Consider the following 72089-nt stretch of genomic DNA (forward strand, 5'->3'; position numbering starts at 1 on the left):
TTTTTTAACTAAATCTCACAGTAAAATGTTGAACTCCTTAAATCTAACACTACATGTTGTATTTAACAATATAGGAATGTGGTGAAAAACTTTAAAGAACAACAACATACTAAAATACATATTAGGAATGCTCCATATGTATTTTTGCAATATTTGATTTTAACACTGCATATGTATTTTTATACGATATATGTATTTGTAAATGTAATATAAAAACTACGGAAGTGTTTTTTAACAAAATCTCACCGTAAAAGGTAGAACTCCATGAAATATGAACAAATTCAAAACATATAATTAGTCTGTACAATCAAAACCTACATCCATAAACTAGTTTCAAAAGTACAAAAAGTCAAAAATCAATAAACCATCATACATCAACAACTTCAGTGACACTAGTTACTCTACTTTGCCTTGCAGGCCTCACGGGTGCTTCGACATCACTAATGACATTTGCTTCTTGTTTTCGGATCCCATAATCCCACAAAAGTGCAGCATATCTTGTACGGAGTGCGTTGGGGTCGAACTCAGACGCAATAACTTTGTGACCATAAGAAAGGCACTCTGCATACATAACCATAAACACACCACAATAGCTACAAAAAAAATAAATACATTTGATTAAATGGTGAAATATATTTTGTACAAAGATACAGTTTTGGTATATGTAATTTCAAAACTCACAAGTGTAGACACGTAATTTTGTCCCTCCGAAAGATATTTTTTGCCTATTTACCTTATTCTACCGTGTATCCTCATCCGTATGATAATCCCTCCGCAAAAAAACAAAAATAACAAACCAACAACCTACCCTATCAAATTGCAACACCTCACTACCCCTCCATTTCTTGTCCACAAAGGCAAAAAGGATAAACATACATTAAAAAAGGGGATCCCACGAAGAAACCTTCCAGGAAGGTGCCAAGAACCCTTTTGTTTTCATTTTTTTATATATAGAGATTCACACCTCATATACAACAACAATATACAAACCCACATCATCATCTCCATATTTCTCTTCTATTGAATACACAATCATCCTCCCAAAGAGGACACACGACCACCACCATATACTCAGGCATAGACCTCACAATACACTCGGCTCCATCTCCATTTTTATACACAGAAACCAGAACACACTCACGCACATAGGAGATTCCATGGAAAACGAATAAGGGGTCGAGATTTTCCTTCTTCTTGAAAACACACTGAGATCGTGAGAGAGAAAAGAGAAATTGAAGAGATTGGGCGATTGAGAGATGGGGAGAGGACCAAAAAGACGTGAGGGAGAGAGATAAAGAAAATGAGAGAAAGAGGGAATACGACGGAAAAGGTTGGCTGGTCTTTGGGTTTTTCGGTGAAATTTCTCGCCAGAATTGGTATTCCCTTACCAGAATTAGAACACCCGTACCTTCAAAATATCCGAATTCTTTTCCGTTTCTGGTTCTCCGAAAAAATCTCACCAGGAAAATATTGTTTCGTTGACTGCCGAGATCCATCGGAGCTTCAGTGAGTTCGAACTTCACCGAAAATAGCAAACCTAGCGAGACTCGTTTCAAGCTTGGTTCAAAAATTGGGATTTGGATTTCTATTCGTCTTAACCCGTTCGTCGAGTCCAGTTTCGGATTTTCATTCTCTATACCGAGTGTGGATTTTGGTCGCTCTCGAGATTCTCTATTCGGGCTTTCTGATCTGGTTTTCTTAGACAGTGTTATCAATGTAATATTCGAAGGTCCAATTCTATATCTCTTATCTCTTTTTTTGTGAATATTTTTGAATGGTGTAATTTTTGGTTGAATTTGGTTGAAGTAATTTTACTCGTCGTTATCTGATTGTTAATCCTGGTGTGAAGTATGTTTATCACGTAGTTGATTTGGGGTTAAGTAAAAAAGATCGAAAATTGTCAAAAGCGAACGTTGATTTATGTTGGTTCAGTGATGATTGCCTGCTTCAGAATGAACATTGACTTTGTTAAGTTCGATAGTATCATGTTTTAGGCCGTGGATCATTAGGCAAGCAATAAGTTGGGTAGGCAAAGTTTAGGATTTGTGATTGTTGAATGATGAAATGTTTGTGGAATGATTTTGATTTATACATTGACATCTATTGTATTTATTTGGCCGGGGAATGCCCCAAGGTATTTGTGTTGATTTATCCGGGGAATGCCCCAAAGTATTTTGTACTCGGAGGACGTCTGTGATGAAGGCTCAAGGCATCGGGTAAAACGTCGGAGCATAGTTTAGGATTAGTTTAGAATAGGATTTATATTTTTTTCGCATTTTTTCTATTTTTGGATTGTAATAATTGGACTGAACACTATAATTTTGGATTTGTTTGTTTGTTTGTTTGATTGATTGACTTGTATGTTTTTGTGTGGTTTATACACTCTTAGTGTCGAATTAGCCGATATGTTCCACCAAGCGACCGTGGTCGAACCATGGGATCGAGGGGTGCCTAACACCTTCCGCTCGGTCAACAGAATTCCTTAGCTGGAATCTCTATTCGCAAACCAGTTTAAAGAGTCAAATGGTTTTGAAAAGGATTTTCCAATGGTGACTTAGCACACCAGATTTTGGCAAGTGGCGACTCTAATTTCAAATGTAAAAACAATCCTTCTTCGAAACAAATCGTTTTCTTTTGTCACTTAATAATAAAAACCCTTTCGAAACTTAAAATACAATCTTTTGGAGTTAAAAAAGGGGTGTGACAACAAGCTTCCATTGGGTTGTTGAGGCAAATCATCTTGAAATAAAACATCAAACATATCTGAGGATTCTTTGTCTTTGTATCTTGGATGGCTTTGATGATCAATCCCTTTCTTAACATAGAAATCACATGCTTGGAGACACAATGGAATAACCTTTGCTATTTTCTCGATCTCAGCAAGAACAGTCGCATAATGACCACTGAATTCATATGAATCATACAAGAATATACACCTCTCTGAAAATGATAAAACCGCGAGAACCCAGTGATGTTTTTCCTTTATATTGACTGGAATAAAAATGTCTTCGACTGTATGCCATGGCACTGCGGCATGCATACGGAACTCATTGATGTATTCCATAAGATGCTGCTCCTGACCTCCATCTTTAAGATTTTGAGCATCCATAGAATATACATTATTCAACGATCTAATTGCGTTCATAAAGTTGCAGTCAACTGTACTGTATTTGTATGATTTATTTGGCTAATTTTTATACGAACTATGTGGCCCATACTTCGACTTCTTCCTCAAGTCGTAAAAGCAGACATCAATATGCTGCATTAGTGAATACGACAAACTTTAGAGCATTCAAAAAAATTGTATTCTAAATATTACAGTCTATGAAAGTAAAAAATACATATGCAATTTTTTATATTAATGTAGATGACTTGTGTATCAAAAATTGCATTCTTAAAGTTCAGTTACATGCAGACAATGTTATCTGCATAGTATATGCAACAGTATTTGATGTAGTATACTATATCATACTTTGAATTCTTAAAAATACATACATGTTAAACCAAATGTATTTCAATGTAACCTAATATGTATTTTTAAGTATTGTTACAGACGAAATGGAAAAATTTTCATTTCAAAATAATATACTAACTGAGTCTGTCCATGTCTGATCTGCAAATCCCATCTTATAGAACCAGTTTTTGTCTTCCACAGTCTCAACACCAAAATGCATCTTTGAAATTTCTGATTTTTCCCTCTTGTAATGATCCACTTTTCATTTCTTGTGTATTTTAAGGATTTGGTAAGCCATGAAAACATGTATTGATACAAAAAATAATTTGTCACTATTCAAATGAACAACCTCTTAGCAGTAGCTTTTAATAGGTCCGCAGAAATTCAGTCCGTGAAGTTCTTCACAATCTTTTTATCTTTTATCCCATCAACCGAGCGATATAAAAATGGATGTTTCTGGGGGAATATGCGTATTACCCCTGCTGAGCTCCCTATATAATTGTAGAATATAAAAACTTAATAAATACAAACGTATTTGCAATACATATTACATAAAAAATTATATATATCTTATTGTACTTACCAGTAGCTGAACCAAATTTTTTGGTGTATGGCGATTCCTTGAATTTTGATGGTCGCCTAATCCTTAACTTTGGTCTGAGATTTTTTACTTCACGATTAGCGGATGGATAAATGGTGATGCTTTTATCATTGTAGACATTCAAGCTAGGTAGAAACTCATCCGGGATTGTGTTTTGTGAATCAGGCCACAATTTTTCATCCCTCTATTCATCATTGGTTATTTCTTGTGTATTAGGAGGTGTTCTAACTTGCTCCTCAGTATTAAGTTCTACCTCTGAATTAGTGATTTCTCTGTTGATCTAACAAAAAGATTGAAAAAAGAATATTACATTTTTTCCATCAAATTGAACCTAAATAAACTCAAAATATATAATAGTTAGATACATACTTGATCCATGATCTTCAATATCAGTCTCAAAAGTTTTTGCATCCAAAATTTCATGATGAGATTCTTCTTGACGGTTTGCCAATGGATGTATGATGATGCTTTGTATTTGATACACATTTAGGCTAGGTAACATCTCATCAGGAATTGTGAATTGCGAATTAGACAAAATTATTTCATCAATTTTCTCATCGCTGGTCTGCCAAAAAATGAAAGAAAAAAATTTAATTTTCCTATTGATTATTACATGACATGAAGATAAAGTTAACATCACTATACATACTTGACAATCATGTTGAACAACCTTCTCAGAATATAAGTAATCCAAATTTATACTTTGGAGAAGCTAATCAGGGATTAATTGTTGAGAATCAATTTCAACATTCATTTTTTCAGAATGCAAAATAATGCACCCCTTGAAAACAAGTATAAAAATCAAAACATCAAACAAACATGTACTTGTATCTGTTTATATATGTGAATTCAAATGAATATATATATATGAAACTTAATTATTTACCTTTTTACCAAGCAAATTTGCCTCCAATTCCTGATCAACCTCCAAACTTAATCGTTGTGGTGATTTTTCGGTACCAACATAATCCATATTCTGAAGTTCAGGATCTTTATCTGCATGTTGTTGCTACAAATACATATACAAATTAAAATAACCTATTAATACTTGAGTCAAAGTTTTTTTTTTTTTTTTGAAATAGAATATACATATTTATATATAACATCAAACTCAAAAATACATATTATAGAACATAACAAAATAATCATCCATTGTTAAAATACATATGCATTGTTAAAAAATACATATGAATAAAACTAAAAATACGTATGTAGTTTTTAAAAATACATATGTAGTTTTAAAAAATACATATGCAGTGTTAAAAATATATATGAATAAAACTAACAACACACTGTGTCGCATGTTATAGTGTTTTTAATGAACCAAATAATATTTACTGTTACTAAGTCAATCTTCAATTCTATTGCAAATTTGACGGTTTATTAACCTCAGCTATATTTTGAATATAAAATTCAAAAGTACAAATAAATATGTATTTGAAACTTTAATATTTACCTTTGTACCATCAGAAATATTATCCGAAGATTGAACAATATCAGGACTGAAATGTTGTCCAGATTGCTCTAACCCTCCCTCATCAACATTTGTTGCTTTATCAGCTTCAATATCTTCAACCTGCTCCTGAAAAAATTGTGTCTAATAACATAACGAGTTATTTTACAAAATGTGTAGTATTTGTATAAGGCAGTCCAATAAGTATATATATATATATATATTCAAATCAACTAAGATTTTCAAAGAAAAAATTTACCTTGCTTTGAGCAAATGCTTTCTTCAACTTTTTGAATTTTTTTCTCATTAGACCACGAATTCCTTTAAATTCGCGATGAACCTGTTTTGATAAAAAATCTATATACAAAATTTTTTTCATGAAAAACAAAATATTTGCCAAAAAAAAAAGTACCTCATTGCGGAATGCATCAAAATCTTTCTTAGAAATAAAGGCTTGTTTGTCAACATGACTCTCAGGCTTTGACACAGTTACTTCCTCTACATGAATATCTGGCTTTGAGTGTACCTGAGGAAAAATAACCCGAGTTGTTTGCTTTCCTTTCGCCGTTTTTGAAGAAGATGTCTGCCGTGTTGGAATTGACTTGAAAATTGGTGTCTGCATTCCATCAGCCTTTGCTGCACGAGGAGCTGGTGTCCATGTTTGAGTATGCTCGTCAAAACTATCTACTTGTTTTTTTTCTTAAAGGTTTCTTCACTACTGGTGTTGAGGAATCAACCTTCTGTTTCTTCTTTGAATGTTCGTTGCTCTTTCTTGGTGGTGGATCCTGGAAGTCGTCATCAGAATCAACAGAACGTTCATGTTGTGTTGCATCCTTCTGTGGTATTTGCAATTTTGACAACTCCTTTTTCGTTGGCTCTATGTTCTTAAAGACAACTTAGAATAATAGGTAAATAATAAATGTTAAAGAATCAGTTAAACAATTATAAATGAAAATACATATATATATACTGTAAAATACATATTAATACATATGTATTTATTAAGAACAAACCTTGCCATCGTCATTAAACATAGCATTCATTAAAAACTCAAAGCGTGGACGAGGTGCAATCATCTTCCAATTTAATAATGGGGGAATCCGATTATCAACCTTCGATGCAATCTTTGGTGGGACATTTGAACAACACTCGTAAAGCCACACTTGAATAGCCAGTGGCATTCCCTGAATCAAATAAAATTGACCATCATCTTTCAACCGGTTGTTCAAATTTCTGGCCAAATCTTCAAAAGATAAAGAACCCCATGGAAAATCCTTATATCTTCCACTATCGATCAAATCGAAATGAAGCCGGGGTATTACCACAGTTTCAACATTAGATAAGACAAATGAATGCAGGAAGTACAGGATTGCAAATTTCTCAGCATCCGCATCATTGTTCTCCCTCATACTCTCTCCGTGAATGCTAGAAATAGTTGTCTTTTCTGTATAATTTCTGTCCCATTGAAATACTTCTCAACCATCCTATTTGGTACACCCTTGTCAAAAATAAAGTCATACCTATGACACACAATTCAATCCAGTTATGATGGCAAATTCCCTGGGAGTAAAATTAAGAAAGGTCCCATTAGCACAAATCAAAATCCTAGAAGAAAAACTACCCTTCACCTCAAGCGTCATAACGCATCTGCACAATTGTGCTTGCACTACACATTGTTACTTCTTCATAAAATAACCAAATATATTTTTCTCGCAAAAGTTTTTAAACTGTTCCTTGTTTAAAATTGTGCGTATACTTCCATTAATATCTTTGTCACTGTAAGAACACATGTGTGGTGCAAATCTTAGAAGTTTTCTGACAATGGATATTTCATCCCGCATCACCTATAAAAAGAATCATATAACATGCAGCCAACAAATCAATCATCCAATTAAAATAAAAAACGTATAACAGGCATATGTATTTTTATCATATCAAAACTGCAACAAACACTGAAAAATACATATCAAATATACTAAAAATACATATAGTCAATAGTCTGTTCTGGTATTTAAGCTTAAACTAACATGCATATGTATTTTTATAGTATCAAAACTGAAACCAAAACTGAAAAATACATATCATATATACTAAAAATACAAATATCCAACAGATATCTGAACATCCTCATCAATACAATATCATCTTCACAAATCATCATTTAATCAGTAAATATCATCATAACATCAAAATACATATTAATTACATAAAAAAAAATACATATAACTTACAACTTTAACAACATCTTTACTTAGGGCAAAAATACATTTTACTCAAAAATACATTTAGAATAAAAAAATACCTCTTCCTCGCTAACATGTTCAGAATCATCATTAAAAGAGATCTGAACATCCTCATCAACCTTAGTCAAACCTTCAATTTCTTTCGCTTTCCTTTTCTTCTGGATTTTTTTTTGATTTTTTTTCCTTCTGAGAAGGCGATTTCTTCAACGTTTTTTTTTTCAAAATTTTTTTCATCTTCAGCGGATCTTTGAGAAACTTCGACCTAATCTCCTTCGGTTTCTCAGATTTCTTCGACTGTAAAGAATTTGAAACAACTTTAACTACATCTTCTTGAGTTAATCCAAGACTAAAATATGATCCACAATCATAGACCAAATTCGAATTACTTATACCACTATATGTTCGCGATTTTGGTGTTTGTTCCGCCATTAAAATCAAAAACCTTAAATTTTGATTTTGAGATATATTAGAGTATGCTAATTCTGAAATTTACCCAAAAAAAGAAATGCTAACATGCAATAGTTAAATTAAGAGTTACCTGAAATAGATGAAGATAATCTTTACTGATGATGCTAAAATCGTGCAAAGTGAAAAAAAATTGGAGCGGGAAGATATCGTTTAGGGAGAAAAAACGGAAAAAAATCTTTCAAAATAATGAAAGAGAAGGCGAATGGCGTGAAAATAGGAAAACAGACAGTAATTTCTTCAAGTGGGTAAAAAGTAGGGACCACATAAAATAATGCTATGGATGTTACAAAATGTAATTTAATAAAATTGTTGTTATTTTTTGTAATTTCATGCTTAAGTTTGATACTTTATGCATTTTTTCCTTCTTTAAATTGGCCCATTTCTTCCGGCTTTAAATAACATAAATATACACCTTAACTTATCATATTTATATAAATTTCCATCCTTATAAAGTAATTACAAAAAGCTCAACTAATTATGTATCTTCATTGAATGTATCGAGGAGCTAATTATGTATCTTGACAATCCAAAACCGAAAAAATGTATCGGGAGTTAATTGTGTATATTTACAAGGAAAAAATGCATCTTCGTGGGATGCATTATGTATCCCGATAGATCTAAAATCGAAAAAAAAGATTGAAAGCTGATTAAATATCTTTACAAAGGAAAAAGTGTATCTTCATTGGATGTATTAGGAGCTAATTATGTACCTCGACAGACCCAAAATCGAAGTTTTCAGTAATTATACAATATATTAAAATTTTCTATAACCAAGTTCCAAACTATCAAAATTTATGTTGTTTATCCATAATAATATGCTTGAGTTCTAATATTTAACATAGGTAATGTTAATTAGCATTTAGTAAGAAAAGAGTAAATATAAAGTCACTTTATCTAAATCTCGATCTACCAAGCACAATATAAAAGTAGAAACTGATTTTAAAATTTCGTGTTCAGTCAAATAAAATCAAGTAAATTGAGCTGGAGAAAATATACGATATCATTGTTAATTCCACAAGTGTCACAATAAGTCTTAGAAGCTTGTATATTCCCAATTTTTTGATAGGATTTCCAAATTGCTATTTTAAACAAGGTAATAATAACATCATTTTCACAGTATTAAAATAGATTGAGACCAATTCTATGAATGGTTGTTTAGTTTACAAAAGTCAAGAGTCAATCAATACACTGAAAAGTACCCAAAAAATATATTTATTGACTGGCTAATAATTCATTTTGAAAAAGGAAACAGTCAACAATTCAACACTTTACAATCATTAACTTTTTTTTTTTTTCGATCAGAAACAACATCGCTACGTCACATAGCGCAATATGTACTCTATTCGGTGTAGATCGCACTATATATGTTGTTATTATTGTATATGTTTCAATATATAGTATTAGGACATAAACTTTCTGCTAAATAAGAAGAGAAAATAAAAAATCGTTTGGTACGTGGAATAAGGTGAAATATTCCACGATTAAGTTTGGTACTAAATCCTGTTATAAATCTAATCTCAAACTTAATCTTGGATATCCCATCAAACATGGGATACCGCCTCCCATATGAGATAAATTAGTCCAGATATTATAATTCCAGAATAATTTAGTCTACGTACCAAATGACAAATATATCTATGTAAAATGTACTAAGAGTAATTGATCAAATTTGTGAATATTCATATTGGGCTTGAACTAATTTAGATTCGCGTCGATTATTTGACTAGTAACATGATTTCCTAATACTTATACCCTGAGAACATCAAGCCATGAAGTCAAAGAATCATTAATTAATAATAATAGATAAAATACAAGGAAGTTTCAGTTCTTGGCCTTACTAGTTTGACCTTATTGCCACAATAAATGTAAAAAAGTGATATACATATCCTTCTTGATCTTTAGTTACAAGAATCAAAATATGGAGAATACCAATTTCATTACATTTCTTGGTTATCTATTGGTATTACTACTTAGCAGAATTTGTGTCTGCAGTGCTGTAGAGAGTGATGTTCATTGCTTGAAATCAATAAAAGATTCATTACATGACCCTTTCAATAATTTGGATTCTTGGGATTTCAGCAATGCTACTGAAGGATTCATCTGTCGTTTCGTTGGAGTTTTTTGCTGGCATATTGATGAGAGTAGGATACTGAACATCGTGCTTCCAGACATGGGATTAGTAGGTGAGTTTCCTCGAGGCATTCGAAATTGTACTAGCTTGACAGGCTTAGATCTTTCCGGCAACAGCTTGTATGGAGCTATTCCTTCTGATATTTCATCGATACTTGAACATGTTACATCACTTGATCTCTCACACAACGCGTTTTCTGGATATATACCACCTGATATAGCTAACTGTCAGTACATTAATGTATTAAAGTTGAACGATAATGATTTAGAAGGTGAAATTCCAAGCAGCATAGGTGATTTGCCTCGCCTTAAGACGTTCAGCGTAGCCAGCAATTACTTGAATGGACTAGTGCCATCGTTTGTTTATAAGAATTTCGCAGCTCAGAGTTTTGCAAACAATCCAGAGCTTTGTGGGAAGCCCTTGAAAGGATGTGAGGATTCTTGGATATGGAAACATATAGATCGCTCTTCGTTCATTAAAGCTTTTGTGACTGGTTGGGTACTTTTCTTTACATTGGTTTTAGTCCTTTGTTCATCTCGACTTCGTACCAAGACTATCAACAAGATAATAGTCTTACTGAACATATGGAAGCTGATGATGAGGAAGAAACATTTAACTTCAGTAAGTGATGAGGAATTAAGCAGCCAACATAAGGTAAAAATCTTGCTAAATATAAAGCTTTTCCCTTGCACTGCAAAGTTACTTACAAATCTATTTTTGTTATTCTTGACCGGAGAAGCAAATGTTGGTATGAGTCTTTATTCAAGATGAATAAACGCGATAGATATAAGGTTCTCAATTTTCTGTTTCAACTCACCTGTTTTACAGATATTAAAACTGGAGAAGTTTGTTACAAGAATGAGCTTAAAGGAGCTGCAGAACGCGACTTCTGATTTTAGTGAGGACTACTTAGTAGGAATTGGAATGTTGGGCAAAGTGTACAAAGCATTTCTTCCGAATGGCTGGACACTTGCAATCAAGAAGCTCAATGACTGGGAGGATTTGGAGGACGAGTTTGTCTCCGAGATAACAACTCTCGGTGGTCTGAGGCACCGGAACCTATTGCCTCTAATAGGTTTCTGTGCCGAGAAGCAAGAAAGACTTCTTGTTTACAAATACATGCCTAATGGAAGCCTTCATGAATGGCTGCACTCGGAAGAAGATGAGGCCAAGAATTTGGATTTCCCTCTAAGAGTTAAAATTGCACTTGGGATAGCAAAAGGCCTGGCTTGGCTTCATCATGGTTATGAATTGCACGTTACACACGGAGGCATAAGCACGCGATGTATCTTGCTAGATCAAAATCTTGAACCAAAAATATCCAACTTTTGGGAAGCCAAATTTTGGAGTAAGAATGACACAGCATTAAGTTGGAGTCTTTTCCCGGTAACTGAATATTCTGGTTTAGGCTCTTACAAGCAAGACATCTACTGCTTTGGCATCGTGCTTCTTGAGCTGGTAACGGGGAAGGAACCGCATGAACTGACCAGCTCAAGAAATCTGTTTGATCACTCGCCTTGTCTACTTGATGCAGATAGAGATTTGCTTGGGAAAGGAGTTGATGATTTAATCCTCCAATTTCTTGAATTGGCTTGTAGCTGTGTGAAGTTTTTTCCTAATGAAAGGCCAACAATGCTGGAAGTGTACGACGCACTCAAGAATATTTCTCAAGGTCGAACGGACTGGATGCAGAAGATATCATGATCAATTGATATGTCAAGTGTATATATGACTAGTGCTATTGTTTTTATGGTTACTGAGATAAACAGATCAGGAATACACAAAACTGAATCATGAAATTAAAGTCGTGTTTCGAGTCTTTATGCTGGTTGCTTCTGTTGCAAGAGTTTATGAAAACTAGTTTTGTTGGCAATTTGCTGAATCACATAGTCCAAAGGACAAATCCAAAGATTGTAAAAAGGCAGCCCGATGCACTTAAAACTCCCATTATGTGCAAGGTCCGGGAAGGGTCCACCACTAGGATGTATTGTGTGCAGCCTTGCCTTGCATTTCTCATTTTGTATGCTTAAAGTGGTAGAATTCCATTCACAGATAATTAGCTTAATTGGTCATTAAAAGGAATATAGAGGCAAAAATTTCAACTACAGATCAATGGTATTTAGTAATTGACTTCATTGTGCTATATTCATAGGGTTGACACAACTACATCTTTTTTAAATTTCGTGTTCAGTCAAATAACATCGCATGAGAGAAAATATAAATATCATTGTTAATTCCACAAGTCACAATAAGTCTTAGAAACTTGTATATTCCCAATTGGTTGATAGGATTTCCAAATTGCTATTTTAAACAATAACATCATTTTCACAGTATTTTAAATAGATTGAGACCAATTCCAGTTTCCATGTATGGCTGTTTAGTTTACAAAAGTCAAGAGTCAATCAATACACTGAAAAGTACCCAAAAATATATATATTTGTTATGAGACATATTTGGATGCCATTTGTCCATACATGTGGCCGGCATGTTCTTCAGTTTGGCTTAAGCCAATTAAGATACCACCTTTGGCTATAAATAGCCATGATGTATTTAGAAAGAAAAGGTTAATAGAGAAGATTCTCGCTTGTTTCATTACACTTTGTTACTTTATATAATTTTATATCACGTTATTAATACGAGTCTCAACAAAAACTTTTTAACTAAGGTACATATTTATTTTTCTTAAATAATATCAAATATATCCAAACGCAAATTTGTTGCCCTTGATATATAGGGCAAAACTTACATGTCCTGGACAGTGGATGCTGAAATACATTTAGATGCGATGAGTCTGGCAGACACAAAAAAAAACGACAATCAGGATCAAACCAAGACCGGGCCAAGGCCATGATATTTCTCTGTCATCATCTTGACGAAGGTTTGAAAATGGAATATCTCACAATTAAGGATCCATTTATATTGTGGAATAATTTAAAAAAAAGGTAAGACCACGTGAAGATGGCTCGTTCTTCCACAGGCACATTATGAGTGGACTCATTTGAGGTTACAAGACTTTAAAAATATAACTGATTATAATTTTGCTATGTTTAGAATTAAATCACAGTTGAATTTATGCGGAGAATATATCACTGATCACGACATGTTAGAGAAAACATTCTCTACCTTTCTCGCCTCGAGTATGCTCCTATAACAGCAATACCGAGAAATGGTATTTAAATAGTATTGTGAATTGATTTCTCATCTTCTTGTTGCTGAACAACATAATGATATTTTAATGAGAAATCATGAAAGTCGACCTCCAGGTACTGCTCCATTCCCTGAAGTGAATGCTATACATTTTCACCAAACCCTGGCCTCAGTCGTGGTTGTGGTAAATATTTTAATCAGGGTGATCGCCTTGCACTAAACAATGACCCTCAACACCAGCAGTGTAAAAAGAAGGGTGAAGCTACTGAAGCAGTGCCAAGGATGAACACTGAAAATAAATTTTATCGATGCGGAAGCAAGGAGCACTAGTCGCATACCTGTTGTACGCCAAAGCATCTGGTGAATCTCTCTATCAGGTGTCTCTTAAGAAAACAGATAACGGCGTAGAGGCAAACTTTATCTCTGAAAATAGTGTTGAGCCCATGAATTTAGATGCCTCAGACTTCTTTACAATCCCTGAAGGATATGTTAATCACCCTGTCGGTGACGATTATCAAATAGTCTGATTGTTTTACTTTCCTGTTAAGTTGTATTAGTTTATATTTATGTTAATAGTATCTCACTAGTCTTGTAAATAAATAAAGTTTGTGTAAATACGTTATGTGATAGTAATGTTGTAATATTTACTTTGTTTATATTTTCATCTTGAAGAAAATATGGATACTCCTCAAATTTTATTTGGATCAATAATTGATCGTGACGATATTTGTGTAATTGATAGTGGGACAACACACGCAATATTTAAAGATGAGAAATACTTTTTCCACTTACTTAGAAGAAAAGTAAATTATATAACAATCTCTGGTAATTCAAAATTAATTGAAGGTTTTGGAAGAGCTGCTATATTTCTTTCTAAGAGGACAAAATTAGTTATAAAAGATGTGTAGTTCTCTTCTAAATCTCCAAGAAACTTATTGAGTTTCAAAGATATCCGCTGAAATGGATATCATATTGAGACAATAAATAAAATGAATGTTGAATATCTTGGCATTACCAAGAATATCTTAGGTCAAAAGCAAGTGTTGGAGAGATTACTAACTTTGTTTTCCGGCTTATACTATGCCAAAATTAGTACAGTTGAAGCACACTCTATCATAAATCAGAAGTTTAATAATTAAATGCGTTTGTGCTTTGGCATGATCGAATGGGCAATTCTGGCTCAATAATGATGAGACAAATCACTGAAAATACAAAAGGGCACCCACTGAAGAACCTGAAGATTCTTACAAGAGATGAATTTTTATGTGCTGCTTGTTATCAAGGAAAATTGATAACTAAACCATCACCACTGAAATTTATACATGGGGATATATATGGACCTATTTACTCACCTAGTGGGTTATTTAGATATTTTATGGTCCTAATAGACGCATCTTCAAGATGATTTCATGTGTGTCTCTTATCATCTCGCAACCTAACATTTGCAAAATTATTGGCACAAATAATACGATTAAGGGCGCAATTCTCAAATTATCCTATTAAGGCTATTCATCTCGATAATGCTGGAGAATTTACATCCCAAGCTTTTAATGTTTATTGTATGTCAGTTGGAATAAGAGTTGAACATCCAGTCGTTTATGTTCATACTCAAAATGACCTTATCGAGTCATTTATTAAGCACCTACTGTTGATAGCAAGACCACTACTTATGAAAACAAAATTGCTCACTACTTTTTGGGGTCATGCTATCTTACATGCAACATCACATGCTCGTCTCAGGCCAACTCATTGTAATAAGTACTCCTCGTTACAATTGGTCCTTGGTCATGAGCCAAATATTGTCCATTTACGAATTTTTAGATGTATTGTATATGTACCAGTTGCACCACATCAGCGTACTAAGATGGGACCCCAGAGAAAGTTAGGAATATATGTTGGGCTTGAGTCACCCTCTATAATTCGCTACCATGAACCATTGACGGGAGATTTGCTTACTACTTTATTTGTAGATTGTCGATTTGATGAAACAAATTTTCCACAATTAGGGAGGGAGGAAAACATGAACTTAAAAGAGAAATTGCGTGAAAAGTTTCATCGTTATCTCATTTTGATTCACATACCTTTGTATGTGAAAATGAGGTCCAGAGGATCATTCACTTACAGAAACTAGCAAATCAAATGCCAGATGCATTTACTAATTTGAAAAGGATAACTAAGTCACATATCCTTACAGCGAATATGCTTGTCTGAATTGAAGTCCCAAAAGGACCATCTACTAATGTCATAGCTTCTGAATCCCAAGCACGCCTGAAACGTGGTAGGCCATTGGGTTCAAAGGATAAAAATCCTAGAAAAAGAAGAGCGAAGAATGATACAGATAATACTATCAAAGATTCTCCTGAAGAGACTCAAAATCTGATTAATCCTGATATTTTTGAAGAAATCAGTGAACCCGAGACTCAAGTGAATGAAGAACTTTCAATAAGTTCTACTAGTGATGAGGTAAATTTAGATCGATAAAAAATTATGGTGGATAGTATTTTTGCATATAATGTCGCACTAAATATCATGTAAGACAATGGGGACCTTGAACCTCTATCTGTTGAAGAATGTCGACGAAGAAAAGATTGACCAAAATGACAAGAGGCTATTCAATCAAAATTGAACTCACTTGCTAAACGAGAGGTTTTTGGACCTGTAGCCTAAACCCCAGATGATGCAAAACAAGTCGGCTATAAATGGGTCTTCTTACATAAAAGAAATGAGAGAAATGAAATTGTAAGATAAAAGACACACCTTGTTGCACAAGAGTTCTCTCAAACACCCGGTGTCGACTATGAAAAAATATATTCACCCATTATGAAAGTAATAACATTTTGATACCTCATCGGTCTAGTTGTACATGAAAATCTTAAAATTCATCTAATGGATGTGGTTACAGATTATGCTCACTTGATAATGATATTTACATGAGAATCCCAGAAGGATTAAAGATGCCTAGAGCATATAGTTCAAAATCTCAAAAATTGTATTCAATCAGATTATAAAGATTGTTGTACAATCTAAAACAATCAAGGCATATGTGGTATAATCGCCTAAGTGAGTACTTGAAAAGCGAAGGCTACATTAATGATGTCATTTGTCCTTGTATTTTCATTAAGAAAACGACATTAGGGTTTGTTATACTCGCTATTTATGTGAATGATATAAATCTCATTGGGACTCCAGAAGAGGTCCAAAAGGTAATTGAATATCTAAAGAAAGAATTCGAAAATAAAAGATCTTGGAAAGACAAAACTTTGTCTTGCTCTGCAAGTTGAACATTTAGCAGACAGGGTCTTCATTCACCAAATTGCCTATATCGAGAAGTTTTGAAACAATTTTACATGGACAAAGTATATCCATTGAGTACTTCAATAGTTGTTTGATCACTCGAAGTGAGTAAAGATTCATTCGAACCTCTGAAAGAAGGTGATGAGATTCTTAGTCCCGAAGTACCATATCTCAATGCTATTGGTGCACTTATGTACCTTGCTAATGCTACAAGGCCGGATATAGCATTTTCTGTTAATTTGCTAGCAAAGTATAGTTCTTTTCCTACGCAAAGACACTGAAACGGAGTTAAATATATATTGAGGTACCTAAAAGGGACTATTGATATGGGTATGTTTTATACTAACAAAGCTAGTCCAGATTTTGTTGGTCATGCAGATGCAGGTTATTTATCTGACCCGCATAAAGCACGATCTCAAATAGGCTATGTGTTTACATATGGAGGTACTACTATATCATGGTGGTCTACAAAGCAGTCTATCATTGCTATACTTCTACAAATCATGCTAAGATAATAGCTATTCATGAGGCAAGTAGAGAATGCATATGGATGAGATCAGTGACACATTCCATCAAAGAAAGATGTGGCCTGAAGTATGATATCAAGGTTTCCACAGTCATATTTGAAAACAATGCAGCATGCATAGCTCAATTAAAAGAAGACTTTATAAAAGGAGATAGAACGAAACACATCTCGCTGAAGTTATTCTTCATGCACAATCTTCAGAAGAATGACGATATTGATGTACAATCAATCCGTTCAAGTGAAAATCCGGTGCCCTTCCCCGGACATTGCGCATAGTGGTAGCTTTAGTGCACCGGGCTGCCCTTTAAACATGATAGAGATAAGGTTGTTCATGTTTCTGTTCTGTTTTTAAATGGTCAAATGACTCAAGCTTGTTCCTTTTCAGATATTGAAGTTGGAGAAATCTTCACGGAACTGGAAAACGCAACTTCAGATTTTAGTGAAGATTATCTGGTAGGTAATGGAATTTTAGGCAAAGTGTACAAAGCAATTCTACCAAATGGATGGACACTTGCCATCAAGAAGCTGAATGAATGGGAGGATTTGGAGGAAGAGTTTGTCTCAGAAATCACAACTCTCGGTGGACTTAAGCATCGGAACCTATTGCCTCGTTTAGGTTTCTGTGCTGAAAGGGAAAAAAGACTTCTTGTTTACGAGTACATGTCTAGTGGAAAGTCTTCATGAATGGCTGCAGTTGAATGAAGATAAGGCCAAGATTTTGGACTTCCCTCTAAGAGTTAAAATTGCACTTGGGATAGCAAAAGGCCCGGCCTGGCTTCATCATGGTTACAAATTGCACGTTACACATAGAAGAATGAGTAAGCGATGCATCTTGCTAGATCAAAATTTTGAACCAAAAATATCCAACTTTTGGGAAGCCAAATTTTGGAGTAAGAATGACACGACGTTAAGTTGAAGTCTTTTATCCAGTAGCTGAATATTCTGGTGTAGGCTCATACAAGAAAGACATCTACTGCTTCGGTGTTGTACTTCTCGAGCTGGTAACAGGAAAGGAACCACATGAACTGACCAGCTCAAGAAATCTATATGATCACGCGCCTTGTCATATGATGCAGACAGAGATCTGCTCAGAAAGGGAATCAACGATTTAATCCTCCGATTTCTAGAGTTATCTTGTGACTGTATGAAATTCTTTCCTAATGAAAGGCCAACTATGATAGAAGTTTATGACAAACTCAAGACAATTTCTCAGGGTTGAAACCACGACTCCCTTATCAACTGGCATTTGAAGTCTATAGTACTGTTGTTTATTTGGTTAGAGCATTATTAGTTTAATAGTATCAAATAAACTTTGCATCTGTACACTTACGGATTCTGCTGCAACTGTAATATCATTGGAAAGCCATATTGATTGCATGTTTCTAGAAGAGCCTCAGCAGACTAATGCTGCATTGACTTTGTTAATTCCACAAGTGTCACAAAATGTCTTAGAATTTGCAGGAAATTCAACTCCCAAATTTCTGGACTTTGGAATTATTAAACAGATTAAGACTAATTACTCATTTGGAATTTTAGTTTACATAAGTCAAAAGTCCATCAATACACTGACAATTACCCCAAAAAACACATTGACTGGCTATTAAGAGGTAGTCCTCTGCACTATGCTCCGGTTATGCCTTACCATGCATTTCTACAACAGACTGTTTCGACACGAACCATTGATATCTCGGTCACATGGAAACAACTTTACATATGATTATGTACATAGTAAGAGGTAAACTTTATGCTGAAAGAAGAAGAAAATTAGAAGTATATGCTTTAGGTGAACATATATTTAGGTACAAAGTACGAAGAACAATTGATCAAATTTGTGGACATTTATTTTAGGTTGTTCGGAAATACCTTTGCAACTTTCTGGATGTTCATACTTTTCTCTGTAGTTTTTCAATTGCCATATAGCTTCTACAATACAATAAAGGCTATAGGTCATGGGCGTTTACGAAGGGTCAAGACCTTGGATTTTTTCTTGGCCTATATTCACACTTAAAACATCAGATCATATGCTTGTGTGGATAGCAACTCAAAGTGTGTATGGTACGACGAAGCTTTATTTTCATGTTGAAAATTATAAGTTCAAATGGACCCGGCAAACGTGAAGTTTTTTCCAAATTGCTTCAGCAAACTACAAGGAATTTGAGTGCTTCACCTAACTAGTTTGACCCTAATGCTACAACATAGGTAAAACTTGAAGTATAAATCATTCTTTCAGACAGATTTTCAATGCTGATATCTCCTTTATTTCAAGATTTAGCAATAGGTCCGCTCAAATTCATGGCGAAAACAAATTCCACAATAAGAACTTTCTTTCTTCTTGGCTTTCTGTTGCCGCTGCTTAACAGAACTTGTGTCTGCAGTGCTGAAGAAAGTGGTGAAGAGAGTGATTTGTATTGCTTGAAATCAATAAAAGATTCCTTAGAAGACCCTTTAAATTCTTTAGGCTCTTGGGATTTCAACGATGCTACCGTAGACTTCATCTGCCGTCTTCCAGGAATTGAATGTTGGAATGCTGCTGAGAACAAGGTAATAAACATCATGCTAGCAAACATGGGATTAATAGGTGAGTTTCCTCGAAGCATTCGATATTGTACATGCTTGACAGGCTTAGATCTTTCAGGCAACAAATTGTATGGAACTATCCCTTCTGATATTTCAGCAATAGTTGGAAGTGTTACAACACTTGATCTCTCAAATAACGCGTTTTCTGGGGTCATACCACCTGATATAGCTAATTGTCAATACCTTAATGTTCTAAAGTTGGACAATAATGATTTAGAAGGTGAAATTCCAAGTAGTATAGGCCATCTGCTTCGCCTTAAGATGTTCAGCGTAGCCAACAATTACTTGACGGGGCCAGTGCCAACATTTGTTAGCGAACGAATCTCAGCTGAGAGTTTTGCAAACAATCCAGATCTTTGTGGGAAGCCCTTGAAAGAATGTGAGCATTATGAGGATTCTTGGATATGGAAACATATCGATCGTGCTTCATTCATCAAAGCATTTGTGGTCGGTTGGGTGCTTGTCCAGTCATTAGCTTTAGTATATCGCTTATTTCAATTTCCTACCAAGGCTATCGAGAAGATAGTCTCATTGAACATATGGAAGCTGAGGAGAAAGGAACTTTTAATTTCGGGAAGTGAAGGGGATTTAAGCAGCCAACATAAGGTAAAGATCTTGCTAACTTTGACGTCTTTGATCAAGATGAATAAACCCGATAGATATAAGGTTCTCAAATTTCTGTTTCTGCTGTTTATTTGTTCCAATGATTCAACTCACTGCTCTACAGATACAAAAGCTGGAGAAGTTTGTTGCGCGAATGAGCTTAAAGGAGCTTCAAAACGCGACTTCTGATTTTAGTGAAGACTATTTAGTAGGAACTGGAATGTTGGGCAAAGTGTACAAAGCAATTCTTCCAAATGGCTGGACACTTGCAATCAAGAAGCTGAATGGTTGGGAGGATTTGGAAGATGAGTTTGTCTCCGAGATCACAACTCTCGGTGGACTTAAGCATCGAAACCTATTGCCTCTAATAGGTTTCTGCTCCGAAAAGCAAGAAAGACTTCTCGTTTACAAATACATGCCTAATGGAAGTCTTCATGAATGGCTGCACTTGAACAAAGGTAAACCCAAGATTTTGGATTTCCCTCGAAGAGTTAAAATTGCAGTCGGGATAGCAAAAGGCCTTGCCTGTCTTCATCATGGTTACAAATTACATGTCACACACGGAAGCATAAGCACGCGATGTATCTTGCTAGATCAAAATCTTGAACCAAAAATATCCAACTTTTGGGAAGCCAAAGTTTGGAGTAACAATGACACAGCATTAAGTTGGAGCCTTTTCCCGGTAGCTGAATATTCCGGTTCAGGTTCTTACAAACAAGACATCTACTGCTTTGGCATCGTGCTTCTCGAGCTGGTAACAGGAAAGGAACCACATGAACTGACCACCTCAAGAAATCTGTTTGATCACTCGCCTTGTCTACTTGATGCAGACATCGATTTTCTTGGGAAAGGAATCAACGATTTGATCCTCCGATTTCTAGAGTTGGCTTGTGAATGTGTGAAGTTCTTTCCTAATGAAAGGCCAACAATGTTGCAAGTTTATGACAAACTCAACACAATTTCTCAGGGTCGAAACGACGACTAGGTATAGAAAACTTCCATATCAACCAGCATTTGAAGTCTATATATATATAAGACTAGTACTATTGTTTATCTGATTAGAACATATTTGTTTGATTGTATCAAAGACTAATGCTGCATTGAATTAGTTTATACTTTATAGTACAATTTTCTGAGAGTTATTTTCTCAGAACATGAGCATTTTATCAGTGTAACTATTGCCTTTCAAACACCATAACCATGATGTGAGAGGTGATTTCCCATCTATATCCAATCCCAACAAGAATAGAAGTGAGTTGCTTTCGGCCTGTTCGAAACCAACTTCAACTCCATCACCTTTAACTAGAGTTTAGGTTCGAGCTCCTAGGAATGAAAAAAATCATGTCAAGACCGTCGCCCTCAGAAATAGGCCTACAATGCGCGAATTCGGATTTAGTTGGCAAAATCGAACCATTAACGATCAAAAATTGATTAATGTGAAATCGATGACAAATATTTTATTGGTTTGATTATCGATTCAGGGCGTTCACAAATCAAAAACTAATAAACCGAATCAATAATACACAAAATCGAACTGAACTGGCCTATGAACACCCCTGTCCATAAGTTATATCCGGTCAAGACTTCAGTTTCTAAAGAATTCAGGGAAAAGGACACTCTATGAACTTTTTAAAAAATAATAGCCCAATTATAGCCCAAGTTTGGCATTTGGACAAATAATGTCCAATCGGCTAAACAAATGTCATTTTATGGCTATTTCCTAATCTTTCCCAATTTGGGTCATTTTTATCCACGTAGTCCATATACAATCCATATACGATACTGATACAGTCTATATACAATACTGATACAATATTCAACTTGGGCAATTCGACACTTTTAAAAATATTTCAATTTTTTTTTACTATAAATTTTTAAATTGATCAAATATTCTATTTTTTTTATTGTTTAGAAATAATAATTAAATTATATAAAAATGATATAATTATTAAATAGAATATGAATCTATATAAGATATATATATATAGAAATTGTATAGTTCTATCAAATATGTATATGTACAATATATAGAAAGTGTATACAAATTATATAATTGCTATATAAAACGTGTAAAAAAAGTACAGTTATTATATAAATTATGTATCAAAACTGTATAAATTCCGTATAAAATATTTATGTATAAGATTTGTATAAAAGTTGTGTAAAAACGATATAAAACTAGTCAGTAAATTAAAATGGCTACAAAGTGGAATTTAAATTCCATGGTCATTTTCAAGGAAATAGTTTAATTTGAAGTGCAAATGTACAGTTATTATATAAATTATGTATCAAAACTGTATAATTTCCGTATAGAATATTTATGTATAAGATTTGTATAAAAGTTGTGTAAAAACGATATAGAACCAGTCAGTAAATTAAAATGGCTAGAAAGTGGAATTTAAATTCCATGGCCATTTTCAAGGAAATAGTTTAATTTGAAGTGTCGTTTCTGTCCTTTCCCCAAGAATTTATACCTCACTAGGCATAAGTCCAATTGCTAAACGACAAAAATTAAAGACCAACTCATTTAAAGAAAAAAAAAATGCAATTTTATGAAAATACTTCTTTCATCCTTAATCAAATGTCTTCAATTCAATCATCAATATGAAATTACTTTTCATAAAGAACATTAAAATTTTCCATAATAAACTTTTTATGATATGAATCCAAGTTAATTGAGGTTATGATTTCATAACACCAAATAATTAATTAAAAAAAATAAAAAATGTTATCTAGCAAATGATTTCATAATCAAATGGCAACTTTTATATTAAAAGGTGCACTTTTGTTGTACCTTGTCTCCTCTTTTTGTTAAGCTTTAGCAACTTAACAAATCTAACTTGACGTGTTCGATCTCTATTTTCAATCATTATTAAATTAAAAAAAATAACATCAACATACACCTTTTTAACTTATCAAATTTACATAAATTTCTATCCTTATATAGTAATTACAAAAATCTCACCTAATATATACATTCGTTGGATGTATCGTGAGCTAATTATGTATCTCGATAAACCCAAAATCGAAAAAAATATATCGGAAGCTAATTATGTAGCTTTTATAAAGGAAAAATGTATCGTCGTTGGATGTGTTATGTATCTCGATAGACTCAAAATCGAAAAAAATGTATCGAAAGCTAATTATGTATCTTTACAAAGGAAAAAATGTATCGTCGTTGGGTGTGTCGGGAGCTAATTATGTATCTCGACAAACCCAAAATCGGAATTCTTTAATTATGCAAAATGTCAAAATTTTTTGTAATTAAGCTCCAAAATGTTGAGATTTATGTTGTTTGCCTTTTATTAAATTTGTCGGTCCAAAAAAAACAACGTTATTTGTATTCCGTGTTTAAGGGCAACTTCGAGCTAAAATTATATTGGTGAAGATATATGCATTAATCCGTCTTTTTACTCAGATTAGTAAATTTCTCCTATAAATACATAGATTTTGTTCATTATATTCACAATCTCATATCATTAAGAGAAGAAATAAGAATTACTTTCTCTATTCTCTCTACTCTTCTTCTTTATTCTTTCTTGTTTTATAACACGTTATCAGCACGAGTCTTTAGCCAATTGAAATTATTTGCCATCAAACTCAGGTATGTGTAATACCACGATAAGTTCTTGTTAGAAAAGAAATGTCGAATGATGTTTATTGGCCGGTATGCAATATTTACATGGTTTAAAAGTGATCCTTCAAGCTACTAAAATATGACAAAACGGTACGTTTGATTGCCTTATTTCTCTGTGAAAAAGGATGTGAATTGTGATTTTATATTTGTTAATTATTGATTTGGTATTATATATTTAATATATGCTTAGGTGATGAAATTCATTAACTATTTGTCGTTAGATACAATTAGTTAGCATGCCTTTTAAAGTTGTCAGACGTCAATTATGTTTAGGTGATGATCACTTATATTTACTTCGTACATGAAAAGTTTTTTTCTTTCTTTTATGATTTGACATTTGTTAGTTGGAGAGAACTAATTAAATTAAGACAATACTTATATTTATTGATGCATGTAATTACTAACTGTGATCACAATATTTGTCTAAAAAAAAAAAAAAAAGCTTGGGCCTAAGCCTTAATGTATTTTGGCCTATTATGTCAATTGATAGAGGTTAAGGCAGTGGATATCGCATCAAAAGAGAAAGATATTGGGTTAAAGTTTTGATGCACTAGGATAATACGATGATGCACTAGGATAATACGATGTTGGATTTAAGTCTCATCGATTTATGCCTAAGACTCTTTTATATGGATAAGACGTTGAGTTTGAATCTCAATATACCATATTGATATATTATGATGGCTAAGGCAAAATAATGGGTATTTGATGAAAAGTCATGAAATTCGACCCACTGAATATGCTCCATTCCATGAAGTGAATGTGGTAGAAATATATGATAAGTCTAAAATATGACAACTTACTTCATTCTTGAGGTGTATGTGGTAGCAGTGCATAATATGTCTGAAAGAAGACAAGTGATTGAATGCACGAATATAATAATTATCATCAAAAGTGATGATATTTTCACATGCTTATATGATTATAAGATATGCTAGAGAAAAATTCTCTACATCATATGTATGCCTCGATTTGCTTCTGAAGTAGCAAAATTTTGAAAGAGGTTATAAGCTATCATAATTTGATAGGCTTAAGGCACGATTATATTCCATTCCTGGGGAATGAAAAACTTATTAATGCAAACGTGCACTTGATTGTGATTGTATCACAACTCACCTCCGAAAGAGGTTGAATAATTTTGAAATCTACTTCTGAAGTAGTAAATCTGAAATTTATTCATGTAATAGTAAATCTGAAATTTACTAAAGAAAAAGTACATGTCATGGTAAACTTAGAGTTTACTAGAATAAAAGTTCATAAATTGATATGAACGATTGTGACATCTCAGAGATGTGCATGTATTGAAGAACTAGAAGATTCTTCAAGAATTGTTTATGTCGTTTATTCTCATGATAAGTTGGTTGGACCAACTAATATTGGGATTGGATCCCTTCAAATCTGAAAATTATAAAAGGTGAATAAGGGCCCGTTCATCTATCATGTGATATATTGAAAAGATGCATCAATAAGATGATCGCATGTACATTCATTGTCAACCTGCAGTTTGACATTCATAAAGTTGCTTGCTCAATAAAATTGAGTTAAGAACATAATTTTCAGATTGTGCAATCAAGAAAGTTATCTTGATGATGATGGTTTGGCATTGAATGCCTTTGATAAATAGCTAAACCATTATTAATGAGAATAAAACTTCATGTATTGGTCTAAAATATGATATATTTCAATAGCATTTGTATGCGTTAGACCAATAAATTATGATTATTTCTTTCCTCTCAATTGGTTCAAGGTCGGAAACCAATTATTCCATCTAATAATTTTGATGTGCGGTATACGATTAATGAATATACCATAATGCACAAAGATGGATTACTCAAAGAAATAGAGGATGTATATTAGTTTTCCTAACATAAGGGGGAGATTATAAGCGCTATGAAATATGTTTGGAATTATCACCATTTCCTCATCCAAAAGATAATTCAAGTCAAATGCTGAAAGCATCTCATATTACACGCAAGTGCTCTTATTTTGTGTTCCTAAAGGACAAAGTCTATGCATGCGTGAAGCGTGGTAGACTGATTGCTTCCAAATGAAATAGTCCTTGAAAAATAAGGAGCAAATAATCATAATAAGAAGACAGTGTGCTCTTGAAGAACCTACGACATAACACTTCATGAAACCTTATGAGAGGTTTACGTACCTGAAAATAATGAAGTGATGAGATCTCAAAATGTTATGTCGCATTGTGAACTGATACAAAATGATATATCATCAATATCTTTGACACAATATTGGCGCAATATTGTGAAAGATTACGAGGATTTGAATTTTGCGTTTATTTAAGCATACTAATGTAGAAACATTTATCAAGTGACATGAAAGGATGCATCTTGGTAAGTATTAAACTTATTTGATTTGCAGTCCAGATATTTGAAGATGTCACTCATGAAATGTTGAATATTGTCACTTGACAAAACTTATGTGAAAAACTTTTAAGGATTGCTTGAAGCATATAAAAGTTTTTGGGAAACTTATTTATAATCCTTATATTGTACAAACTTATTGATTGAACATCATTGGAACTCTTGGAGAGTTTTCAAAGCAATAGATTATTTGCTGAAATTCGAAATATATCTAATTGGATTGGTGATGAAGTATCATAGCTTAGTGCAATTGATGCACTCATGTACCTTGCAAATACTACAAGGCATATAGCCTTTTCAGTCAATTTGTTAGCAAGGTATATTTCTGCTCCTACTATGAGACATCAAAATGGGTTAAAATACATGAGCTTGTTTCATTCTAAAGATTGCAGTCCTGATCTTATTGGTCATACTGATGTTAGGTACTTATCTGACCCGCATAAAGCTCGGTCTCAAATAGTCTATGTATTCATATGTGGTGGTACTGTCATATCATGGAGATATACAAAGCAGTCTATCGTAGCCACTTCATCGAATCATGCTGAGATAATAGCTATTCATGAAGCAAGCCGAGAATGTGTATGGTTGAGGTCCATGATACATCTCATTCGAGAAAAATGTGGTGTGAAATATGACAATCTACCCACAATTTTATACAGAGATAATTCAGCATACATAGCACATCTTAAAGGAGGATTCATAAATGGAGATAGAATAAAGCACATTTTACCAAAGTTTTTCTACATACCTGAGTTACAAAAGAATGATGATATTAACGTGCAATAGATTCGTTTAACTGACAATGTAACTGATTTATTCATCAAATCTTCTCCAATTGCAACTTTCAAGAAGATGCTGCACAAGATCGAGATGCAAAGGTCAAGGATGTTCTCATTAGGGGGAGTTAATATGCGTTGTACTCTTTTTATCTTACGAGGTTTTGTCCCACTGGATTTTCCTTGTAAAATTTTTAATGAGGCAGCCAAAATGCGTATTATTAGAGATGCGTACTCTTTTTCCTTCACTAGATTTTTTTCCCATTGGATTTTTTCTAGTAAGATTTTAACGAGTCACATTATCTATCTAGACATTCAAGGGGGAGTGTTATAAATGTATTTACATTATAGTGAATGTCTATCAAGATCTACTTTGATATCTATTAGGATTTGAAGCATCCGTCTTTTACTCAGACTAAGAATAAATTTCTCCTATAAATAGAGGGAGGGTTTTGTCACTGTATTCACAATCTCATATCATTCATCCTCAAGAGAAGAAATAAGAATCACTCTCTCTATTCTCTCTACTCTTCTTCTTTATTCTTTCTTGTTTTATAACAATAATTTTATTTTTATCTTCAAAAATTTAATTTTGTGTATCTATTTTCACTTGTGAGAGAAATCGAAATTTATAGCTATTTCTCAATAACGAAAAATTGCTTCCCTCAAATCTAAAAAGAAAAATGCTCTTAACATTCTGGAAGCTTAGTCAAGTAAGTTCTAATTTTTAAAATAAGATTTTTCTTAATTAAAAAAAGCATTTTTTAATTTACTAAAAACTTTGACGAAACAATTATTAATTTACTTGGTTAATTCTAAAGCTAAATGTTTTTTTCCCCCTATAATTGTGTAAGCATGTCGTGCCCATGTACCACTATAAAATAGGGCTATATGCTTAAAAAAGTTAATTAACTGAATAAAGTATATAAAACTGTTTTATGAGTAAAAATAAAAACTTTTTCTTTTCTTCTCTTGCTTTAAGAAATTTATGTTTAATCTTTTATAACCAATTTTCAGTTTTTTTTCACCACAAAATGCTTATTTTATTGTATTTTTTAAGTATTGTTCCGTCTCAAATTATTTATCGTATTATTTTATTACATGTCCTTTTAAAACTATTAGTTAGGATGGATTTTATTGACTGTTTTACCACTATTTATGTTTTAGATATTCATTCTTCATTAAATATTTAATTCTGTGTTTCATATTACTTGAATACCGTTGACTTAACACATTAAGAAAGCATTTCATAGATGTATATTTTACTAAATTAACCTTATTTATGATGCTTAGAACTCTAAAATTCTCTTGATCTACTAAAATGAATAAGTAAAATGAAATGGGGGAGTATTTTATTGAAGTATATGTATTTTTCAAGAACAATTACTGCTGAGAATAAAATGAGAAACATGATTAATTTTGTCATAAACTTCTAAAATAATAAATAATTTGATACAAACTATTTTCAGTTTTCACAAATTGCGACAAATAATTTGAGACGGAGGAAATAGTTTATTTCTGTTAAATAAACCGAAAGAGAAAAAGAAAAACAGCTCAAACATATTATATGCCAAATTATAAATGACTTGCAATCTACTTAATTAGCTCAAATTGCTTATTACTTTAACTTCTTGCTAAAAAAACTTTTAGTTTGTACTAATTACTTTTTTTCCTTTTTAGTCTAAACTCTTTAACATGTGACCAAAGATTTGTTAATTGCATCTCTTTTTTCTAGAAAAAAAATCATTTTTTTTAAAGTAAGTTACAAAAAAAAAAAAAAAAACAGTTTTCTTGCTTTTCGTTCCACAAAAACATCACTTTTTATGAAGTGGAAAACTGAAAAGTCATAAAAAAAAAATAAAAAAAATTAAAGCTCACCTTATAAATATACCTCAACTTAGAAACTGCTAAACCATATTACTCATCATCTCAACTCTTAATCTTCTCTGATTATTTTTTTCTAATCTTAAATTTTATAAGTTTCATATTTCATCAAGAAACATGAAAATTAACAACCCCTTATCATCATTTTTCCTAATTTTATTTTTTTCAATTCTTTTCGATTTATGCATAGCTAATGATGTTATGTTACACAATGTTGTAAACTTTGGTGCAAAACCAAATGGCAAAATTGACTCATCAAATGCATTTTTAACTGCATGGGATTTAGCTTGTGGCTCTACAAAACCATCTACAATTTATGTACCAAGAGGGAATTTTTTAGTTAAACAAGTACATTTTAGAGGAAAATGTAATAATAGTGAGATTATTTTTCGTATCGATGGGACTCTCGTAGCGCCTTTTGATTATAATGTGATTGGAAATGAGAAAAATTGGATTTTTTTTCAAGGTGTTGATGGAGTTTCTATTGTTGGTGGTAGTCTTGATGGTCAAGGATCTGGTTTATGGACTTGCAAAGCCTCCGAAAAGAACTGCCCAAGTGGTGCCACGGTATGTGTTAAGTTATATACATTGACAGTATAGTATATAGTATGACGAATGTAATAACTATTTTATGAAACTCTTACATGTTTGATAGTGTAATTTATAGTATACATTTAGCAAGAACCATTCCAGTGGGTCCATGATTCGTATTATAAGAGGAATTAAATTAACTTCTATATACTGACAGTATAAATAGCGTAACTTCTTTGCTCTCTAGCAAGAACTGCCCGAGTGGTGTCACATTACGTATTTGTGAAAAGAATTTAATTTATATACACTGACGTTATAAAGAAATGCAACTTTTTTATTATGTTGTAGCTTGATAGTGCAACTTAATATATACATTACTCCAAATTTCTTTCCTCTTTAGCAAGAACTGTCTAAGTGGGGGTATGAGAGTTTAACTTATTTACACTGACAATATAAAAAACCTATGTTGTAGCGAGTAGCGTGCTTTATTATTATTCAGGTTTATGTACTGATCTCACATTTTTTTTTGAATGAAGCGTTACGTATTAGTTATCTTTTAGATAATCTGATAGCGTGACACAGGAATGATAACTATTAGTTGTGCTGGTAATTTGGAAAGGCAAGTTCAAAACACTGTTCATTTCTCAAAATTAGCAGTTTTTTTCTTTATGTATGTAACGTTTCCTTGAAGTAAGGATAAATGTGTTACTTTATGTGATTAACTGTCAAAGCATTTTCTATCATGGTATTTATGGTTAATTAATTTTTTCAAAGGCAGTATTAACTTCTTTATTGGAAATTAGCTTTGACCTTAATTAGACCATAAAAGTTTTTATGACCCTTGTGTTCCGGCTCTTTCGTGGACCCGACACACATAGCGGGAGCTTAGTGCACCGGATTGCTTGTTACTGATGTTTTCCTGCATTAGACCTTGTGTTCCGGCTCTTTCGTGGACCCCACACATCGCAGGAGCTTAGTGCACCGGACTGCTGTTACTGATGTTTTCCTGCATTTGACCTTGTGTTCCGGCACTTCCGTGGACCCCACACATCGCGGGAGCTTAGTGCACCGGACTGCCCGATACTGATGTTTTCTTGCTATTTGACCCTTGTGTTCCGGATCTTCTGTGGACCCCACACATCGTGGGAGCTTAGTGCACCGGACTGCCTTTCTTGACTCTTGTGTTCCGTCTCTTCCGTGGACCCCACACATAGCAAGAGCTTAGTGCACCGGACTGCCTTTCTTGACTTGTGTTCCGTCTGTTCCGTGGACCCCACACATAGCGCGAGCTTAGTATATCGGACTGACTGTTACTGATGTTTTCTTTCTATTTGCAGACTTTGGGATTTTCCAACTCTAACAATGTAGCGATAACGGGGCTAACTTCATTGAACAGTCAAATGTTTCACATTGTCATCAATGGGTGCAAAAATGTGAAGTTGCAGGATGTCAAGGTTTATGCACCGGGAAAAAGCCCGAATACTGATGGCATTCATGTTCAATTATCATCAGACATCTCAATCTTGGACTCGATAATCAGTACTGGAGATGATTGTGTATCCATCGGTCCAGGAACTAGTAATTTGTGGATCCAGAATATCGCTTGTGGCCCTGGCCACGGAATCAGGTAAGAAATTTTGCGCTGTCATGTCATACAGATGATATCTATAGGTAAAATGTAGGATATGCATGTAGTCTTGAAAATAAGAAATGTAACGTACTGCAACAGGTAAATGTGACGTGATGGTGGGAAAATTCTTCGAACTGACAATGTATATAACTTAAAGCCGGTCTAAATTTCAATGTATATATGCAGCATTGGGAGTTTAGGCAAGGATTTCGAAGAAGCAGGTGTGCGGAATGTGACAGTAAGATCAGTTATATTCAAGGACACACAAAATGGTGTGAGGATCAAAACATGGGGTAGACCAAGTACTGGTTTTGTCAACAATGTACTTTTCCAACACGTTACGATGATTGATGTTGAAAATCCAATTGTTATCGATCAAAATTACTGCCCGAATAACAAAAATTGTCCGGGACAGGTCTCTGGTGTGAAAGTAAGTGATGTTACATATCAAGACATACATGGAAGTTCAGCAACACGAGTCGCGATGAAATTTGATTGCAGTAAGAGAAATCCATGCAGAGGAATAAAACTGGAAGACGTAAATATTACATATAAGAATGAACCAGCTGCTCAAGCTTCTTGTGCTAATGTTGCAGGTACAACTACTGGTATAATTCAACCTACTAGTTGTTTGTAAGGGCAAATTGCAGAACATTGTTATTTTTACATTGTCGAAACTAGAAGTTCTTGCTTGAGCCTTTGGCGCGATTTGAATCGCCCATTCAAAAAAATTGTTTAGCTAGCTTTGTCATTTTACTTTCTTGAAATTAGTACTGTTTGCTTGAGCCTATGGCGCGATTTGAATCGCCTGGTCTAGCAACACATAGGAGAAGTTGTTTTCTCATCATTGATCTTAATTGAACATTTTTCTACTTTGGTCTATCAGAAATGTCAATTACATGTTATAATCGTCACACACCTATCAAGCATATAAGTTCAATAGTCGCGTTTCAGCTCAATGAAGCTAAGCTCAATCGCGTAACAAACTTCTCTGGCTTTAGTATCTGTTAAACAAGAAGTTGAATCAGTACATTACACAGACATGAGTTGAACTCATAGACAATTTCATTACATGCTTTAATTGTCACATCTAGCAAGCGTAAAAGTTCAATATTTCATATTTGAACTCCTTTATATCCTACTACATAGTCTAAACTAAAATCAGAAGTCGCGTTTTTCAGCTCCTTGAAGCTAAGCTCATTTGTGTAACAAACTTCTCCGGCTTTAGTATCTGTTAAACAGACAGACCAGACCAGAACGTTGAGAAGGTTATTGCTATCACATTAGTTCGTTGTTATTTAGAATTAACTGTTGCATTTTTCAGCTCCTTGAAGACAAGCTCAACCGTGTAGCAAACTTCTCCGGCTTTAGTATCTGTTAAACAGCAAGTTGAATCAATATAACATACTCGGAACAGAACAGAATATTGACAAAGTTATCGCTATCACATTAGTTCATCGTTTTATAGAGTTTATACGCGGATCTTCTAGGACTAACCACAAAGTAGAGTTACAGCAGAAAATGTAACTTAACAATACAGAGGAAAATCTGATAATTTAGCATGATTTTCAATGTCATACACCAACAAAAATCAATAGAACAACCAGTTTATATAATACTACATTATACAAAAGAATTCAAAATACACTTTATAAGTTGGAGCCTGACTAGGCCAGCCTCCAAACAAGTAACAGAACCAATAAAAAATGCAGTTATCTATTTTTTTCTTCTATATTCGTATAGACTATAGAGTGTATGTATTTCTTCATTATATTCTGTATATTTGATCTTATTTTATAAGCAGTGACTAAGTTCTTCAAAACCAGAAGCTCTTCCTCCAGCATTAACACATGAAGCTTCAGCTCGACCATCTTTGTAACTAAGATTCACATCATCAAGTGTTATTCCAGTACATGGATTCGTTTTGCTACAATTTAACTTCACTGCAACTTCTGTAGACGATGTTCCATGTATGTCTTGATATGTTACATCACTTATCTTCACGCCAGATCCCTGAAAAAGTAAATGAGTAATGTTATTAGATCAATCTGACTGATCATTATTGTGATAAATTGATGATAAACTTGTTCAATCAATACCTGATGAGGACAACTTTCATGATTTGGACAATAATTTTGGTCTATGATGATTGGGTTTTGAACATTAGCCATAACAATATGTTGAAAGAGAACACCTCTAACAAAGCTACTACTAGGCCTTGCCCAAGTTTTAACCCTCACACCATTTTCTGTTCCAGTGAAAGTCACAGTCTTAACTGTCACATTTTGAACTCCTTGCTCTTGTGATTCCCAACCTAAGCTTCCAATGCTACACAAATATCAAGATTTGGACATACATTTTAGTCGAAAAATATAAACCAATACAAATCAAAACACATTTACTTAGATATATATTGTGCTACAAACCTGATTCCATGGCCAGGGCCACAAGCAATGCCTTCGATCCATAAGTTAGAATTTCCAGGGCCGATTGAGATACAGTCATCTCCAGTACCAATACGCGAGTTCATAATGCTCACTCCTGACGATGATTGTATGTGAATTCCATCAGTGTTGGGACTATTTCCTGGAGATGACACCTTCACTCCTTGTAGCTTCACGTTATGGCAACCGTCTACTAAAATATGAAACATTTGGCTGTTTTGTGCAGTTACTCCACTTATTACAACGTTGTTTGAGTTGTAAAAAGCCAGTGCCTGCACCAAAATTTAATGTAAAATTTAAAAATATTTTTCATGAAAAATATTTCAACGCCAACAACATACCCAGTGTATTTCCACACAGTGGGGTCTGGGGAGGGTAAAATGTACGCAGTCCATACCACTGCCTCCAAAGAAGTAGAGAGACTGTTTCCGATAGACCACCAGCTCAGGACAAAAGACAGTAAAGAAAGTTGTAATAAAACATGAAACAAGATGAAATAACATAAATAAGATACCCACAGAGTCGTACTATATACTACAAACCGAGATCACACACCTCACCCAAACCCTCCAAACTAGAAACTCCAACCTATGTGCAAAACCCTACGACTACTAGCAACACCAAAACACTCCTATCTACCGGCTACGCCGGCCTCACCCACATGCACTAGCCCTCTAACCTAATTCGCGTCGTAACTGCTCCTTTAGTGAAAACATTTTGTGGAAAACTTAACGTACCGTAGTTCCTTTAGGGCAGTTCTTGCCTGAGGTTTTGCAAGACCAAAGACTAGCACCTTGACCATCAAATGTTCCACCAAAGATAGAAACTCCATTGGCTTTTTCGAACTTAATCCAACTTCCTTCATTGCCAATGACATTATAATCAGAAGGAGCTAAGAGAGTTCCATCGATACGTATAATAATAGCCTTGCTCTTGCATGTTTCGCCATTAAATTCTGCGCTGCGAATCAAGTAATTTCCACGTGGCATGTAAATAGTGGCTGGGCTAGTAGAAGCACAGGCTGCTTTCCATGCACTCAAAAATGCATTTGATGAATCAGTTTGGCCATTGGATTTTGCTCCATAATTTTGAACATTGTAAATGGTGTTTGTTGCTAATGAGAAGTTGAAGAGGAATATGAAGAGAAGTGAGAAAATTGCTAAGTGACTCATTTTGGTTAAGTGAAAATTGCTAAAAATATTTTTGAGGAATTCAAAGGATTAATTGATCAAATGAGAGGTGATGAGGATTTGGAGTAGCGTAGAGGGCTATTTATAGGCTTTGGGTACTTTCATGGATAAATAGAAGCTAAAAAAAAAAAAAGTAAAATTCTTTTAATACTTCCTTCATTTTAATTTGTTTGACCTATTTTGATTTAACACGAAGTTTAACTAAATAAAGAAACTTTTGCGTCTTGTGATCTTAGACTAAATATATGACAAATGTACCAAATGCTCTTTAATCTTTTGATCTTAAACATATGATTTGGAAAATTGGAATTAAAGAATTGATAAGAAGGCAAAGAAAGTAGGTCAAACTAATTAAAACCGAAGGATTAGTTGCTTTTAGACCAATGAAAGTTAGGTTTTTCATCCAATTTAGTCATGTTGGAATTTGGGGAAATAAGACTTTAAATCACAATCCAACATATGAAATCACATGGCCAATAAAATCAACAAATTGTTGGCACCTTATTTTAAGGATAAAAAAAATGCAGCTTTATGTTCCTCTTTCCATTTAAAATTAATTCCTGTACAACAAACTTTTAAAAAATAAAATAAGATAGATATTTTGATTTTAGAAATTAGAATTGTTGCTTCCATTTGATATATTAAAGCTCTTCTAGTCTGATACCAATTTTGGCAATGAATTTGCAATGATAGGCAAAACTCTAACATCACATGTGTGGAATTAGTTACGGTTGAATATTATTATTAGGAACCAGTAAAGAAAAGGGATTTGGATAAAACTTAGGTGGATATATACTCTTAATTATTAGTTTGCATATATAGGCAACTAGGTATATTGGTCCTATATATAGTCTTGAGTTTAAGCAAAATCATACATAATTGAATTGACATATTTAACTTCATACATGTAACTAATTTGCTTAACTCACCTAAAATTTTAAAAGATCAGAGAGAATATACTTTTATTTACTTAATTATATTTTTAGCCCGTACAGTCCCTAGCTCATGCTGGTATGATCAGTGGCGGAGCCAACATCTTAACTAAGGGGATTCAAAATAAAAAAATGTGAACAAAAGAACTAGTCGAAGGGGTTCAACGTTTGCTATATATATATATGAAAAATAATTTTAAGTTTGTATAAATAGTATAATTTTCCGCCGAAGGGGATTCGGATGACCCCCTCACTATTAGCTAGCTCCGCCACTGAGCATAATTCATGGACCGAACATGTGTGGGAATCAGGGACAGATAACTAGCCAGCATTTTGGGTGAGGGTTCACGGGAAACCAATAACTTCTGTTTCAACTCTGTATTTAAATATTCACTAATAATCTAGAAATGTTTTTTGTGAATGCTGTTACTGTTGTATATATCATATTTTCTTCATTATGCCTCAAACTCACTTCACATTTGTGCTTCAAAGGAAATAATATGCTTTCTATCTTCTAGGTAGAAATCATTTCATTATCTTAATTTGAACATAAGATTTGAAAATTTGGAAATGATAGCATGATATATTAAACTAAACATGTTAAAAAGAATTAACTACAAGTTGTTGAAAACTTAGAACCCAAACAATAGAAGTGGACTTTAAGATCTTTGTGATGACAATTTTCCTAACTCTATATGCCTAGTGGCTTCCAAATAGTAAAGTTGCCATACAAATTCACCTCACGTATGAACTCACTTTTTATAATATACTTTAATGTATATAAAAAAGCCAACTTTAAACATGGAATCCCCAAAATAAGGATATGTACATGCATGAAATATGCAGTAGTAACCCCTTTTTCACGTCTCCTTTATGCAAGCAACTTATGTTATAAGGACAAAATAACAATGTGTATCAATTTGTTTGGCTTTGGCATAGTTGAATTTTGGAGAGGCAAATTTGTTAATTTTGATCGTGAATTTAGAATAAAATTTACATATTTAAAAATGATGTAAGAAATACTATTAGTCAAAATAATTTATAATATAAAAAAATTAAAGACATGTGAATAAACTGCGGTGAAAGAAATTTTCGTATAAGTCTCTCAAAATCAAAAAGATGTCGATCACATAAATTAAAACAGAAATAGTGTCTCATCATATAAGCCGTAGATATGTTTTGTTCAATTGTTGAATGTATTATCTTGACCAGAAACTTTGCCTTATTATATGCAAAACTTTAACGTATGGTTGTTGCCTATCAGACATAAGTTCTATCTTTTGTCCATAAGGCAGACGTTCATGACATTAATTTTAAGACAGTGAACCTATCTAATTGACCACAAATTCTATCTTATAGGCAAATGCTATAACTTATTCAGCGGGACAAAATTCAAGAACACACGCTTTGGAGGAACAAAAATTCAAGAATGGACATTTGGGGGAAAAAATTCAAGATCAGACACTTTCAGAGATTTTAGACGTAATTTCCTAGTTGAATTTGGACAGGTCAATATGGAGTGGCTTAATAAATGAACAAGTCACTCACCCACCCAAAAACTTGGAGAGATCAGACGGGACATATTTTTATTAGCTAATTTTGTCACAAATACTTAACCCTACATGTAAAATCTATGAAGGACCCATTCACAAGTTAGTTAGATGTATTTGAAATTCCTGGTAGATGTCATGCCACAATCTTTCAACACACGGTTTGATAAAGTTGAAAATGATTGCATTTTTTATTGAACAAGTTGAAGAATTTGCCACTTATAAAAAAAAAAAAAAAGAAGTCCGAAAAACAAGAATACGTGCATGCATAAAATGTATTATATACTCTTTATTGTTTAAAAAAGAAAAAATTTATGCAGCAAATTCTTTTTGAAGTTTCCTTAATTTTATGCATGCATGCAACTATATACAATAAATAAATTGGGCGGCATAAGCCCATGGTTTATAAATGTAATTTTTTTAGGATTGTTTGGTTAAAGAAAACAAAATTAATAAACGAAGAAAAAATAGAAAAAATTATAGCTATGATCATAAGCGGGTTCAAAATTTTAAGTTTATAATTTATAATTTTAGGATTCTAACCCTTTTGAAATGGATACTAACTTAATAATTACTGCACATTAAATGACCCTTTAAAAATAAATACAAAATATGAACCAAAGTTACAAAGTGATTTCTCTCGAATTAGCATGACTAATTGAGGATTATTATCGTGTACATTTAATCTTTGTAATTGGGTCTTTTTTTCAAACCTTACGTATAATGAAAGTTTAGTGTATTGGGCTGCCCTTTACGTTTAACCTTTGTAGTTCTTACGTATAGCGAAAGCTTAGTGTATATATCGCGCTGTCCTTTACATTTAATCTTTGTAGTTCGGTCTCTTTTCGAACCTTATGCATAACGAAAGCTTAGTGTATCAGGTTGTCCTTTACGTTTAACAAAGTTCGATCTCTTTTCGAACCTTATGCATAACAAAAGCTTAGTGTATCGGGTTGTCCTTTACGTTTAACCTTTGTAGTTCGATCCCTTCCCAAACCTTATATATAATGAAAGTTTAGTGTAGCAGACTGTCCTTTTACGTTTAACAATTGCATGTATAAAGGAGACGTGAAAAGGGGGTTATTGAATATTTTCATGTATCCTTGTTTTTGGGATCCCATGTTTCAGGTTTGGGTAGATTTTTTTATTATTCTTTTTGGCTAGATGGATAATGTGAATTTTGTAGTGCAAATTTACTAATTTTTTTTCCCTGTCAATTTATATGATATAGTTTGACTAGTGTTATATATAGAGTTTAAGAAACATAATTTTTTTTTTGAAATTTACGATCTAAATAAAATAAGTGATCGATATATGTTTGTGTGAATATATAAATTATCTCATTAAGGATGAAATTGATTTTTAATTAAAAATGTTACTAAATATAGAAATGTGACTTTTTTTTTTTTTTTTGAGACTGGCTAAGTTAAAAGAAAAATCTTTCATATAAATTGAGAGAAAAGAGAGTATTTATATAGAATTAGGCCAATTGCCATCAGAGGGATCATAAAGTCCACCTATACATGCTTGGATTCTAAGTTTTCAACAAGTTGTAGTAAATTCCAACATTATTTAATGTGGAGATCATGTTATATCCTTTCCAAATTTTCAAACCTTAGAATGTGATGTTCAAAGATAATAATATTGACATAATGATCCACCTAGCTAGAATATAATATAAACGCATATTAATTTCCTTTGAAACATACATGTGGCGATTATATTGAGGCTATAATTAAGCAAGTAAAAATTGTGAAAAACCTTTTACAAATGTCTAGATCGTTAAGAGTCTGATTTTCAGTTGGCGGAGTCAAGATTTTTATTAAGGAAGTTCAGAAGTAAACATATGAACTATTCAAAGGGGGTTCAACATCTACTATATATACATAAAAAATATTTTTAACCATGTAAAAAATAATATAATTTTTCATCGAAGGGAGTTCAGATAATGAACTTCTGGACAAAAGGTGGCTCCGTCCCTGCTCATCGCAACCTATTATATAAAAAAAAAAAAATTGCATGTTTGGCCCATGATAAAGAATCGGGCCGACAAGTGCCGAAGATAAAATCGAGTAATAAAAATGTGATCTCTCTAACAAATTAAAGGTGAATTGGTCCTTCCAAGATTTTTTACTTATACAAGTTATTTAGTATGCCAAATTGTCAATACAACCATGTGTGGTTTTGCTTAAGCTAAGTACGTATCTCCCAAAGACCTAGTAGCCTATACTTCCTCATAGACCAAATTAATTAAACAATCCATGAACCACAAAGAATAAATTCATAAACAAAAATCATCTTAGGATAAATTCATGGGAACTTGTAATAGTATCCACCTAATTAATCTATTTTTGACCCTATCTCTTAATTCAATTTTAACTAATTCCATCCATGTGATGTGATGTTATTATTGCCAAACATGGATTACATAAAGGAAGAAAAAGAAAAGGAAAATCCAGTCTAGCTTCTGCTATATGCAGGATTCGGAAAGAATCAATTACAGCTTTATTGTCCCTAGTCTTACCCAACATTTATATTCTGTCAAAAAAAGGAATAAATATATGCTCGAATTATGATAAATGGTACATATATATCTTTCGTCATACTTTGGGTACATATATGTCCCTACCGTTTGTGTAAGGGGCATATACATACCATTTCATTAACAGTAAGGACATATGTGTATCCAAAATATGACGGAAGTATATACATACTATTTTATCATAGTTCGAAAATATATTTATCCCTTTTTTGATATTCTGTTAAATCAAAAACATTGACTAATAGTACATAAAGGATCGACTAGGTACAAAAAGTTATACCAATTGGAATAAAGTAACTATTCTGTTGAATCAAAATATTTTTCTAAAGTATAAACTATTATCTAAAAAATATATGAGTCTTATTAAAAGTAATGTAATGAGGCCGGAGGTTACAAAGTACAAACTACAAAGCATCATGGGCATTATTTTTCTTTATATTTAATGTTTCTATAACAGAACACAAACTACTGACATTAAAATACATGTAAATAATATTCATATGTATAAGAAACATAAGGTATAAGTCTATAACCAATTGAACTTTTTTCCCTTAGTTTTCTCCTCAAAATAAGGTACCAGTAATTTGTTGATTTTTGCTCCATGTGATTTCATATGTTTGGATTGTGATTTAAAGTCTTATTTTCCCAAATCCCAACATGACCAAATTGGATGAATAACCTAACTTTATTTCATTCAAGTCTAAAAGCAAACTATTAAAAATATTTACCTTATTTGTTTTTCTTAAAAAAAAAAAAAAAAAAAAAACTTCTACCCAAAGCCTATAAATAGCCCTCTAAACTACTCCAATTCCTCATCACCTCTCATTTGATCAATTAATCCTTTGAATTCCTCAAAAATATTTTTAGCAATTTTCACTTAACCAAAATGAGTCACTTAGCAATTTTCTCACTTCTCTTCATATTCCTCTTCAACTTCTCATTAGCAACAAACACCATTTACAATGTTCAAAATTATGGAGCAAAATCCAATGGCCAAACTGATTCATCAAATGCATTTTTGAGTGCATGGAAAGCAGCCTGTGCTTCTACTAGCCCAGCCACTATTTACATGCCACGTGGAAATTACTTGATTCGCAGCGCAGAATTTAATGGCGAAACATGCAAGAGCAAGGCTATTATTATACGTATCGATGGGACTCTCTTAGCTCCTTCTGATTATAATGTCATTGGCAATGAAGGAAGTTGGATTAAGTTCGAAAAAGCCAATGGAGTTTCTATCTTTGGTGGAACATTTGATGGTCAAGGTGCTAGTCTTTGGTCTTGCAAGACCTCAGGCAAGAACTGCCCTAAAGGAACTACGGTACGTTAAGTTTTCCACGAAATGTTTTCTCTAAAGGAGCAGTTACGACGCAAATTAGGTTAAAGGGCTAGTGCATGTGGGTGAGGCCGGCGTAGCCAGTAGATAGGAGTGTTTTGGTGTTGCTAGTAGTCGTAGGGTTTTGCACATAGGTTGGAGTTTCTAGTTTGGAGGGTTTGGGTGAGGTGTGTGATCTCGGTTTGTAGTATATAGTACGACTCTGTGGGTATCTTATTTATGTTATTTCATCTTGTTTCATGTTTTATTACAACTTTCTTTACTGTCTTTTGTCCTGAGCTGGTGGTCTATCGGAAACAGTCTCTCTACTTCTTTGGAGGCAGTGGTATGGACTGCGTACATTTTACCCTCCCCAGACCCCACTGTGTGGAAATACACTGGGTATGTTGTTGGCGTTGAAATATTTTTCATGAAAAATATTTTTAAATTTTACATTAAATTTTGGTGCAGGCACTGGCTTTTTACAACTCAAACAACGTTGTAATAAGTGGAGTAACTGCACAAAACAGCCAAATGTTTCATATTTTAGTAGACGGTTGCCATAACGTGAAGCTACAAGGAGTGAAGGTGTCATCTCCAGGAAATAGTCCCAACACTGATGGAATTCACATACAATCATCGTCAGGAGTGAGCATTATGAACTCGCGTATTGGTACTGGAGATGACTGTATCTCAATCGGCCCTGGAAATTCTAACTTATGGATCGAAGGCATTGCTTGTGGCCCTGGCCATGGAATCAGGTTTGTAGCACAATATATATCTAAGTAAATGTGTTTTGATTTGTATTGGTTTATATTTTTCGACTAAAATGTATGTCCAAATCTTGATATTTGTGTAGCATTGGAAGCTTAGGTTGGGAATCACAAGAGCAAGGAGTTCAAAATGTGACAGTTAAGACTGTGACTTTCACTGGAACAGAAAATGGTGTGAGGGTTAAAACTTGGGCAAGGCCTAGTAGTAGCTTTGTTAGAGCTGTTCTCTTTCAACATATTGTTATGTCTAATGTTCAAAACCCAATCATCATAGATCAAAATTACTGTCCTAATCATGAAAGTTGTCCTAATCAGGTATGATTGAATAACAAGTTAATTAATTTAAGATCATATTCTTATAAATATTAAACTAATTAATTATGTTATTTATTTTCCTTTTTTTTAGGGATCTGGCGTGAAGATAAGTGATGTAACATATCAAGACATACATGGAACATCGTCTACAGAAGTTGCAGTGAAGTTAAATTGTAGCAAAACGAATCCATGTACTGGAATAACACTTGATGATGTGAATCTTAGTTATAAAGATGGTAAAGCTGATGCTTCATGTGTTAATGCTGGAGGAAGAGCCTCTGGTTTTGAAGAACTTAGTCACTGCTTATAAATTATAACCAAAAAAAAAAAAAAAAGAACAAATTTTATTTAATTTGTTTAATTATTAATATCATACTGTATACTTAATATATAAAAAATATGAAAATAGAGTTGGTATTTTATTATATACACTAAATGTAATTTGGATTCATTCGTAACGTTACTGTATTGATTGTTGTATTGATCCTATACGATATTCAATGTCTAATGAAATTTACAACACTGAAAGCTTATTAATTAATTAATTATAGCATGCTCCGATCCAAGAGCAACTTTTGTAAAGAAAAATAAATATGGGAATCGAATTTTTTTTCGGTTAAATAATTTCTATTTTGTTGCTTAGAATAATTAGGAAATTCTCTTGAAGAAACACAAAATTTTGTTTCTTATCGAGATCATAGATCTCATATTAAATTCTATCAATCAGATCTTATTTTTAAGATCAACGAGACAATTAAATGAAATAAGTAAAAAGATCTATTCATTTGCTAACATTATATCAAAGTAGGCAAAAGTTCACAATTTTAGTTTCGCCCCTAATTATTCTTGAAAAAAGAATCATGTGTTATTAAAGTTGATAAATAGTGTCACTTTCATTATATAAATAATTTTTTCGATCAGATTTCCCTCATCAATAATGATTGTATTCCGTGGTATTATATTGCTCCATAATAGATATTTATATTGGAGCTCGAACTCAAACCTGATACCTCATTCTGATTAAGAATGGATAAAACTTACCACTACACCACAATTTCTTTAGTTTCTCTCTTGTTATTGTTATTTAGCGTGGATATTATTCCCAGGTGGGATTATTATTGTTAACTTGATTATTTGGGCCTCATTTAACTCACTAACCCATCCACCAACCCCTTCACTCCAGCCCAACAAGCATAACCCGGCCCATACTCCCACACAACATTCTTCTTCTCTTAATTAATTAATACGAATAAAGTTTCTCCCACATCGCTCAAAACTAAAGGGATTTTGCTGTTGAAATAAATTTCTCTCCGACGTTGCTGCTCCAAAACAGGTAAAAAGATTCTTGAAATTCTGCTTTGCCTCCATATATTAAAATATTAATGGCTGAATTTAAATTATAGGATTTATGTACATATATTAAAATATTTGAATTTTAAATTATAGGATTCGTTATGTGGTATGTAAAATGTTTGTTTGATGTTGGTGAGGTTCTTGTCTGCATAAACTCTAGTTGTCCTATTTTGGCATGTGAAACCTGTACCTATTTGCTTGAATATCGATTTCATATCGGCGTAGAATATTAAACCATACCAAATTATTTGGTATGATAGTGATGTACTCCATCCGTTTCTAAATACTTGTCATATTTTTAGTTTGTACGCCCTTAAGAAAAACGTTAACTGGACATCTTTATTTAGTACTTGCTTAGTGGAGTGATCTCTTAGAATCAGAACTAGAGTTGAAACAAAGCAAAAACATATATGAAAAACAAAGCAAAAACTGGCACTCTTTGACTCTATAATGCTTCGTTTCTAGCCCCCCACGCGTGATATATAGTTGCAGCAATTCAGTTTGCCTTGTGCTCTTCATGAATTATTTGTGTTAATGGATTAGTTCGATCCAAAACTTGAGATAATGAGTGTAAACCGAAAAAGGATTCATAAGTAGTTGTTAAAGGAGTTGAGGTTACCAAATTTGAGGTTTCGGTATCAATTTATGCCAAATTGCTCCACATATAGTCCCCCGAACCACATTTTCTAAACGTACCAGAGCCAATCCGAATTGATCTTGTAAAAGATCTGCTACAGAACGAATACGTTTATTTTTCAAATGATTCATATCGTCAAGTGCACCCATTCCAAAACGTGCTATCCTTGACCACCAACCTTGAAGTCCCTGGTTCACCATGCTAATCTGTAGCCAGTTCAATATCCGTGTAATGCATTCATGTGAGAAGGCACGTCGGAAGAATAGATGATCTATTGTTTCAATACGACTTCCACACAATAGACATGTATCATTTGTACTTATTTCCAGGTGCTTGAGTTTTGCCATAGTCATCAGTCGTTTATTCATAGCGAGCCAGCATATGAACTTATGCTTTGGTATGCTCTCTTTATTCCGTATGCCTCTCCAAATGGCCACGTAACTCCCTCACCTCACCTCTCCTCCACATATAACCACTTCGGATTGTGTATTTCCCGTCCGCCCTTAGCCAGCCATTTTGTACATACCCTACTGCGAACTTCTCTTTTAGTCCACATAGGTTCTTCCAATAACAACATGTGTTTACAGGAGCCTTGTATTGCCGCCTATCTTGCCCTTTTAAGTAGATATGATTCACCCATTTCACTCGCATATTGTCTGATTTGCTGGCCACATTCCATACATATTTAGCTGCCGATGCATCGTTCCATGTTATACAGTCAATAACCCACCGTCCACCCTCTTTCTTGGACCTACAAACTAGATGCCAAGCTATCAGCGGTGGTTTGTTATTATGTACCTGTCCAGTCCATATGAAGTTCCTACACGAAGTCATAATTTGTTTCGTTATCTTCCTAGGCCAGAGGAAGATAGAAGACCAGTATGAGTGAATATGTAGTAATACAGAGTTCACTAGCTAGACCCCGTCCCGCGTATGATAAGTTCTTCGAACCCCAAGTCCTTACTCTACAAGCCATTGCTGTGTTAAAGTGTGGGAATTCAGTTCTTGAAAACCTTGAGCTTATCCATGAATTTATGTATTAAGCGGGATGGTTCGAAATGTTTTATCGCACTGATGTCTGAGTATGTTGATTGATTCAATGTTGGTGTTTTTTTAATAGTTGAAGATGGTCAACCTTTCTTTTGTGTGTTTGATTTGAACCTGTTTAAGCTAAGGTATTTTCCGAAAGGTTCTCTTGTGACCAGGAAGTCATGAGTTTAAGCCTTAGAAACAGCCTGCGGTAGAAATACAATGTAAGGCTGCGTACAATACACCCTTGTGGTGGAGCCCTTCCTCAGACCCTATGCATAGTAGGGGCTTTAGTGCACCGGACTGCCCTTTTTTTTTCTCTTTGGGAAAACAAAAGTGTTTTGAGGATTATTCTTTAGTCCTCCTCAAAATGTCATTAAGAGATGAGATAGAGCTTTATAGCGGCCTGTCTTCGTTTCTCAACTCTTCTTATTAAAGCTCAACGGGCATAAGTCGTGTGGTCAATTTCAAAATTATGGTAAAGTATAAGTTGAGTTTGTTTTATGAATAAATAGGGTTAACAAGTAAAGGAGATTTTTTTAATTTTGTTTTGTTTGTGGCTACAAGAATAGGAACAAGAACTCTTGAAGAAAAAATGAAACAACACTCTTGAAGAAAGCATGTGTATTGCGGTATTCTTATGGAAGGCGCATCCGCTCTATCCCTTCCTCCTATTCCTCAACAGAGATGAATACCATGATCGTCCAACGAAACCATTGGCATGGTGGGAAGATGATAGTCATATACTTGGTGGAAGGGATGAAGTTGCTGGTGGGACTTGGCTGGCTTGTACACGTTCCGGAAGAGTTGCTTTCCTTACTAACGTTCGCGAAAATATATCAAATTCAGATACCAAGAGTAGGGGAAACCTTCCTGTTCGATTCCTGAAGAGTGATAAGAGCCCTCGTGATTTTTCACAGCAACTTTTGCGGGAAGCAGGTGAATATAACGGTTTTAACCTGATAGTAGCTGATCTTTGTTCAATGACCATGGTTTATATAACGAACCGACCAAAAGACAACAGTATGAATATGGCCGCGACTGAGGTTTCACCCGGTATTCATGTTTTATCAAATGCAACGCTAGACACTCCGTGGTCTAAGTCTCAACGGCTGGAGTGCAGTTTCAAGCAATTATTGGATGAATATGGCGAATCTGAAATTCCAATGGGACAGGCAGCCGAAAGAATAATGAGAGACACGGCTAAAGAAGATAGCAACCTGCCAGGCATCTATTCCCATGAGCGCGAGTACCAATTGAGCTCCATATTCGTCGACACTGAATTGTCCATGGGCCGTTATGGCACAAGAAGCACTTCTTCACTGGCAGTGACAACTTCTAGTGAGGCAACTTTTTATGAACGTTATCTAATCGACAAGGATGTATGGAAGGAGCACCAGATGAACTTTGTAATTGAGAAGACGATGCAAGGTGTTGTTTCTACATCCTAGTTAACGCGTTCGTCAAATATCAACTACCAAGATCCAGGCAAGCCAATGTATGTAATAATTCATTTCTCTTGCTTATTAAGAGTACCTTATTATTGTATATCAAAATCATTGCTGCTGGCATTATTCTCGTGGAAACAACGTCTCTACCTCTACGAGGTAGTGATAAGGTCCGCATATATTCTGCCCTCCCCAGACCCCACTTGTGGCCGGGAACCTACTGGGCATGTTGTTGTTGTTGTAGTAGTTGTACTGCTGCTGGCATTAGAATAAGTGTTGAAATATGAATGTTCTAATAAATCTGCACTTGCCAAGAACTGATACTGATTTATGGGACAACAGGGAGTTGCTCGGATGGCATGCATCGCTCACTTTCAACTCGAAGGTTGTGAGTTCGAGTCATCAAGGGAGCAAAAGGGACAGGAGCTCCTAGGGAGGGGTTAAAAAAATAAATAAATAAATAAAAATACTAATTTATGGAAGGCATAATAGAAAAATGGCCATGACCTCCAAAAACAAAACAATGATTATTTTTTCATGTTAGCAAGGAATAGATCGCTTTACTTGTATGATTTAGTTGTCTCATATTTCTCAAAAGAATGAGTTGATTGATAGAGTTTGATATGAGATCAATGATCTCGATTGATATTTCAATCTTTCTTCTTAGAACGTATTTCTTTGACTCATAAGTGAGATCAAAGTCTGTTGCCGTCAAAAACAAAATTTCGTATTTCTTCTGGAGAATTTTAATGATGAAGAGACGATAGTAGACCAGCGGAGGCACCACCAGAACACCCGAACAAGGATTTAAAAAGAAAGATTACATTGATAGAATTTGATATGAGATTGATTGATATTTCAATCTTTCTTCCCAGAACATATTTCATTGACTCATAAGTGGGATTAAGTATGTTGCCGTTAGAAACAAAATTTTGTACTTCTTCTAGAGAATTAACGGTGTAAAGATGATAATAGACCAGACGAGGGCACCACCAGAACATCCGAACAATGAACAATGATTTGACTGATACAATTTGATATGAAATTGAATGTTTCAATCTTTTTTCTTAGAACGTATTTCTTTGACTCATAAGTTCCATCAATTATTATTGCAAACTTTCGTATTCTTCTAGAAAATTTCTTATTTGTTTCGAAGCAACTAGGAAAAAAATTATTTAATTATTTAAACAGAAAGAATCCAATTTCGATTTTTTTTCTTTTTCACAAAAGTTGCTTTTGGAAAAAAATCAAAAGGTTCAACATGTTGAAAGAACCCCACCAGCCATTATGACCCAACCACATTGACAGCAATAATTCAAAAAGATATTTGAATTTTCACATTCTTTTCACGTTTTATTCACTCTTTATAAAAAATATTAAATTTTTTATTAATTAGTCAATGCTTTCTTCGTCTCATATTACTTATTCATCCTATTAAAATAGATCTTTCAAATTACTTTTTTCTTTTATTTTATTTGATCTCTATACCAAAAAAAATTGTTTCATTTAAGTTGTTTATACTAGTAAAATAAAAGAGTTCTGTTTTTTTTAACGTGTACTATTAAATAATTATATAAAGTAATAGTATTTAAAGTTCTAAAGTGTTATTAACGAGATTAATTTAATAAAATATATTTTTAATTAAAGTTTTTAATAAATCTATCGGATCAATAGAGGTCAATTAATATGAAATAAATATTTATTGATTTATAAAACTAAGATAGAGTTAATTAATTTTTTTAATTTTGCCTTTAAAATTAATTCGTTTTGAAAATAACATTGTGTAGTTTCAAAAAAGTTTGTCAATTGTCAATCTTTGTCATCTACATATTTAGTCAAAAGAGGGCATCAATTACATAAATAAAACACTTATAAATAGAGTGCATTGAAAAGAATTAAAAGGATAAATTAGTAAACATATCTTTTTTATTTATAAATTCCTAAAGGGCAAATAAGTGAATCTAAAATTTGTAGGGCCTGTTTGGCCATGGATATTTTTTCTTTTTTTCAGAGTTGAAAATTATAGTGTTTGGCCATGAATATTTAAAAAATAATTCCGAAATTAAATTTCGAAAAGGGAAAATAACTTTTTGTTGTTTTCCCCTTTTTTAACTTTCTATTCCAACTTCCATTATTATTATTACTACATATAACTCCAATCTTTAAATTTTTACATAAACTCTTTTTATTAACTAAATTTCATAATTTTTTTAAAAAGATCAAATTCAATAAAATAATTAATTCAAGTGAAAATAATTAAGAATTTTCATCAACAAATTTAAGAATGTATAAAATATATTTATATCTATCAATCATATTTATCAAAATATATTTTTTTCTCTATTCAATTGATTATGGTTAGATAAACTTATTTAGCTCTTGCTTGTGATATTTTTATTAAAATTTTAGAAGAATAACAATCATAATAATTAGTTTGTTGTTAATTATTTTATCAATTGAAGACATATAAATTATTTTCTCAACATTTGGTTGTATGTTAGTAGATAAATTAGTAGTTGGGTGATTTTGATAATTTTTAAAAGTTGAGGGCATAAAATCATATTTAAAAAAGATTTTTCAAAAGTCTAAAAATAAAAAATTTTCAAAAAGATATGGTCAAACACAACTCCAACTTCATCTTCAACTCTAATTTTAACTCTGAAAAAAAGTAATATTCATGGTCAAATGACTACTTAGAATATAAGTGCATCACACCGCCCCCAACAAAAAAAGAAAAAAAAGTAGTGAAGCAAAAACTGATCCTTAATCCTCTAGGTAAAAATTTCATCCTTCACCCAGCGGTAGATAATATAATTATAAATATAAAATATTTATTTTTACATAAAAATAACGATTTTGTATGTCTCATAATTTTAAATATAAATTCGCTAAGAAAAAATGAACAAATAATTTATAGAGAAGAACATAAGTAAAATTAGAGATCAAACTTCTCTCTATTTCTCTCTCTCTCAACGTACCAAGTTGATTTATTCTTTATTTCCCTTTCACCTACGCCCATCATGAACAAGACATCAACAATTAAAAAAAACCTTATCTTATCATCCAACATATTGATAACAATAATTCAGTATCAACATGGATTATGATACAGTGGCTATTCACCCTTAATCGGAGGTCGAAAGTTCAATTTTGAGTATAGAGAAAACTTTGTTGGGAGCGCTGCCATCTTAATGGACCTTGCAATACGCGATCCGGATTAGTTGGGACTCCAAAACGGGCATCAAACACCGAATGAGAAACCAAAAAAAGATAACAATAATTGAGTAAGATCAAGAATATTAAAATTTTCCTCATTTCACACTTTCATCTTCATAATTCAACATAAAGAAAAAGTAAATTAAAGTTAAAATAAGGAAGTGAGTAACAAACAATTTTTTTGGAAGTATAAAAAAGTTTGTAGAATTTCACAAAACACAACTTTAAGGGATAAATGAGTAAAATTAAATTCTTATTTACAATATCTTAATAGATATATAAAGAACGGGATCGTTGAAGTAACTAAAAAAGTTGTTGCAACGTGATTAATTAGGTCATAGTTCAAGTCGTGAAAATACTTTATATGCAACCAATATAAGATTACATGAACCGTTGTGATTCGATTCTTCTCCAAATTAAACCCGCAATATAGCACAGAGAAAGTGAACAACTAATATAGAATGTACTTAGAGCCCGTTTGAATAGGATTAAAATCTGGTCAAACCAGCTTTTAATCTCTTTTTTAGTTTTTTAGGTGTTTGTGAAATTAAAAAGTGATTAAAAAAAGCTAAAACTAATTTTTTTCTTAAAAAGCAAAAAGTGAGAAGTTGAGTACTCAGTTTTTTGCTTTTGTGGATTAAAATTCTTTTAGATTTGATCAAAATATTTACCTTTTTTATCTCTTTTATTTTTCTTCAACTCTAACAATATCTTGAATTTGTAGTCCTTAAATACATATATTTCCTTTCTTTTTCTATTGGCATTTTGCTTCATCTCTTCCTTTCCTTTTATTTTTTTTTATCTTTCTTCTTTGTTTTCACCAAATCCATCGTTATATTAAAGTTTTGCTCAAAAAATTTACTTTAAAATTAAAGATTATAAATAATTTAACTTATTTTTTAAGGATATTTAAATTATTTTAACACCAAAAACGTACTTAACATTACTTATTTATCAAATACATCAATAATTTTTTTTAATTACTTAAGCTAAACGGGCGGTTACTAATAAAATATCCACCCATCATTTTCTCACTTTCTTTTCATACTCCATTTATTTGGATACATAAAGGAGTACCAAGAAGAAAGAAAAAAAAATCAGATTGATCAAAATGGAAGAAGTGAGTAACAAACAGATCATACTTAAGAATTATGTAAGTGGATTCCCTAAAGAATCAGATATGGAATTGAAAATCAACTCAATTAAACTGAAAGTAGCAGAAAATTCCAATAGTGTTTTGGTGAAAAATATTTATTTATCATGTGATCCTTACATGAGACCTCGTATGACGAAAACTGAAGGCAGTTATACTGAATCTTTTACTCCTGGCTCTGTAAGTCTAATATTCCTCTCTTTTTTTTACGCCCTCTATTTCAAGATTGATTGTTTTTTGATATTTGAATGTGTAAAACTAATGTTTACTTAAAAGTTTAGGTGACACTTTTTGATTTGACACGATATTTGAGAAAACAAGAAGAATTTTGAAATATAGCGTAAGATATAAATATTAATTAATGAATGTTATATTAATAAAATATCTTTGAAACTTATATGTTGGTTGATGATGGTGATTGTAACGGTCTCTATTTTCATTTTCACGAGGTAGGGGTAATGTCTGTGTACATTTTATGCTAGGCCTATAGATGGAATTACATTGGGTATGTTATTGTTAGTCGATGAAATGATGACTAATGGTGGCAGTTGTGGGAGGCTTTGGCTGATGGTGGTGGTTGTAGATAGTAGTAAGTGGTGATAGTGACCAACAATAGTGGCGTTTAATGGTGGAGGTTGATAGTGGTGAATGATGATGTCAACTAATAATTAAAGTGGTTGATAGTGATAACTACAGGTAGTCAGATAAGGGTTCAATATTCAAAGAAAACTAAGTCAAAGGGGGTTCAACACCTACTATAACCACATAAAAAATAATTTTAATCATGTATAAATAGTATATTTTTCCATCGAAGGGGGTTCGCAAGAACCCCCTAAAGAGGGATGGCTCCGCCTCTGCCGGTAGTGGTGACTAATTAATGGAGGTGGTTGATGGTGGTGATTGTTGATAGCGATTGGTGGTTATTGTGGTAATGGTTGCCTGTGATGATGATTATAAACGATGGCTAGTGGTAGTTACTATTTGATAATGGTGAATCATGGTGGCAACTGATAATTAAAGTGGATGATAGTGATAACTAATAGTAGTGGTGACTAATAGCGGTGGTTGGAGATATGTAGCGGTGGCTGGTGGTGGTGATTGTTGTTAATGATTTTTGTGATTGCCGTGGTAGTGGTTGATTGTGGTGATGATTATAAATGGTGGCTAGTGGTAGTGACTATTTGATAACAGTGGTGTTGGTTGAAGATGGTGGTTGTGGAGGGTGGTAGCTGATAGTGAAGGGTGGCATCGATGATAGTGGTAGTTGATAATATGAAAGTCATGGCGATTAGCGGAGAGAGTGAATGGAGTTGAAGTGAAATATCATCTTTGCAACAATACTTGAATGCATAACAACTTAATGACATTAAAACTTTGTTATAGATCTTCAAATATTCGTTGACGATGTTGTTTCATATAAGGACAACAGTTCTAGTTAACGATGCAGTTTTAACAAGAAGGATCAATGTTCAGTTAGTTGATGGTAGATATCGATGTTTATTACTGTCCGTTTCTACAACTTTTACATGAATGGCAATTGATTCCTTTCTAGCTTTTGTTTCTGACTATGATTCTCTACTATTATAACTTGTCAAACGATTATTTTGTAGCTTATTGTGGGGCTTGGAGTGGCTAAAGTTGTGGATTCAGCTCATCCAAATTTCAAGAAAGACGATTTAGTTTGGGGAATGACTGGATGGGAAGAGTATAGCATCATTACAGCTCCGGAGACTCTCTTTAAAATTCATAATACAGATGTACCTCTTTCCTATTATACCGGAATCCTAGGTAAGTCATTTTGTCAAAGAACATTAGTACCCCAGTTTCCACTTATGGGATTACGCTGAGTATGTTGTTGTTGTTGTTCCGTTTCCTATAATTCTGAGAAAGTTCATTGCTTCTTGTTAGAATTGCCACGCGCTTTAATATGATATCAGAGTCAAACACAACAGCGTTCTTGGTTTATCCATTATTAGACGTCCATGCTATATTGTCCGCGCAAGATATGTCTTTCTTTAACACCATATCTCCAAAAAAAATAAAGTCTCCAATCATTGATGGAATTGATCCTTTTGCTTTTCAAAATATGTTATACGTAAAAGATTCAAGGTTTCTCTTTGTAAGATCGATTTTCCTTGTCGTAGTTCATATTCATATTTAAGCTGGAAAAAATCTTCTTTCTCTTTTCATTGTAGAAACAGACTGAAGACATATAAAGGTCTATGTTTATCACAAATTTGCACTTTCTTGGTTGAAAACAGTTTTCTGATATCCCTTATTGATTATTTTTCACTCGTCAGACCGAGAACTATAAAATGTTTAGTGTTAAAACAATAGAAAGATAACCAATGTAATTGTGTATTTTCTTAGGGATGCCTGGAATAACAGCTTATGGAGGTTTTTATGAGCTGTGCTCACCAAAGAAAGGAGAAACTGTGTATGTTTCTGCTGCATCTGGTGCTGTTGGCCAGCTCGTTGGACAATTCGCTAAGCTATGTGGTTGCTATGTTGTTGGAAGTGCTGGAAGCAAAGAAAAAGTGAGTTCTCTTCATACAACATTCTTAACCACGACGGTTGATCTGTTTAATGTGATTGATTTCAAAGCTTGTTTGGATCTTGATGATATTTGTGTTAACTGATGTCAAACCGACTTTTGCTGCCCCATCATGCCTCGTAACAGGGGAAGTTCTTTTTCCATTAGTAGTCATCTGCTATGTTGCTCAGACTCTTCGAAAATGTCATCGGGTGGTGTCGGATCCTTCAAAACTAGTGCTTTTTAGGAGGATCCGACATGGGTTCGGCAGCATTTTTGGCGGGTCCGAGCAACTTAGGTCATCTGTATTTTAGTTTTAAGAGGTGTTGTGGCTTAGTAAATGCATGACCTGTAGTGTATTTTCAAGAACATCATTTCCCAAATGAGACGTTTGAGATCCGATATCATGTTTAATTTTAATGTGGTATAAGAGACTGTCACACAATTCAACATGATTTTGTAGCAGACAGAAGTTCTAGCTTCAAATCTCACTACCACAAGAAGAAATAAGTAAGAAGTATTTCCATGTGTTTAGCTCAAGAAGAAAAAAATCAAGTGGACCTGAGAGGATGTTGAGATCCGATATCATGTTTAATTTTAATGTGGTATAAGAGACTGTCACACAATTCAACATGATTTTGGAGCAGACAGAAGTTCTAGCTTCAAATCTCACTACCACAAGAAGAAATAAGTAAGAAGTATTTCCATGTGTTTAGCTCAAGAAGAAAAAAATCAAGTGGACCTGAGAGGATGTTGAGACTATCATAAGAAAAAAAAAAAAAGGGCAGCATGGTGCACTAAAGCTCCCGCTATGCGCAGGGTCCGGGGAAGGGCCCCACTACAAGAGTGTATTGTACGCAACCTTACCTAGCATATAACTAAGAAATTAAAAGTATGCCCTCTCTACCGCATGAAACTTTTAAATGAGATGGTTACACAGTTCAACATCATGAATAAAGTCTTAGTGTCTACCGCATGAAACTTTTAAATGAGATGGTTACATAGTTCAACATCATGAATAAAGTCTTAGTGTCTCGATAGCTAGAAACTCGAGTTGGTTCTTAAAGATAACTTTCTGGCAATTTGTCACTAAATTAAAGGAAAATAAGAACCACTTTGTGAACTATGTAGACTCTTTAGCCAACCATAAGTGTCAATAACTATCGCGTATAACAAATGAGAAATATTTGTTTCATTTGCTCGTTTGATCTATTTCGACAGTGTATGATATTTCTTGAAGGCTGTTAATACTACTGTTGGTTAATATTAAGGTAAGATGATGATGATATAAGTCTAGGCGGGGAGTACTACTTCTGGTTGATCTCATTGTTTTTCGTCATTTTTTAGGTGGAACTGTTGAAGAACAAGTTTGGTTTTGATGATGCATTTAACTATAAGGAGGAACAAGATTTAACTGCAGCTTTGAAAAGGTAAGTTTTATGTTCTTTTTTCTCTTTTGCTATTGACTCAGACTACGGAAAGAAACTCATTTTGCGTCGCAAGATGGAGTAACTAACAAAAGCCTCGGTTTTTAAATGAAAAATACATGTCCTAAAATTAAGCGTTAAAACAAATGGCGTTTTTTTCTTGATTAGAAGATAGAACTTACACCTTACTCCTCAACATTTTTCATGGAATCCTTAGTTTTTTTGGTGTTATTATTTTGTCTACAATCACGGGCGGAGCTAGAGTACACTTTATGAGTTCAGCCGAACACAGTAGCTTGGTTCAAACCTGTGTTCGTCTGAAGAAATCCAATGAATATGTACAAACTATTAATTTAGAACGTAGTATCTTAAAAGAACTAGAATTTCCGACTCATAGGTTTGAAATCTTGACTCCGCCTCTGTGTTCCATAAGAGAGACTTTAGACTTATATCATGTCTGAATTCAATCAGGTACTTCCCCGATGGAATCGATATTTACTTTGAGAACGTTGGAGGAAAGATGCTTGACGCGGTTCTTCTCAACATGCGAATCCATGGACGAATTGCAGTATGTGGGCTGATCTCACAATACAACCTCGAGCAAAATGAAGGAGTCCACAACTTGTTCTGCCTCATCTCAAAACGACTCCGCATGCAAGGATTTTTGGCTTTCGATTACTATCCCCTTTACCAGAAATTTGTCGACATGGTTACTCCACATATAAAAGAAGGGAAGGTGAAATATGTGGAAGACATAGCTGAAGGAATTGAAAGTGCACCGGGTGCTCTAGTCGGCCTCTTCTCTGGTCGTAATGTTGGTAAACAACTGGTGCGTGTTGCTCATGAATAAACTTATTGAGTGTGTTTGGTACGATGGAAGTTATTTCATCGCGTAACTAAATACCAGCAAATGACTTTCACATATGTTACTATCAAGTATGTTGAGTTTGTACTGCAGACCAAAAGTTGTTTTGAGTTTTGTGATTAGTAAACTCTGTGTTGCAATAAATTTTGTGTTTTGCAAATATGTTTGCTTAAATGTTAGTTGTAACATCTGAGATTTGTGTGCTGCTAATTTTGAATGGCAAAAAGTCATGAAGAGGGTGGATTCCTCAGCAGCAGAGTAACAACAACAACAACAAACCCAGTGTATTCCCACCTAGTGGGGTCTGGGGGGTAAGATGTATGCAGTCCATACCTCTACCTTTAAAGAAGTAGAAAGGTTGTTTCCGATAGACTCCCGGCTCAAGGCACGAGATACCACACAAACACATAGTAAAGCACAGAAGCAGATTACATAACATAAATACGGCATCCATAAGTAATATAAAACAGAGGAAAGCAGAGGGAAGCACACAGATTCGTAATAAAACATGGAACACGGAATCATAACAGGAATAAAACCCCCACCAAGTAATTCCCTACACTAGCGACCCAAACTGGCGCTAGTCCTCTTGCCTAATTCGCGTCCTCCAGACCTTCCTATCTAGGGTCATATCCTCGGTGAGCTGTAACTGCTCCATGTCCCGCCTAATCACCTCACCCCAGCAGCAGAGTAAGATTCTTAAAATTAATTTCTTCTAGGACCCATCCTATCACGAAGATCGATAGTGTTTCCACTTATCCTTCAGTGTGACTCGAACCTCAATCGGTAGAGCCGTAAAGATGCTTAACCACTTGAGCAAGCCCCACTTGTAAGTAGCAGAGTAAGATGAAAAGGTGGCTGAAGAAGAACTTAGTCTTGATGCAAATGATAACAACATATTTTAGTGTGATCCCAAGTGGTGTCTAAAATAGATGAGATAGCATTCAGTTCCCCAAATTATGGCCAAAGTTACTACGACACATTCTAACTTCGCTGGGATCCTACTACCTCCGAACTTAATTTTAGTGGATTTTTGTCACTCTTTTGTACTGATGTGACACCTTTATGACATAATAGGGCCCACGTCAAAGATGTCATGTCAGTTTAAAAGATCGACAAAAAGTGTCACGTCAACTAAAAGGGATGACAAAAATACACTAAAATTGAGTTCAGGAGATAATAGAACTCTATGAAGTTGGAGTGTGTCGTATCAAAATTGGTCATATTTTAGAGGGTTACTCAAAATAGACCTTTGTTGGAGAGATTTATTATCACAAGATATTTCTGAACATGTGGTGCAACATTGAAAATTTGACAAATACAAGAAGTTTTTCGTTTCTTTTCTATATTATAGAAGAGCTGGTTTCGACCAACGTTTGTTATTTACCATTTTATTCTTAATTGCTTCGTAATTTATTATATTATTTTTAATTAATTATTATAAGTCATTTATATATTAGAATTAATAATATTTTTTATTATATTACATCTAATTAATTATTATAAGTTATTTATCTATTAGAATTAATAATATTTAATTAAAAAAGTAGATATTTATGACGTTTGTTTCAGCTGCTTTAACCGTGATTTTACTATATCATCCCTAATTAATTATTATAAGTCATTTATATATTAAAAAATTAATAATATTTAATTAAAGAAATAGATGACATGTCTGCCTATATTAACCCTAATTGTTCAGTGATTTATTGTATTACCCCTGATTAACTATTATAAGTCATTTATATATTAAAATTAATTAATTATTAGAAGTCATTTATATATTAGAATTAATAATATTTAATTAAAAAGAGATATTTATGACGTTTGTTTCAACTGTTTTAACCGTGATTTTACTATATCATTCCTAATTAATTATTATAAGTCATTTATGCATTAAAAATTAATAATATTTAATTAAAAAACCAGCTGCTTCGTCATTTACTATATTATCTCTGATTGCTCCGTGATTTACTATATTACCCCTAATTAATTATTATAAGTCATTTATATATTAGAATTAATACTATTTTTTATTATATTATCCCTAATTAATTATTATAAGTCATTTATATATTAGAATTAATAATATTTAATTAAATAAATAGATATTTATGATATTTGTTTCAGCTGCTTTAATCGTGATTTTACTCTATCGTCCCTAATTAATTATTATAAGTCATTTATATATTAGAATTAATAATATTTAATTAAATAAATAGATATTTATGATACTTGTTTCAGCTGCTTTAATCGTGATTTTACTCTATCATCTCTAATTAATTATTATAAGTCATTTATGTATTAAAATATTAATAATATTTAATTCAAAAAAATAGATGACATGTCTGCCTATGGTTTCGGCAAGCGCTTCATCAATTACTATATTACCCCTAATTGCTTCATGAATTACTATATTACCCCTAATTATTTATTATAAGTCATTTATATATTAGAATTAATAATATTTTTTTTACTATATTACTCCTAATTGATTATTATCAGTCATTTGGTTTCGACCACTGCTTCATCATTTACTATTTTACCCCTAATTGCTCCATAATTTACTATATTACCCCTTATTAATTATAATAAGTCATTGATATATTAGCATTAATAATATTTTTTATTAGATTACCCCTAATTAATTATTATAAGTCATTTATATATTAGAATTAATAATAGTTAAATAAAAAATAGATATTTATGATGTTTGTTTTAGCTGTTTTAACCGTGATTTTACTATATCATTCCTAATTAATTATTATAAGTCATTTATTTATTAAAAAAATAATAATATTTAATTAACAAATAAATGACATATCTGCCTATATTACCCCTAATTGCTCCATGATTTACTATATTATCCTTAATTATTTATTATAAGTCATTTATATATTAGAATTAATAATATTTTCTTACTATATTACCCTTAATTAATTATTATAAGTAATTTATATATTAGAATTAATAATATTTAATTTTAAAAATAGATATTTGTGACTTTTGTTTCAGTTGCTTTAACCGTGATTTTACTATATCATCTCTAATTAATTATTATAAGTCATTTATTTATTAAAAAATTAATAATATTTAATTAAAAAATAGATGACGTGTCTGCCTATATTACCTCTAACTGCTTCGTGATTTACTATATTACCCCTAATTAATTATTATAAGTCATTTATATATTAGAATTAATAATATATTTTTTACTATATTATCCCTAATTAATTACTATAATTCATTTATATATTAGAATTAATAATATTTAATTAAATCAGTGCACATTTATGTTTATATCTCATCAACATCGAATTTTAATGTTAAAAATATTTATAGTGTTGGGCCCGTGCTGACACGGGCTATACACCTCTAATAAAGTAAGAGAGGACGGTCAAAAATACATCTAAACTATTACTTTTTTGCAAGTAATGTTATATCTCAACTATTAATTGTTCTGTTTTCTGATTTAAATTATCACCATATATGAATTGAAACAAACTTAGTCGGGTAGATGGCGATAGTTCAAATAAAAAAAGGAAATATTTCATAGTTGATTTTAGTCAGCTTCGGCCTTTGTGATGAAAGGATAGTTCAGTGCACTAAAACTCATGCAATACGCAAGGTCCGGGGAAGAGCTCCACCACAAGAGTGTAGTGTACGCAGTCTTACCCTGCATTCTTACTAGAGACTGTTTTCAAGATTTGAACTGTGATCTCTTAATCACATAACAATAACTTCATCAATTACTCCAAAACTTTCCTTCCCAATATTTGTGATAAGAAAAGAAAATAACAGATGGCTAAACTATGAAGAACCCCAAATTTTACTGATTAGATTGAAAGATGCTGTAAAGTTGTTGGCTTGTTGTGATGCCAAAATTGGCCAAACAAATCAACATTTTATTTGAAAGAACCTTTTGATTGAGGGTCCAAATACCACTTTACACTTTACAGTATTAAGAACCACACAAGATGCATGCATATGACCAAGTGGTACTCCCCTCATCCCCCGGGAAAACTCTACTTTAGGTGAGATAAGAGTTAAAGGAATCTTTTATAGCCTTATACCGTCTCAAATCACTTGATATGTTTATGTTTTGTATAATTTTTAAAGAGAAAATAATAAAAAGTGTAAATTAATTAATATGACTGTTATTTACTTAGGTCTCATTTATTTTCACTTAATAGATATTTGAATCTGAATGATTCGGACTTCAGATCATTAAGTGCATTTGTTTTTCATTAAGATTTTGGCTCTTAATAGATCTGAATAGGTCGTAATCATTCAGATCTGAAATTAAGTCTTATTATCATTAAGAGGTATTACTGTGTTTGATAATATTCATCACCAAATATTCATCACCACTCTATTCATAATCATCAGTCACCACCATTAACCATCCCTGCCACCACTATCATTGTCAACCTAAGTTGCTTGAACTCTCCAAAATTGTTGTCACACCCGTGTAGGATCTTTCAAAAATATACTATTTTTGAAGGATCCAACACGCACCCATTGACATTTTTGAAGAGTCCGAGCAACTTAATTGTCAACCACCACCTAACCACCAACCACCTCCACCATCGCAGCCACCATTCACAAGCATAATTGCTACTAACCACTATTTTCAGCTGCTACCATATGTATCACCTCCATTATTTTAATTATATCCGCCGGTATCAGCACCGTCAACGCCAACACCACCACCACCATCAACCACTATCGGCTAATCCCAATTACTAACCAATTCATCTATCACAACTAGCGTCAGCACTAACTTTCACTAACACATCATCAGCATCCACGCATTCTTCAGCCACCACCATTGTCACCATTGTCGCTACCTCTATCACTGCTTCAACCACCATCATCGCTACATTATATCTCTACTAATAATCATCTCCACCATCAAAGCTAACAACATCTTCAACTACCACCAACACATCATCAACCATCGTACATTCGTTTTTAAGCTATCACAATCAACACCTCCAACTACTAATATCAACCAACTTCATATCACTACCACCACTACTATCAATCGTCACCATAATAACAATCTCTACAATACCAAACATCTCTACCATCACAATTATCACCACCAATATTACTAATTACTAACATCAATCATTATCACCACCACCGCCATTACAAACCATCTTCATTATCACTAGCAAATATAAATATTTTTCTCAATCAAATAATAATTCTATTATATTAAATAAAATATTTTTTCTAATATATAATTATTGTTAATTTGAATTGTATTTTTTATTATATATGTAAATAAATAAATTTTGCACATTCAGATGTTGAAAAAACAAATAATCTTAACCATTCAATTTGCAGATCTGAAGACAACATTTTAATCATTCAAATATGCATTCAGATCAGACGTCTGAATCGTAATAAAAACAAATGGGGTCTTAATCTTGATTACATGAATATTATTAAATTAATGTAGAAATTAATTACTAAGGATATAGCTGAAAATAGTGATTAATTATCTGTTGATCTTTTAAACATGCTAGTAATTTTAAGACAATATTTTAACGAACGTGTCAACTAGTTTGAGACGAATGGAGTATTTTATTTTTTCACTCTACGCTATCTAGGTAACTCAAACTCACAATCTAAGGGTTGAAAAGTGAAAGATGTTTATCATTAGAAAAACTCTCTCGTCCTTCCCCAAATAGTACAAAGGTCAAAGTAAGGGTGTTTTCAGATTGTTTTAGACAATTTTTTCTTGACATGAGAATTTATTACGAACAACTTCTGTACCTCTATGGTAGGGATAAAAAATCTGCAATATTCTATCCTCCTCGAACCCTCGCTTATAATATAATAAGTGAATATATTGTTATTGCTAGGCGTTGTAATTGTACAACATAGACATAGAAAATATAGAAAATGTTAAAACAAAAACTAAATAACAAAATTTATTACTAAAAGCATAGTAGTAAAATTCATACTCCTCTATTAAAGATAACCAAAAACATGGTAAAAATTAGTAAATCATGGTCATGTTAAATAAAGTCCGCATTCCAAGAAGTGTAATGCAGACAGCCTACCCAACACAACTGCGATTGATTTCATAACTCTAACTCAGACAGCCTACCCAACACAGTTGCGATTGATTTCATAACTCTAACTCGTGACCTGTAAATCATACAGACTTGGTAAAAGCTAGGAATTCTTGGTCATGTTGAATGAAGTCCATGTACTTTTCCTTGAGATCCATTTGCACACCAATACTATTACCACATTGTGTTGAATATAACCAAAAAACTTGATTATTTCTTGATCCAAAATGCATTAAATTTGGATTCCCCCATCCAAAATCAGCTTCTTGCATATGAAACCTAGTTAAACTTGAACAAGTAAATTCCTCAACATCATCATTAGCTCCCCATTCTCTTCCTTCATAACATTTGTTATATAAATTACCAACCATTTCAACTACTTCATCTATTGAAGCTTCACCACAATAATCAACAATTTTCTCCACTTCTTCTCTTATTAATGTTATGAAATGTTGTAACTCCATAACATTGGTACCTTTAGGTTCATATGTTATAGGAATGTCAATAATAAAATTCCCAAAAGGATTAATCGCTTCGCGATATTTAAGCTTACCGCGTAAATTTAGGGGAAATGACATTACAGAAGGTTTCATTTCCCCGGTTATGGCCCGCGAAGCCCGGAGTTGGGCCCTCCATAAAATCGCGGTGACCATTTCAACTCTTGAGGGCTTAAAGCATAACGCTTCTGAATTATTGTTGGAGCTTGTTAATTTGTCTCTAAGTTTTGATAAAACCTTTTCATCCATAACAAATTTTTTGGCCATTAATTTAGTGTCCAAAGGTTTTGCTTGGTCTGAAAATGTTATATCTCTTGGTCCAAAAATGTTAACCAAATCAAAGCTCATGAAATTAATTTTTTCAGATGGAATTCCCAATTTACACACTTTAGACCACTCGTAAATGAACGTAAAATTTGTCCATCCATCGATTGCTGGGTGCGCGGTGCTAACAGATAACGCGATCCCCCCACATTGGAAAATCGTAATTTGGACAAACATAATTGGCATCGCGAATAAATTGTTCGCGATGACATCATTGTTAATCAATGGCCAAAAATGTAACACGAGGTCTAGATTGTTATGTGCCTGTTTGAGAAATTCTTCATCCATTCGACGATTAACCTTGGCTTTTATTAATGGTACACCTTGATCCTGACAAATAATTGAACATTTATTATCATGAAATCTAGCAGCAGCTGGATAAACATGAGTTAAAGTCCTAGCAAGTGATTCTTCAAGTTGTTGTACCATAAAATCAGTGGTAGTGGAAGTGTTTTTTTTGGGATAAAATAGAACAAAAGGTGTATGTGTATGCTCAGCTAGTTGATCAAAGAAAGATAATTTGTAATTTTGGAGGTTATTTGGAGTAGGTGAGGATGGTTTTATGAGTTTTTTTGACATGATTTCAACTTGAATTTGGTCATTAACATCAACACAAAGGCTACCCATTGTGTAATGCGGCAAAAATATTGTTGAGGGGATAGTAAGTTTAGAAACTCCAATGCTTTCTATTTATATTTGGGAAAAGGTTAGGGGATTTTATTGAGGACACCTACCACCACATGGATAAAAGAAAATGCTTATTCTCTTTCTTTGTTACATTTTAGGTATCATGCTTATCAAAAATAAGTGGTTAAAAATAGTTGTTAGCTTATGAAGAAAGCACATTCGAAAAATTATTGAGTTAACTTCAAATAAATAAATAAAAAAAATTGTACTTATTTTCTTTCAAGTTTGGTTAAACACATCACTGTTTTAAAAGAGTGAAGAGTTAAAAACACACTTAAAATATATGGACATTTTAATTTCATACAGAAACTATCAAGTATGTGAGTTTAATTACTATTTGAAGTATATGAGCAACTATAAACATACCTCAATTATAAATTGTGCATTTTTTCTATCTAAAGTATCACTATCCTCCAGGAAGAAAAAGTAAACTATTGATAGTTGATGTGTGTTTTGATAAATAGTTGGTAATAGTCTAGATAGGAAACTCATAAATATGATAATTAAAGTATGAACTCGGAAAAATCAAAATATTTTAGGTGTTTATTCATCATTCTCTCTTTTGGAAAATAAGAACTTTCTGAAAGAAAAAAAATAATTCCCTCCGTCCTAAATTATGTGTCGCTATTTGATCGGACATGATATTTAAAAAATAAGTATTGACTTTGCTAAAGTTATAAAATTATCCTTCTTAAAAATAGGAATAATAGTATTTAAAATCAAGTGGGATCACTTTTAATTGAAAAAACAAATAAAAAAAAGAGTAATAGTATTTAAAGTCAAGTGGGACCACTAAGGGTGAAATTGTAATTGTGTTTTTAAAAACTTACCAAATAAGGAAAAACGACATTCTTTTTGGAACGGGCCAAAAAAAAATAACGACACATAATTTAGAACGGAGAGAGTAGCACTTTTAGTTTTCTAAAAGATTGCACAAACATATTATTAATTTTCTAAACTGCAAAAATAAAAATAGATAGGTAAAAGTGAACGGAGGAATTACATAGCCAAGTAAAATGAATCAGAGGGAGTAGTTAACGATTTCATGTATTTTATTTGTTGGTTTTGTTCGCAACTTAGTACTAAGTGCTAAAACTGATGACTAATAAGTCGAACTATAAAGTGTAAATATCCATAAATATTCTTAAGCCTCGGATAAATATAATTTTGAATTATTTCATTAAAGATAAAATGAAGATCTTAAAAATTAATCATCCAAATTATATGAAAAAATGTCACGTAAAAGAATATAGAAAACATATTTGTAACAAACCACATAATCAAATCTCTGTTGAAATATTCTAACTGGTTCCACTAGTTTTGGTAGTTTAAAATGAATTAAATTCACACTTAATATATGAAGAAGATATGATGGAACTTTATGCCTATCGAGGCATAGGCTTTTATGCTTGCAGACTTATGCTTTAAATTCTTGGCCGTATGTTTTATTAATGAGTTTAAGTTTTGTGTATTGTCACTGTATAAAATATTTTATATTATCAGTTAACTTGATTTGTTATTACATGTTACTCAATTATTTACATAAAAATTTAAAAAGAAAAATTAGATAATTTGCAATAGCAAGTCAAGTTTACCTGATATTATAAAATATTTTGTACACTAACGATGCATAAAACTTAAATTTTTTTATTAATCTATGCCTTTTATTTGTACTTTGATGTATTTTTGATATGCCTCATTATGAGACTCACTCAAAAAAACTCCTAGGACGAAAGATCGCGGTCCCGTCTTATCAGCATCGGAGCTGTACTAATCATATTAAATCCACAAAATCAATTTTTTTTATGACAAAATAAATCAAACTTAAGCGGTCACGACATCTTGTTGATATTGATTGAGTTGAAGAAACTTTCGCTGACCGAATCAATCTCCTAGACTGCGGTAACCTTCATAATCAAAGTGTCACGACAAGTAACATTCAAAGGTGACCTTTGAGTTCTTCTTTAAAAGTAAGACGAAAGTTAATTTGGGACGGATAAAAATAATACATGGTACACCTCTTAAAAATGAGTTAGGTCGTGTAGTAAAAAGGGATGGAGAAAAAGTGTTGTAAAATGAACGAGTTAAGAATATTGCTCACTGCAAGGTCCATTCTAGGGACTAGCATTTCCGACAGAATTTCTCCATACCTGAGGCTTGAACTTGAAACTTCTAGTTAAAAATTAAGTAATCTCAACATAACTGCACTACAACACATGTTGGTCTATTAGAAGATGATAATGACAAATGTGAGAAGAAATTCTAATAGCTAGCTAGTAGTTTCCAATAAAGTTTTCTCCATGGCCAAGATCAAACTTTCGACCTTTGATTAAAGGTGAAACAGCCCTATCCGCTGCACCACAACCCATATTGGTTAGATATTAATTGATACTCCATGTTTAAATCTCAACCTACCCAAAATAAATTCCATTGAGTAGGTTGATTTATGACTATTGCCATGTGTAGTGTGTGTATATATATGTGTATTACTTTTTCTTTTCAAATTATTTATTGTGATATTAAAATTAATTATCTCAAATTATTTATTGTTTTCAGAAGTTCAAGAGATAATTATCTTAAGATAAAAAATATAGCTATTTTATCTTGAAATTCTAAAATTACAAATAATTTGAAACATATTAATTATATATATATATATACCAATACCACTTACTAATAAAAGCTAATTGTGCAACTCTATCAGCTATCTACATTTGTACAGTTTCCCTCAAGTCCAATATTATCCATGTCTAATAAAAGCAAAGTAAATTATTTTGGGACCTATGACACTATAAATTATGGGGGGCCCTATAATATACTTCAATTATTTAAAAATAAAAATAAAGAATTCCAAAAAAATTAAAACATATTTGACGGACGTTAGGCTTTCCTACCTAACGCTTAAATAGTATTTTCTATGAATTAAATGATCTGTCTTGATTTTTAAAAATTGATGTCTTAAATTATTCATTATTTAAGAATTTAAAATAAAATTAATTTTGTTTTTAGTTTACTTTTAATAGTAGTTGCTTTTAAAATATTATAAATATCTCAATTATGAAGAGATTGTACATAAATAAATTAAATATTTAATAAAGAAAAATTATACCTTAAGAGATAAATACGTGTAAAATAATCAAAACCCTTCCTATTTAATATTTTTTAAGAAGCATATTTATTTGTATTTGTCCAGTATATTAAAAATATATATTCGAGAAAAACATATTCTCTTTGTATATATTATATAAATTATGAAGAGAAAAACATCTAGTATCTCCCAGAACTATGTCCAAATTTGTTATTACATACTTTAATTTTATGGGGATCCAATTACCCACTGAATTAAATTTTAATATATTTTTGTCAATATTTTTAGCTTACATGATATTTTTTGTCAATTTTTTTTTAGCTAACGTATCATCTTTATCGTGGATCCTATTTTTTTGCAATGAATATGTCACATCAATATAAAAAGATAATAAAAATATGCTAAAATTAAATTCAAATGGATAATAAAACTTCTGTAATATTGGAGTGTATCGTAACAATTTTTAACTATTAATTCTAAAAGATGCTGGATGCTTATCTCAATTATGAATTCAATGTAACAAATATCCAAATAGAATGTGTTATACTGACATGTGTGTGGATAATTATGTGCATGGATTTCCTTCGTATGTTCTCATATTGGATTTATGTGTATTTCGACTAAGACAGCACAAGATTTTTAGTTAAATAACTCACGTGGCACCACCTGTCCTATGGTTTAAATAAAATCTTGATGTAATTTTTCTTTTCAAAAATAAAATGAATTTGTCCACAACTAGATAATTATATTATTCTTATCAATGGAGAAAGTGAAGAAGAATTTTGATAGATCAGTTGGTTTACTATTAAAGTTTTTATTTTATTGGTAAGAGTTTAATTTTTTACAATTTTCTCTTTCGTCAGAATAGAAGATTATAAGGTGAATAATCAAATTCTCACCAACAAATAAAAAATTTAGATAATATAATTAATCAATTAAGCTATTAAGATTCTACACATTTACTTATTTTTAGATGTGGGTTGAGGTAACTTTTGCTCGATTTATCCACAAGTAGATAATTGTTTTCTTATCAATGGAGAAAGTACAATCCCTAAGTGAGGAGAATTTTATTACAGTTCAGTTGGCTGATTATCTGAACGTTTATTTTGTTAATGAAAGTTTGATTATTCACCTTTTGTAATTTCTTTTTCTATGAGGATATATAGGGGGAAGGGGTTATATCAGGGTCGTAGCTATTCTCGAACTAGGGGTTTTGAACCTCATTCGACGAAAAATTATGTTATATATACATGATTTAAATTATTTTTTTATGTATGTATAGCAAATGTTGAACCTTCTTTAATTTGTTCGTATGTTCACTATGAATCATCTTAGTAAAAATTCTAGCTCCGCTACTGAATTACATGAGGTAGGAAAATCAAATCTTCAATGATAAAAAAAAAGTTCAGATAGTCAACTAACTGAGCTACTAAAATTTCCGATAGTGAGATAGTTTGAATGTTTTCAAGCTTAACTTTTGAACTTGATTATTTCAGTTGTAAAATTATTCGTAAACTAATCTGCTAGGGTGAATTTTTAATGGCTTCAAAGTGTAATTGTGTAAAGCACAATGATTTAATATTTTATCCTTCATTATATTATTCTTTCTTGTTAGATTATGTTGTTTAATTAGTTGTGTAACTTATTATGTTCCTAATTAGTTAATTAACTAAGTATTTAATAAGCATGAATCTTACTGTATCTTAGCTACGATGAAGGGTGATTCCATAAATATCACTTGCTTTAAGGGCAATTTGGACTTTTTAAATATTACAATAGAATTGAAATTTCTGATATCGCAGTTATAATATTATGATATTTGATATATGTATTTTTTTAAAAGATTAATTTTCGATTAGGTATTTGATATTTGGTAGTACACAAGGACATGCATATCTATAATATATTAAAAATGTGAAAACCTTATAAAAGTGATTTGAACGTTTTGCTTTTCACTAAAAGACTCTTCTTTAGACAAAATTGTCTTTTCATTATTTTTTCAATTTATTATTTATTTATTTATTATTATATTAATTAGACTTCCTAAAATATATGAGACTCCTAAAATATATGGTAGGAGAATTAATTAATATTTTTCTTTCTACTAGACTTCCTAAAATATATGGGACTCCTAAAATATATGGTATATAGGAGAATTAATTAATATTTTCCTTTCTACTCTTCAATTAGAAAAATACTCCTAAAATAGGACTCTATTAAGGAAATACATCTATAAATATTGAGATGTACGTTAAACTAGAGAACAAACCGGTTTGCCTATTGGGAGAATATGATTGATGCTCATCTAACTTGATTCGATTGCATGTCCATTTTCTAACCCTCAACTTCTTCACTGTTTTTGTCAGCATAATAGAATTCAACATATGTGTATATATATATATCTTCTTTGTTATCATTCAAGATCATTCTTTAGGGTCAAAATTTTCGCTTAGACAAGAATTAGTTGAATAAAAATCGAGGTTTTGTGATCACTATTAAGATAATTTTTTTTATAGTTTATAGGTCGTCAATGAATGTCGGCTAGCTTTGAAGGATTTCTTGTGTAAAGGTTAGATTTAATTATATTATTTTGATATCTTTGTTATCTTGTTGTTTTATTTTAATTTACAAATGCCAGATGAATATCAGTCTGCTTTGAAATTTTTTTTAGGTAAAGGTTCGGTTTAACTGTATTATTGTAATATCTCTATTAGTTTGTTATTTTGTGGTAGTTTACAATTCGGAGATGAATCTCGATCGGCTTTGAAAAATTTTTGTGTTTAAAATTTAAGTTTAATTGTATTATTTTGATAGCACGTTTATCGTATTATTTTGTTGCAGTTTACAAATGATAGATAAATATTGGTCAGCTTTGAGGATTTTTTTTATGTAAAGGTTAGGTTTAGTTGTATTATTTTAATATCTCTATTATAGTATTATTTTGTTATTGTTTACAAGTGGTGGATGAGTGTCGGACGACTTTGAGAATTTTTTTGTGTGTTAAGATTAGATTTAGTTGTATTATTTTGATGTCTCTATCATTGTATTATTTTGTTGCAATTTACAGATGTTAGATGAATGTTGATCGACTTTTAAAAATATTTTTGATAATAAGATTAGGTTTAATAAATAAATTCTCCGTCTTCACATACTCAAAAGATATTAAATTTAATTATTATTATGTTCATCTTTATTATTTAAACAAATCTTATTTAGTGTATAGTTTGAACTCATTAACGTGAGATACACGCGCAAGGCGCGTACACCTAAACTAGTATTACAATAGAACTGAAATTGCTGATATCACAATTACGATACTATGGTACTTGGTATATGTATTTTTAAAAAGATTGATTTTTGGTTAGGTATTGAGAAAAGACATAAAGTCATCATTAACATTGTTTCGAATTTGTAGGTAGACACTTAAAGTTTGTGAGATCTTATTAACGCTGTCTTGAATTAACAGATAGATACTTAAAATTTGTGGGGGTCCTATTACCCACAAAATTAATTTCAACCAGTATAAAACCGTCACGTGACATTATCAACTAGAATTTTTTCTTCTCTCTCTACAGCCTCAAAACTTCCATTGATAGCCCCAAAACTTTCATTGATAGCACCTCATCTTCTCCAAATAAGAAGAAAGAAAAAATTTATAGTGTTTATACAGTAAATTTACGAAACTATATTTATTTCACAAAATCTCAAAAATTTAGATTGGTTGTCCGTATTCATTGATTTTCAACTACAGATCGTTCTTAATATTGACTTCAAACACAACAACAAAGAAAAAAAAAAAAGAAAACAGTACAAATACCTAACTTAAAGACAATCAAAATTGAAAATAAAGTGTATATATGAGTATCAAAATTGAAATAACAAAAGGAAGCTAGAAAAATGAAAAATTTCTGATTATAATTCATTATGTTAAAAAATTAGTGTCACTTTCTACTTTTCAAAATGCAAGAAAAAATCAAAACGTACAACTATAACGGAGAAGTTAAGAAATAGAATAAATTTTCTAAATACACAAATCGAAGAGCTTAAAATTGGAGAAGAAAAAAAAAAGCAATAACAATAACAACAAAAATAAATTCAGTGCATTCCCATAAAGTGGGGTCTGAGAATGATAAAATGTACGCAGTCCATATTGCTATTTCCGAAGAAGTAGAGAGTTTATTTCCAATAGACAAAAAAAAGCAATAAAAAAAAGTAGAGTGAAATGGATTGTGAAATTAGCCGGAGAAAGAAAAGAGAGGAAAACGTGAAATTTTCTTAGCGATGAAATTAGTCGGAGAAAGAAAAGAGAAGGGAGAGTGAAATAAATTAAAATGTGAAGAAATTGAGTTTTTATCCAATCTTTTATTAAATGGTTAGAAAAAATAATATTATATTATTTAAATAAGGGATGAGACACGCATATAGGCTGAGAACACAACTGAAGTAAAAGTATGTATTTATAATCGTTGGAATTGATTTCGTGAGATAATAGAATGTCTGCAATGTTATAGTGTTTTTTAGTAAACTCGAAAAATCTTCAATGATGATTTTATGTCTTTTGTCTTAGTATTTGATATTTAAAAGTACACAAGTACATGCATAATTCATGTATAAGGAGTATTAATATAATATGAGTCATCTTAACTTTGCTGGCAATCTATTACCCCTTATTCTTATTTAGTATGTATCTATCAACTCCTGATACTTATTTAGTATGTATCTGTCAACTCCTGATACTTATTTAATATGTATTTATCACCTCCTGATAAGCTTAGTAGACATGTAGAGCGTATTTCACTCTCCTATGGTGAGTGATTAAACAAAATAAATTATTTTTACTTTTTTTAGCATTTATTTAATTATAAAAGTATCACTTTTTCTTACTTTATGTATTTTTATTTTATTTTTTATTTTTCTTCAACTTCTTTCTTGAGAAGGCCTACAGATAAACACCATTTTTTTCATAATTACTTCTCTTTTTATCATTTTTTTCTTCTTCTTCACTTCATCAAATTTTTTCTTAATTTTCTTGCTTCTCTTTTTACATTTTTTTCAATTCTTCTTTCGACAAACTTCTTCTCTAATTTGTAATTATTATCTATTTTTTTAATTAACGGAATAGGTTTATCAAAATATTTTGATCCATTATTTTTTATTAATGCGTTGTCAAACGTTACAGTTAATTTTGTGGAGATTTTAATTTTTGAATTTTAACTTTTATTTGACTATATTTAAGGATAGACATAATGGAGGTGGAGTTATAGCAATAATGGTGATGATAGCTATGTCAGAGGTAATCAATGAAAAGATTGAAAAAGAAACATAATGAAGGTAGAGCAAATAGTT

General features: G+C 32.4%; 8 protein-coding genes across 10 annotated transcripts; 6 read left to right on the forward strand and 2 right to left on the reverse strand.

The window, feature by feature from the left end:
• The first annotated feature begins 9929 nt into the window (after positions 1–9929).
• On the forward strand, positions 9930–12170 carry LOC107849686 (probably inactive leucine-rich repeat receptor-like protein kinase At5g48380). Its single transcript, XM_016694242.2, has 2 exons — positions 9930–11004; positions 11179–12170. The coding sequence occupies exons 1-2, from the start codon at positions 10138–10140 to the stop codon at positions 12052–12054; spliced, it is 1743 nt and encodes a 580-aa protein (XP_016549728.1). The 5' UTR covers positions 9930–10137; the 3' UTR covers positions 12055–12170.
• Positions 12171–19273: 7103 nt separating this feature from the next.
• Positions 19274–21683, forward strand: LOC107850027 (probably inactive leucine-rich repeat receptor-like protein kinase At5g48380). The gene is made up of 2 exons (XM_016694515.2): positions 19274–20500; positions 20622–21683. Exons 1-2 carry the CDS (start codon positions 19559–19561, stop codon positions 21480–21482), a joined length of 1803 nt encoding a protein of 600 aa, XP_016550001.2. The 5' UTR covers positions 19274–19558; the 3' UTR covers positions 21483–21683.
• Positions 21684–29232: 7549 nt separating this feature from the next.
• On the forward strand, positions 29233–32151 carry LOC107849733 (polygalacturonase). The gene is made up of 3 exons (XM_016694296.2): positions 29233–29742; positions 31044–31333; positions 31523–32151. Exons 1-3 carry the CDS (start codon positions 29293–29295, stop codon positions 31971–31973), a joined length of 1191 nt encoding a protein of 396 aa, XP_016549782.1. The 5' UTR covers positions 29233–29292; the 3' UTR covers positions 31974–32151.
• Positions 32152–33126: 975 nt separating this feature from the next.
• LOC107849704 (polygalacturonase) lies at positions 33127–35011 on the reverse strand. Its single transcript, XM_016694262.2, has 4 exons — positions 34518–35011; positions 33763–34052; positions 33436–33664; positions 33127–33349 (listed from the first exon to the last, which is right to left on the reverse strand). The coding sequence occupies exons 1-4, from the start codon at positions 34950–34952 to the stop codon at positions 33131–33133; spliced, it is 1173 nt and encodes a 390-aa protein (XP_016549748.2). The 5' UTR covers positions 34953–35011; the 3' UTR covers positions 33127–33130.
• Positions 35012–40823: 5812 nt separating this feature from the next.
• LOC107849730 (polygalacturonase) lies at positions 40824–42849 on the forward strand. The gene is made up of 4 exons (XM_047401266.1): positions 40824–41315; positions 41781–42070; positions 42169–42397; positions 42489–42849. Exons 1-4 carry the CDS (start codon positions 40881–40883, stop codon positions 42705–42707), a joined length of 1173 nt encoding a protein of 390 aa, XP_047257222.1. The 5' UTR covers positions 40824–40880; the 3' UTR covers positions 42708–42849.
• A 750-nt stretch (positions 42850–43599) lies between these two features.
• LOC107851118 (transport and Golgi organization 2 homolog) lies at positions 43600–47518 on the forward strand. 3 transcript variants are annotated; one of them, XM_016696033.2, is made up of 3 exons: positions 43600–43730; positions 45984–46914; positions 47207–47518. In XM_016696033.2, the coding sequence occupies exon 2, from the start codon at positions 46037–46039 to the stop codon at positions 46865–46867; it is 831 nt and encodes a 276-aa protein (XP_016551519.1). In that variant the 5' UTR covers positions 43600–43730; positions 45984–46036; the 3' UTR covers positions 46868–46914; positions 47207–47518. The 3 variants fall into 3 exon arrangements, with proteins under 3 accessions (XP_016551519.1, XP_047257223.1, XP_016551518.1); XM_016696032.2 differs by having other exon boundaries at positions 43625–43730; positions 45989–46914; XM_047401267.1 differs by lacking the exon at positions 47207–47518 and having other exon boundaries at positions 45984–47181.
• Positions 47519–50838: 3320 nt separating this feature from the next.
• Positions 50839–56218, forward strand: LOC107850744 (2-alkenal reductase (NADP(+)-dependent)). The gene is made up of 5 exons (XM_016695483.2): positions 50839–51413; positions 52844–53021; positions 53604–53770; positions 55114–55196; positions 55665–56218. The coding sequence occupies exons 1-5, from the start codon at positions 51192–51194 to the stop codon at positions 56041–56043; spliced, it is 1029 nt and encodes a 342-aa protein (XP_016550969.1). The 5' UTR covers positions 50839–51191; the 3' UTR covers positions 56044–56218.
• A 6012-nt stretch (positions 56219–62230) lies between these two features.
• LOC107848842 (acetyl-CoA-benzylalcohol acetyltransferase) lies at positions 62231–63397 on the reverse strand. The gene has a single exon (XM_016693576.2). The coding sequence runs from the start codon at positions 63395–63397 to the stop codon at positions 62231–62233; it is 1167 nt and encodes a 388-aa protein (XP_016549062.2).
• Between the last annotated feature and the right edge of the window lie 8692 nt (positions 63398–72089).

The sequence above is a fragment of the Capsicum annuum genome, chromosome 12, assembly GCF_002878395.1.
Source record: "Capsicum annuum cultivar UCD-10X-F1 chromosome 12, UCD10Xv1.1, whole genome shotgun sequence".
In the NCBI taxonomy this organism is placed as follows: domain Eukaryota; kingdom Viridiplantae; phylum Streptophyta; class Magnoliopsida; order Solanales; family Solanaceae; genus Capsicum; species Capsicum annuum.

Coding starts and splice junctions, on each gene's coding strand:
- LOC107849730 (XM_047401266.1), top strand. CDS start 40,881: ATGAGTCACTTAGCAATTTTCTCACTTCTCTTCATATTCCTCTTCAAC. Junction 41,316..41,780: donor ACTGCCCTAAAGGAACTACG/GTACGTTAAGTT, acceptor ATTTTGGTGCAG/GCACTGGCTTTTTACAACTC. Junction 42,071..42,168: donor GGCCCTGGCCATGGAATCAG/GTTTGTAGCACA, acceptor ATATTTGTGTAG/CATTGGAAGCTTAGGTTGGG.
- LOC107849704 (XM_016694262.2), bottom strand. CDS start 34,952: ATGAGTCACTTAGCAATTTTCTCACTTCTCTTCATATTCCTCTTCAAC. Junction 33,665..33,762: donor GGCCCTGGCCATGGAATCAG/GTTTGTAGCACA, acceptor ATATTTGTGTAG/CATTGGAAGCTTAGGTTGGG. Junction 33,350..33,435: donor ATGAAAGTTGTCCTCATCAG/GTATTGATTGAA, acceptor TTACTTTTTCAG/GGATCTGGCGTGAAGATAAG.
- LOC107850744 (XM_016695483.2), top strand. CDS start 51,192: ATGGAAGAAGTGAGTAACAAACAGATCATACTTAAGAATTATGTAAGT. Junction 53,022..53,603: donor CTATTATACCGGAATCCTAG/GTAAGTCATTTT, acceptor GTATTTTCTTAG/GGATGCCTGGAATAACAGCT. Junction 55,197..55,664: donor TTAACTGCAGCTTTGAAAAG/GTAAGTTTTATG, acceptor GAATTCAATCAG/GTACTTCCCCGATGGAATCG.
- LOC107849686 (XM_016694242.2), top strand. CDS start 10,138: ATGGAGAATACCAATTTCATTACATTTCTTGGTTATCTATTGGTATTA. Junction 11,005..11,178: donor AATTAAGCAGCCAACATAAG/GTAAAAATCTTG, acceptor CCTGTTTTACAG/ATATTAAAACTGGAGAAGTT.
- LOC107851118 (XM_016696033.2), top strand. CDS start 46,037: ATGTGTATTGCGGTATTCTTATGGAAGGCGCATCCGCTCTATCCCTTC.
- LOC107848842 (XM_016693576.2), bottom strand. CDS start 63,397: ATGGTACAACAACTTGAAGAATCACTTGCTAGGACTTTAACTCATGTT.
- LOC107849733 (XM_016694296.2), top strand. CDS start 29,293: ATGAAAATTAACAACCCCTTATCATCATTTTTCCTAATTTTATTTTTT. Junction 29,743..31,043: donor ACTGCCCAAGTGGTGCCACG/GTATGTGTTAAG, acceptor TTCTATTTGCAG/ACTTTGGGATTTTCCAACTC. Junction 31,334..31,522: donor GGCCCTGGCCACGGAATCAG/GTAAGAAATTTT, acceptor GTATATATGCAG/CATTGGGAGTTTAGGCAAGG.
- LOC107850027 (XM_016694515.2), top strand. CDS start 19,559: ATGCTGATATCTCCTTTATTTCAAGATTTAGCAATAGGTCCGCTCAAA. Junction 20,501..20,621: donor ATTTAAGCAGCCAACATAAG/GTAAAGATCTTG, acceptor ACTGCTCTACAG/ATACAAAAGCTGGAGAAGTT.